Below are 72,089 nucleotides of genomic sequence, written 5' to 3' on the forward strand. Positions count from 1 at the left end.
TCTGCGGATACACTGCATTCTGAAAACACTCAGTGCCGCTGTCATACACCGTCTGTGCCGCGTCGCGGACGCTTAGCGAGATATGTGAATTGTTGTCTGCGAGTGAATCTCAGCAGTCTCAGACACACTGACCTCAACTTATCCATACGTAACGACAGTCTATATAGTTTTCACTGTGACTTTTACAGAGGTTTCGTAACGTCCTTGATACACATCTTTAACACACAACTTGGTCTTACGAGACAACAGACTTATATCGACGTTCCGACGTAGTCGAGGTTTTTACACATATCGTTCAATATTGCATTGTTTTCTACCATGAGGCGTTTATTATTCGTTACATACATATAGCCAATCACAGTTTCAAGTCGTTGATACGCTTTCAGTTTAAAGTTCTTGTTAGAAACCAGATTGCGGGTAACTTTTACGTTCTTTATCTGACTTCTGTTCGTCCTATGGACGAGATCATTTTCTTTGTCAACATAATACACATAGGGCTGTAATTCTGACTTCGGTATAAATGCTTCATTTCTATATTCAACCATGGCAAATAGCGGATCACAGGAGTGCTGCGTCCTGGCTACAGACGTTGACCTGACTTTACAATAATCTTTACCGTTTACTGATTGTAATTACTGTCAGAAGCTAAACCCATTCGGATATTACTTCTTTAGGATGGCAGTGTATGTTCCCTATTACAAACCACAAGCACATCCTAAAACTAAAGAGTCATGTCTGTTCATCCATTAAATAAAACATCCACATGAAGTTGTGCGTGGAGAAGGCACACACCTATCCTATACAGTTTTACTCTTATGCAACGCACGGACGATGTTCGGGGTTTTCCAATTCAAAATCTCTAGACATTAGTTTCACACTCCGAATGTCTCTGACTATGTGCCATTCAAACATTACAATAACACACACACACACACACACAGAGAGAGAGAGAGAGAGAGAGAGAGAGAGAGAGAGAGAGAGAGAGGAGAGGGAGAGTGAGAGTGAGTGTCCTTTCTGCTCTAACGTTCCCGCCTGGCTTGGATATACCCCCCCCCCCCCCCCCCCCCCAACGCCAGGCGGGAACGTTAGAGCAGAGAGGGCTGTGAGACGGCGTCAGCAAATTGCACGCTGACCGCCCCCTCTCCAGGACGACAACGCGATGTCAGCGCCCTCTACACGAAGATGACATAAGCGCCGCCTGGCCTCGGCCTAGTTGAAGGCTAGTCAGTTCTGCCAGTTCTAAAGCAGCAAATTCAAGAATAGCATCAAGACTAGCCATTTCGCTTCTACTATGTAGCATTTTCTACGCTGAAGAGATTTCTTATTTTGTCTGTCGGCCTGTTCTTGCGACAAATCTGTTTAACACAAAGTTAAGTATTGTAATCATTTCCTTTCGTAATAAACTTCATTAATACCATTTGCTTGAATTGTTGTCTAGCGATCTGAGAAAGCAAATTTCCTAGACATTCCATGTTGACGAGCAGGCAGGGTACAACACAAATCAAAAATATTAAATATTGCTTAGCGAATTCTACGTTACTTTTCAATTAAATATTCAATTTGACCTGTAGTGGGTCCTGTTTACCAGGTAGACTTTCCTCTAGCAAATTATTGTTCATTATACTGCTTAAGGGAGTCCTTCCCTTGTCTGTATATGTTAATTCCATGTTGATGACTAAATAACACACTCGTACGTACAAAACACAATACACTACTCTACTCTAAACTTATATCTACTATTTATAACTTACAACTATCGTACATATTTTTTAAGTCTTTGTAGGGTTACAAATCATTTGCTTTATTTTTCTTGTTGTCAGATAACAAGTAGCTACATCCTTTTGATATTCTTATTATCCTGTATGCCCCTGCATATAGCAATTGCCACTTCTGGTTGCCTTTGTGGATAATAAATGGCATCAGGTGAGTCCTTAATAACATTATATCATTTACTTCAAATGATAGTGAATTTCTCACATTGTGGTCATATTTTAATTTCCTAGCTTGGACACACTTCGATAAGTTAGTCAAGACTTCTGCGTATCTCCGTTCTTTGGACTTTATTGTTCTTGGTAAGTGAGGTAATGGAAGAATCCATTCGCCGCGCGACTGTACGGCTGGTCCCGGCGGAGGTTCGAGTCCTCCCCCGGGCATGGGTGTGTGTGTTTGTCCTTAGGATAATTTAGGTTAAGTAGCGTGTACGCTTAGGGACTGATGACCTTAGGAGTTAAGTCCCATAAGATTTCACACACACATTTGAACACTTTTTTTTTTAAGAATCTATTGGTTTCTTTCCTACCTATCTATTAACACCTCAGCTGGTAGCACAGTTAAGCAGATGCTTGGTATGCAGATGCTTATAAATCTGTTGAATCCTTTAAAAACTTTCTTCATTGGACTTGCCTTTTGAGGGTAGTCTGACAATAACATCTACTTAATTCCCTATTCCCTGATTCCATCTGTATCCGATAAAATAAATCACCATTTTGACCATTTTTCGACCGTGACTCTCTCAAGGAATGTGTAAAGGTTTTTTTTTTTTTTTTTGTTTAATTTCCGCTGCTAACTTTGTCAACTATTGTATTACTTACTTATTTAGCGACATGTTTTGAGGGAATACCTCATCTTCAGGCTAAATGGCATTACAAAAACAAATTTACAATATCATAGTGATGTTAGGGGCAACGGCCTTGCCACAGTGGATACACCGGATAGCGTCAGATCACCGAAGTTAAGCGCTGTCGGGCGTGGCCGGCACTTGGATGGGTGCCAATCCGGGCCGCCATGTGCTGTTGCCATTTTTCGGGGTGCACTCAGCCTCGTGATGCCGATTGTGGAGCTAAACGACCTAATAGTTGCGGCTCCGGTCAAAGAAAACCATCGTAACGACCGGGAGAGCGTTATGCTGACCACACGCCCCTCCTATCCGCATCCTCAGCTGACGATGACACGGCGATCAGACGGTCCCGATGTGCCGCTTGTGGCCTGAGGACGGAGTGCTGATAGTGATGTTACGTAGTCTTTTTATAAATGCTGTAGTCATCCTGTGGAAGAACAGAAAACTTAGTAAGAGGTGATGACACTTTGGAAGCTGGACTGCTGTTTGCATTAAAATGTTTTGTAACGGTCGCTCTGTTCTTTTGGTGGGGCAGTCTCGTTGTGATGCGCTGAGATGTTTCCATTTCCGAGCTCTCTTGGCTTTCTTGGTCACTCTTCACAAATTTTCACTAACATAACAGTAACTTGGAAACACGATCACAAACAAATCAGATTTCTTTCTTCTCGGTTGAGAAAATTCCTCAATCGCTTGCATTTTCTTAGGAATAGGTAGGAATGTTGCCTAAGGACGAAATGACGTGTCCTAGGAATCTGATTTGGTGCCTGCCAAACTTACTTTCTCGAGGTTTGCAGTCATCCCTGCTTCTGCAAATTTTAGCAGTACTTTCTCTAAAATCTCTACATGCTCATCCCATGTTGGGGTGGCAATAAGCAAGTCATCCACTTATAACACCACTCTTTCCAGGAGTTCAGTGCTGTTATAAATAAACCTGCACTAACGTTCAGGTGAAATGGTAGCACTCCAAATTCGTAGCTTCTATCACAAGATATGAATGCTGTGTACGTCTTAGAAGCTTCATTTAATGGAAACTACCGTTAGGGTGATTTTAAGACTGTTGACATTAGATACCTAATACCTAAGAATTTTTGTATCTCTACTTCCAGAATCTCTAATGTGGTGCAAACCAGTACAATTATCTTATTTGTGTCTCTAGCGTCTAAATCCAGACAGATTTTCCCACCACCTTTAGCTACAGCAACCGAAGGACTCCTATATGACGACAACGAAGGTTCTACTACTTCCCGTCCAACCATTTTTCTAATTTCTTTAGTGACTGACCATTTCTTGCCCACGGTATGGAGTAAGTGGCATGACAAATTTGTTGTGTGGTACAACCCCTATTTTGTATCCCTTGATGAAACCTGGTTTATCAGAAAAGACTTCAATGTATTTACATAGAAGTTGAAAAATTCGACTTGCTGGCCGCTAGTGAGGTAGTCTAGGTCTCGTGTTTCGAAATAATCCGTTTTTGCACCTGAGGTAAATTATCTTCTCCAGAGTGTGAGTAGTAGCGTTCATCTTATACATCGTCCTGCCGAATTGCAACACATGTGGTCCCCTACACATAATTTGGGGACTTTGGCAGTATTTGCAATTTATTTCATCAGTCCCAACACTACCAGTGACACTATTCTTCAAATGGTGCAAATGGCTCTGAGCGCTGTGGGACTTGACTTCTAAGGTCATCAGTCCCCTAGAACTTGGAACTACTTAAAGCTAACTAACCTAAGGACATCAAACACATCCGTGCCCGAGGCAGGATTCGAACCTGCGACCGTAGCGGTCGCGCGGTTCCAGACTGTAGCGCCTAGAACCGCTCGGCACTATTTTTCCCTCATTGATAAAGCTTAGTTCATCTCTGAAAAAGTCGATATTTGCTTTCCTCTCCCAGAGGAACTCACAACTCGGGATGCAAGTGACCGAGAGTCCTCAGACTACGAGAAAGGAGCGCCCTCTCCTACCATTATTACAACCTGAACCTGGTACTTTATCAAGTGCCACTGGACGCCAATAGCGCCCGTCACCCTACAGTCTTTGCCCATAATGTCAGAAGTTTTTGGGCCTGAGAAATTTTCTTATAGATTTCTTCACTCATTACGTTCATAGAAGCACATTTGTCTATGATTATATAGACGGGTCCCTTCGACCACGGCCTGCACAAGTTCTCTGTCCGTCTTCGGACATGAACGCTGTTCATTGAACAAATCTTGCTGTATACTGGCGGAAGTGAAGTTGTGAGGACGGCCCGATAGTCGTTCTTGGGTAGCACAGTTGGTAGAGCACTTGCTCGCGAAAAGAAAAGGTCCCGAGTTCGAGTCTCGATCCGGCACACAGGTTTAATCTGCCAGGAAGTTTCATATCAGCGCACACTCCGCTACAGAATGAAAATTTCATTCTGGAAATCTTGCTGTATGTCGAGGGCATCATTCTCCTTCACCATTGATTATATCATTACCATTGGAGTGAGTCATGTTGCTCTCACTCCGTCGCGTGGCCAACAAGCGTACTGCGACCGAATCTCCTGTAAACGCAAGTTTTGATTAGAATTCTGCCATTGTTGTGCATGCGCGTCTAGCCCTCGCGAAGTTGGTTGGCTATTACTACTTTGCATCTGCACTTACTAGGCGGTGTTCCATGATTTGTATTCCGGGTTCCGAAATATCCTGCTCGATCATTATTTTTCCATTTCGCATTGTTATTAGGACTTGAATGGTTTGTCTCCCAGTGGCCCCTCTTCCGCTTAAATGACTGATTGCCGTGATCGGTTTACTGTCTGTTGTTGGTGTGATTGTAATCACTCTTCCTATTATCTCCACTGCTGTTGCTATGCGGTGAATGGTTGCGTGTATCTCGCTTAGATGGAGATGCGTTACTGTTCGTCTGCTCACTACTACGCCTCATGTCGTCTTGTATAAGGTCAAGAGTGTCAAACAGAGACATAAATTGCCGATCATTTTCGGATAAATTGATCAACTTTTCTTTGATATTGTGAGGTACTTTGTCCTTCAACAAGCGAATGACGTCTCTATTAGAGATCGATTCATCAAAGTAACGCGTTTTATTTAGGTACCTTTCGAAATTCTCAAAACATGGCTCTACGCACTATGGGACTTAATATCTGAGGTCATCAGTCCCTTAGACTTATAACTTCGTAAACCTAGCTAACCTAAGGGTAGCACACACATCCATGCCCAAGGCCGGATTCGAACCTGCGACCGTAGTAGCAGCACGGTTCCGGGCTGAAGCGCCTAGAACCGGTCGGCCACAGCGGCCGGCTTTCGAAATGAAAGAATCCTGTTTTGAGTTATATAATTCTGGGCTGTAGATTTGTTTACGTAAGCGCTCATGAATAACGGTTGATCAGAATTTCGCTGTAAATGCTTTTCCGAATTATTTTTGTGTATCACAAGTGTCTGCCAACTACGTGGCCTATAATACTGGTTCGCCTTGAATGTGAGACAAAATAAACTGGATTTTCTGCCTCTCACTCCAAGCACTACGTAATATATTTTTTTAAAATCTCGAACGAAAATAACCACCTGAAAAGATTTCTTTGGATCAGTGTAAGGTTGACACCGTCTATGTTTAATTGCGCTTTCTTCAAGTGGTGAGTCAAAAGGAGCAGGCGCTCACCCCGCAGCTGGTGAATGTTGTCTATTGACTGGACTGTGACCACTCGGTGTGCATGCTCATTGTTGCGGGTGGCAGGAGAGCCAACACCGGTTTTGAGAGGAAGCCGAAAGGCACGCGTTTTAGCTCACGCAGGCTGGCGTGAGGTCTGGAACAGGTCAAGGGAATTAGACTTTAGCAAAAAACGTACGTAGCTTCTGGAATACTTAACTTTAATCCATAAATGGTGAACATCGCTCTTGACGGTACATGTTCTACAGCATCAATAGTAACTGGTAATGGCGCCTTGCTAGGTCGTAGCAAATGACGTAGCTGAAGGCTATGCTAACTACCGTCTCGGCAAATGAGAGCGTATTTTGTCAGTGAACCATCGCTAGCAAAGTCGGCTGTACAACTGGGGCGAGTGCTAGGAAGTCTCTCTAGACCTGCCGTGTGGCGGCGCTCGGTCTGCAATCACTGATAGTGGCGACACGCGGGTCAGACGTATACTAACGGACCGCTGCCGATATAAAGGCTACCACCTAGCAAGTGTGGTGTCTGGCGGTGACAACACACTCATTGCTGCTCGAATTTGCACGGAAAATTGCCCTCGTTACCATACATACTTCCACATATCGCACCACAGTTTAAAATACGTCTATTACTGCCTACTGCATTGCGATTCGTGTCAATACACTTTGCCGAGCTTCGCTGCCAGAGCGTGTTGCTATGTTTGTTTTTGTGCGCTGTGTCGTCTGATTCAGTTGTGGTGGAACTCGTGTAGGCGGGATTTCACTTGTTAGGCGGTGTGTTCCACACTTTAATTTCTACACGACCCGTAATCTCGTTATCTTTGCCATCTAACAATTTATTGAATTCAGATTTTCTGTTCTTTGTTTCCTCAACAAATTTTTGTTCGACATTTTTATTTGCAACTATTCCTGAACCGATCAGTTAGTGGCGCTACTTCCTCCTCTACAGCCAAGTGTCCGGCTGGTAAAGTTTCTAGTACCAATTCTGGTAAATCGTTGCAACCCCTTTTTGATTCTGTAAATAAATCCTTCATTTCGTTCATCTCAGCAACTGATTTCCTACCACACTCTATCTCACTTTCTGCTTGTAAGCGATCGTTTTCTTTTTCACGTTTGACTAATTTTTCTTCCTATACTTTATCAAGTGCCCTCTCACGTTCGTCTTGCAAGCGATCGTGTTCCTTTTCACATTCTGCTTGTAAGCGTTCGCGTTCTTTGTCAAGTTCTTCTAACTTAACGTCGAAGTACAAAGAACGGATCTGTTACAGGCTATCAGAAAGGCATGTTCTGTAACCCATCTGTTTGCTTCCTAAAACATGTCTTTTCGGTGTCTCAGCAGCTGTGAATTCTATCGCATTAATTTCTGTAATAGATGATGCACCCAGTTCACTAATTATTCCGTTTCCTTACCAAGTATCGGCTTCAGTATGTCCTGTTACGTTATCTACTTCGGTGTCTTGCACTGTTTCTGGTGAAGACGGACCTTGGCTACCTTACTGCTCCGTCTATTTCCTAGACCTAACCATGATCCGTCAGACGAAATACAGAACGCGTTTAGTACAAAAGACACTAAATTTCTATAGAAGAAGCAACAATACACACGTAAATGATTCAGTGCTGAAATACTACAAGCAATACCACAAACACCATAAACTATCTTCTATACATTCACTTTAGTAATTACACGACAACAGGAAATTACAGATTGCCGTCCTTACCTGTTGATTAATCTCGTATATTATTACACTTATTTTCGGCTAATCTTTTGCTCTCAGGAGTACAAGCATCTTCTCGTGAATAATGTCGTACGTATTTTATAAAAAAGAACGTACATACAATTAGTTAAAATGGTTCAAATGGCTCTGAGCACTATGGAACTTAACTTCTAAGGCCATCAGTCCCCTAGAACTTAGAACTACTTAAACCTAACTACACTAAGGACATCACAAACATCCATGCCCGAGGCAGGATTCGAACCTGCCACCGTAGCGGTCACGCGGGTCCAGAGTGTAACGCCTAGAACCACACGGCCACTCCGGCCGGCACATACAATTAGTATTCGTAGTAATAGTATATAATACAACAGTATATAGTATATGTTATATACACATATACAGTTCTGCCCTACAAGTGTAGGGCGCCTGGAGTTTTCTGTAATTAAATGCTTTTATGGTTTTCTTTGAATAAATCCAAGTATTGTTTAGAAATCAGTTCGTAAAATGTTGCTTTGGCTCTGAGTCTAGCACTTTCGTTTGCGTATAGTACCTGTTTTCGCACCACAGAATCAACTAGGCCACTGTAAATGACTATCGTTATAAATATTTCTCACTATACTGGTTTAACAGTGCACAGTCCCACACTTTCACATTATAACATGACTTGAAATTACATCTTTGTTGGTTCTTAGCCAGGCCAGCTGAAAAATCAATCATTTATTGTACACCTACTTGTTTCGATGTAAATAAAATTTCCTTCCGCAGGCTCCTGTAAAAAGAAAATGTTGTACTAACTAAGGAACAGTTGCTCAACTTTAAAGAAGGATATTAAAATTCAAATTAACCGCGTAATGGTGGCTATGTTATTGCTCTTGAGATGTTGCGAAGGCAGAGAAATTGCAGCCACGAAATGAGGGCATTGAAAAACACTCTTTAAAAATTAATCTGTAATTAATAACGCATTATGTAGTCAGAAAGGCCTGGAGGATGTGGAGCGATGTCGTAACATCGACATTTAGGTCCCCTGGCCTGTGCCGCGTCTGTTGAACGAATATCCAATTGTTAATTGGTTTAAAGTGAACGTATATTGCGAAGTGGCGCGTTTCGCCTGTGCGAGCGAAATATTTATTCCAAAATCGGAATGTGACGAGACTTTTGTTACGAGACATCATAACGAGAGAACGTATAGGAAGTGTGTTCGATGAAACAGTCATTTTATCCACCATATTGTAGAATTGTGCTTTTTGAGATTCACAAGCGATATGTAATATTAATGTGGAGTTAAGTAACGGCAATAACACAGTCTGTTACTTTTCAAAGGTAACTGCGCGTATTTAATTTTGATCAAAGGATTCTGTGATCTATTATGTACTACAAGCTTATATAGGACTTCGAAATTTGGTGATCGATGTTTGCTCTAGAACCTGCTTCAATAACACGGTCAAAAGCACAGAGAAAGTTTTCTGTACGAAAAGGAACTCATTTTATTCGCAGACAATAATCGAATAACCAAATGCAAATGGCAGTGTTCCAATTCGAGAAGATCCTATAGAAGTATTCTTTCTCTTACATTTCAAGAATTTTACAGGCAACCGGCTTCGCCACTACGAAAGTAATTTGTCTACGTTTATGAAATCACGTGTGCTGACGGCGTAGGCAATGCCGATCGAGGTAGTACCTCAGACATGTAAACAGATACACTACATACACTAGTTCAATAACAACGAGTTTAATATTATCAGCGGGAAAAACATTATATTCTTCTTATGAGCAGTAAAATACAGGAAACGGCAGAGTCAGAGAAAGAGTTCGTAGCACATTATATCAAGCCTCTGTTGTCACTGGTTTTCTCCAAGGTAACATTTCGTAGAATTCACAATCTCATATTCCATGTTCATTGATTTTCTTATTCACTAGTTTGATTAAAGTCACTCAGTTCATTAATTCAGAAGAACTATAAAAATGTCCGGAATAAATACATACGGGGACGTTGGGGCGTTACATGCCCTCTCTTGTAAATCTGGCATCGTCTGTGAACGTTGCAATTACGTGGAATCTGTTCATAGCTTTAACTGACAACGATCTTTTGTAAATTTTGCTGAACAAAGGCTCTGATGTACGGTTCTTGGAACTCCAGAGGGAAGCGTAGCTTGGCACAAAGACCGTACGTGCCATCTAAAAGTCAATGTTTGAAACGTTTTCTCCATCATCTGGCACGTGGAATAAGCCAAGGGACTTGCAACAGAGTACCGAGAACACAACAACACTGAAAACGCGTTTCGTGAAACAATAGTACTTAAAACGTTTGACGTTTCCACTCTTCGTTCACTTTGAGATACGTAAAGTGTTTATCACGTGGGACGAAAGTGCCATTTCCAAAATTGCGCGAACCAATATCTCCGCAAGCTGGCTACGATCACAGCACGAGGCTCCAACCAGTTGCACGGACAGCGTGACAGATGGCCATTAGCTTAGCCGAGACGTAACCCGGCGAGTTATGAGCGGCTGTGGAATTGAGTCCAGGTAAATAATTTTGCCATCCTGATGTGACTGTAGCATTTGCTCACAGAGTTCTGCGCCAGCCCATATTGAAATCTATCATAATAACGGTAGTACTTCGACTGTTCAGTTCAGATACTTTTGTTCGACTACAACTGTCTATTCGCGATGGAGACGCTGTTACTGAAATGCTTATTCTTTTTCTGATTTATTTATACAGGGTGAAGCAAAATTCGCGCATTCGGGCTTCACAGCTCGACTCCTCACATGCCAGCGTTAAAAAAATGTATCTCACAAAATTGTGTGCAACGAGTGCATCTGGCAGAAAAAGGTCGTTAAAGTGTGGCAATCTGGCAGCACTGTAATATATACAGTTTCTTATGTCACATGTATTCTAAATTTACAACATTTTGTAATGCTGAACACAACAGAGACTTGGATAGACAAATAAGAAATAAACAGTTGAAACAATTAGTGCGACCATGGTGATGACTCATATAAATAGTAACCGAGTTTGGACATTATCTGCAAAGCATATTGCTAGTCCTACTAGTAACGTAAGGCCCTAACGAAATGTATGGACCTGAACGAGGCAAGAATAATAATTGGTACTAATCTACGTGAACATTAGAGCGAGGTACAAAGAAAACAGGTTTCACATCTAGTAGATGAAGTGATGCGAATAATTTCGAGCTCACGACGTGTAAAGGGCTTCTTTCAAATCTGACCAATCTTCCATTTCTAAGATTGTAGTATGTAAGTGCAAATGTTTTCCAGAGGACACGCTGCAATCGCTGTTGACGATTAAGATGTCAGATACCGCACCTCCTGGACTACATTTACTAAATAAAAAACAAGTGCTTAAACCCAGGATCGAACCCTCGACTTCCTGCATGCTAACCCAAAACCCTTTCCACTACACCAACTGTACAGCGCAAGCGCCCTCTCTTGACAGAGGTAGTTACTGTAAATATGGTTACAGTGTTGCCAGATTGCCACTCTTTAACGTCGTTTTTCTGCCGGATGCACTCGCCAGACGAAACTTTGTAACAGATATACTTTTTATCGCTGGAATGTGAGGAGTCGCGCTGCGAACCCCTAGTGCGTGAATTTCGCTTCACCCTGTATATTCGAGTCAAAGTCACAGTTTGGATTTCTAAAATGTTATGATATTGAGAAGGCTATCTACACTTACAGTGGAAATGTGCTTAATTTATTAGACAAAAAATTGCAGGCAACTGGTATATTTTGTGATCTGTCAAAGGCATTTGACTGTGTAAATCACAATATCCTATTAAGTAAATTAGAGTATTATAGTGTAACAGGAAATGCTGCAAAATGGTTCAAATCTTATATCTCTGGCAGGAAACAAAGGGTGTTATTAGGAAAGAGACATGTATCAAGCTATCAGGCATCATCCAACTGGGAACTAATTACATGTGGGGTCCCACAAGGTTCCATTTTGGGGCCCTTACTTTTTCTTGTGAATATCAATGACCTTTCATCAGTAACATTAACAGATGCTCAGGTCGTTTTCTTTGCCAATGATACAAGCATTGCAATAAATAGCAACTCAAGCGTAGTCTTAGAAAGATCAGCTAATAAAATATTTGTGGACATTAATTATTGGTTCCTAGCCAATTCTTTGTCACTAAACTTTGAAAAAACACACTACATGCAATTCAGAACTTGTAAGAGGTGTCCCACGAGTATATGTCTAACATACGATGACAAGAAGATAGAAGAAGTTGACAGTGTTAAATTCTTGGGATTACAGCTCGATAATAAATTCAACTGGGAGGAGCACACCACAGAACTGCTGAAGCGTCTTAACAAATCTCTGTTTGCAATGCGAATTTTGTCAGACATAGGAGATATAAAAATGAAAATGCTGGCATACTATGCTTTCTTTCATTCCATAATGTCATATGGGATTATTTTTTGGGGTAATTCATCAAGCCAAGCTAAAGTTTTCTGGGCACAAAAACGTGCAGTAAGAGTTATATGTGGTGTGAACTCAAGAACATCCTGCAGAAGCCTGTTTAGGGAACTAGGGATACTAACTACTGCTTCCCAATATATTTATTCCTTAATGAAATTCGTCATTAAAAATATATCACTTTTTCAAACCAACAGCTCAATTCATGGAATCAATACTCGAAATAAGAATAATCTTCACAAGGATTTAAAGTCACTTAGTCTTGTACAAAAAGGTGTGCATTATTCAGGAACACACATTTTCAATAACTTGCCAGCAGCCATAAAAAGCTTAACAACCAATGAAATTCAGTTTAAGAGAAACCTAAAGAATTTATTGGTGGCCAACTCCTTCTACTCCATTGATGAATCTGACTGCTGGTTTCCGTGAAACCAGCAGTCAGATTTTCCGATGGTGTCATTTTATGGTTTTCAGACCTCATCTTCCACGTAGATAATCGGGAACACATAGTCGGTCAGTGTTATTTGTTTCGGTCATGAAATTTCCCTTGGACGTCAGTCTCGAAGGAACTGGATGATGATCATGTAATGGGTGTTTATCGGAGTTACACACTAATTCCTTTCTCAGAGTGTAGTTACCTCACGCACGATGTTTGGAGGGGCAATTCCAACTAAATGGTGAAGTTCATCCCACGGTGCAGGCGTCAGGTGCCCAGTAATGAGTATACACGATTTAAGAGTGGTATCTGCTTGTTTAGCACGGGCAGCATTTCATCAGACAGCTTGTAAACAGAAAAGTTAAGTTATAGTTTTAACCGTTTTTGCTGCTGCATCCCAGGATTTTCTCGTAATCTCGAGCAATATGTTCTTTCTAGCATATAGTTTGTGTTTTGTCGCTACATTCCAGGATTTTCTCCTAATTTTGCGAAAAACGTTCTTTCTAGCAGATAGTTTGTGTTTTAAATTCAGATAGTTCTATGAAACAATGGACGTTGGTATACTGAAAATCCTGTGCCTCCATCGGGGATGGGATGCAGCCACAAGTGTGGATGTACATTACTACAGCTGTAAGTCTGTAAGTTATGTAACACCGGTTCCTCGTTGGAATGCTTCACGTTAATGGTATGACCACTTGAACGGCTGTTGCGTCACGAATGGGACTCACATCACATGAATATGAGATGGGTGTTAGATTTACACAATTAGTACCACTGAAATTGTAGTAAGACCACGGAGCATATTTCTGTTCAGTATAGGTGAAAACAGAGTCTTGAGGGCCGGCCGAGGTGGCCGAGCGGTTCTAGGCGCTACAGTCTGGAACCGCGCGACCGCTACGGTCGCAGGTTCGAATCCTGCCTCGGGCATGGATGTGTGTGATGTCCTTAGTTAGGTTTAAGTAGTTCTAAGTTCTATGGGACTGATGACCTCAGCAGTTAAGTCCCAATAAATCTCACATTTCTCTATGATGGCGCAACTATTAGTTATCTAAAGAAAACAGTACTAATATCCTGTTATGAATATTTTTCATCTTTTTATAGACCAACAACTTGCAATAAAACTAGAAGCGAAATACTTTATAGAAATAGAAAGTGGTGAAGCATTAGATTAGAAGATTAATCATTCCGAACTAGCATCAACAGGATCGAAGAAATAATCAGGGATGACAACGACAGCAGCATACAGCAGGCGTGTCTGCTATATTTATATTTTGTATACGACTTAGCCTATCCGATCATTCTATTTCACATCGCCACAAAATTTTATACCAAAGTATTTACATAAATTGAGTCATTCAATCTGCAGCTCATTGATATTTCAGATATAATTTTTAAACCTAATTAGCAATCGTTAAGCCTCTGCGAAATCCTGTTAAGATCTAAGTAGATAGTTGTGCAAATTTTTTCAGACAGTAATTCATCATATACGACTGCATCATCTGCAAAATCTATGAGGTTACTCTCAATGTTGTCCACCTGGTCATTAAAACACAGCACGAACAGCATAGGCAACAAAACCTTCCCTGTAGTACGTAAGTTACTTGTACATCTTTGGAGAACTCACCATACAAGATAATTTGCTACTTCCTCCCAAGAGCAGTGGTTACACTTCATGACTGAGTTCGGGATCTTTCCAGTCACGCTGTATTTATTTAGACTTCTGGACCACATCAAAAATTTTAGTCATTTTAAAAAGTAACCACAGTTAAGTCCGCAGCTCGTGGTCGTGCGGTAGCGTTCTCGCTTCCCGCGCCCGGGTTCGATTCCCGGCGGGGTCAGGGATTTTCTCTGCCTCGTGATGACTGGGTGTTGTGTGATGTCCTTAGGTTAGTTAGGTTTAAGTAGTTCTAAGTTCTAGGGGACTGATGACCATAGATGTGAAGTCTCATAGTGCTCAGAGCCATTTGAACACCACAGTTAACAATGAACAACCTGAACTACAAAACAGAAGATCTCTCGATCATGTTACTGATAATTAAAGCCAGTAATTTCATTCAAAGGTTAATATACAGAGTGTCAAAAAAGTCTATATTTTTTTGAGGTGGTAGTATGGACCAAAACAAAAAAAAGTCCAGTAAACATGGGCTCTAAAATGGATACTTAAGAGCTATGAGCAGTGTGAAACACATTTCTTCTACTGCAAGCTCTTTGCTGTTACGAATGATCTACAGAACGTAAGAAACAAATGGGTAATTTAATGAGAACACATTATGGTGTTACCGTGAGACAGCAGACCTGCACTTTTGAGTCGTCGTTAAGGGAGGTGCTCAATATGGTGATCGCTTATATTAAGCATGCTGTTGTCCGACGTCTTAGTGTCACACACTCTGTGAAATACACTAGTCACTGATGTCGCGTTCTTTTAGTGTTTGTACAACATTAATGTGGCTTACATACACCCCATTCAAACTGACATTTTCGGTGTAGCAAAGGCAAAACTACAATGATAAACCATTTCGCAATCTTATCCACTTGCTCTTTAAGAACTAATGGCTGCCATGGACTTACCTGAGAGTACAGTTTACAGTAACAGCACTAACGGATGTTTACTGCCAGCTGTAACCATGGACAGTAATAGAGGGATGTGCCCACATTTGTTTACTAAAAACTGTAGATCATTTGTAATAGCACACAGCTTGCAGCAGAAGAGATGTTTCACAGTAGCGAAGATGAACGACTGCTCATACCTCTTACGGTACACATTTTAGAGCGCTTGTTCACTGTACGTTTTTGACTTGTTTTGGTCCATACTACTAGCTCTCAAAATATGGAATACTCTTTTTTAGCGCCCTGTTTGTGTCTTATTCCCCCCCCCTCCCCCTTCGTTTATCTCATCTAGTACGGGGTCCGGTTTTTCAGCACTTGCCAAACATGACATCGTCGACAGCACAGCGAGATCTTATTGTGAAAAATATAATTGTTTGATTGCAGAAATTTTATTTAACTCAGATCGTACGAAATGCGTATGTGGACGATTAGTTTCGGTAAACTTTAATTTCCATCTTCAAATCCTTAACATAATTTAGTGTCACCGTATGTAGTGCTCTGTTGTATTTTATTATTTAACTTTTTATCGTTAAGGTAACCTTAGGGAGAGAAGTAATTTGCACCATCTGTCTTTGAATAGTGTAAACTTTGTTCTGAGAGTCACCGTATTTTAAGAGTTTGTGTATCGTATTCGCAGAAGCGGAATTTGGGAACCAGCCCAACATTCACCTACACGAGAGTGGGAAACAGCCTGGAAACAACACTCAGGCAGGCCGACATACCAGCCCATGGACACTATCCGCCACGCAAATTCCATCCAGATACGGCTCACCTCCACATCTCGTAAGATACCACACTACGCGTTATGCTATACGAGCAGGTATTTATATATTCTATAGATTAAGCGAAATTTATAGTTTTAAGATTCCCCATTTTCCTATGCTGTATCTTTCGAATAATTTTACTTTTACTTTTTATTACTGCTACTAGCGTTTTACTGTGAATATACATCCAAATACAGGTGCATAGATTTGTGGAATTGTTTGTCCGCTTACATTTTTATTCTTTGGTCAAAGAATCTTGCTCATTTTCCGTCTCATTTGCACCAAATATCTGTTAAAACGTCAACAACAGTAACATAAGTAAACCAACAGCGAACGATAGCACATAAAGTGAGTACGCTATCATTTTCATATGTAGGGCAATTTTTTCTAGCGATCTTTCAGTGAGTACGCTCTCACCATGGGTTCCAGTTCTTGGCTATTATATAATGCGCTTTTTTTTATACAGATAAGCACTGGATAATGGCTTAAATAGCTGAAAGTAGTTGTACAACGAAGAATTAGTCTTAATAAATGCTGCGTAAGTGAAGATATATGGAAATCTGGATCGGTGTGAGGTGCGTTCACGGACGGCCGAAGTTTTTAGGGCGATCGCTCATGACATGCCATGCTAAACTTGTCTCTTTCGTTCCAATTTTAGTATATGTACAGCCGAAGCGAGTACGTGATAAGTGAGAAATCCGGGTTTGAATTCTGGTTGGGCACATATTTTCATGAGTCACTAATAGATACTTAATGCAAATGACGTCTACGAATCCACAATCAGCGAATAAATTTCTCAATAAATCTACCGTTATGGTTACTTCAATGGGATGAATGTCTGTATGCCATTCTACGCAGAATTACACACTAGTCGGACATCCGCCGGGCAGTAGTTCAAAATGGCTCTGAGCACTATGGGACTCAACATCTTAGGTCATAAGTCCCCTAGAACTTAGAACTACTTAAACCTAACTAAGGACATCACATACACCCATGCCCGAGGCAGGATTCGAACCTGCGACTGTAGCAGTCCCGCGGTTCCGGGCAGTAGTATTAAGTAATAAACTATTCAGACCAGTTTCATCTGCCACTTCTCAGATTCAGTCTGATAGAGATTCTCTCCAAGTTCCTCAGGAATCATGCACAGCTGGCTGGTTAACCCTTTGAGTCCCAACAATATGAAAATATACAATTTTAAAATATTTCACAAAATTATCCTTTATTGACATCGTTAGCTACGAATACAACAAGAAACTCACAAAAAGGAAACAACCGCTTGTTTATGTAGGTGGTTTCACTTTGGCGCCAGTGGGTATGCACTTATCAACCTTTCATCATTTCTTGTGAAACAATCTCAGGAGATTCAAGGCTTACATCAACATGTCGTTCGACCTTTTTAGTGGAGTCATACGCCACTGTTGAATTGTACGAGTTCATCATGGCAGACTCTTCTTGACCGTCGCCATGCAGCGAGGGGTGTCCGCTAGGTCTCAAGCGCCTTGACATTGTTCTCGCGGCTCTCGCTGTTGAAGGTACGAGTTCTCCCTAGGGCGTGTGTATGTGTGTGTGTGTGTGTGTGTGTGTGTGTGTGTGTGTGTGTGTGTGTGTTGCCCTCAGCGTAAGTTAGTTTAAATTAGATTAAGTAGTGCGTAAGCCTAGGGTCCGATTACCTCAGCAGATTGGTCCCTTAGGAACTTACCACAAATTTCCAAACTTCTTACCGGTGTCATCAACATCGTAATGAACTGCATTTTCACGACTAGTTCAGGATCTGACAAAACAGTTGAAGTTCCTGACGGATTTGCCTAATGGTGGACATTCACACAAGCATCCTCTGGGTCACTTTCTGTCTCAGATGTCTCTGAAACCAAATCACTCGGAATCTCTTCTTCTAAAAGACGATGTTTAGATGTTGGGTGACGTCTCGAAACTTCCATGGACTTATAATGCTTAAAACAAATTACGATCGTAAATAGGAAGCAAAAAGGCTCTAAAATTTAATAATTTTAGGTCTAATCACAAAAGTACTTATAAAAGTGTACACACCATCAATGGTTTTCAGTCGAAATCAATTTACGTTACGATAACTCAAAATGCACTTACTTTCACTGTCAATGATCTCAGTATAATCACTGTGCAATAACCACGCGTTAAGTAGATCATGTAGCAAAAATTTAAAGAAGCAAATGTCGTTTAGCAAACGTTTCACGACGACTGGTGGTTTGAACATTATAATCTACTGATGCATTGCACTACATTCGTAGAAATACCTCATTGTACCACTTGGAGCCTATGTCTAGCAATCGCATCAGTGGTTTCACGCGAAATGGTTAAGCTGTGCTGAGACTTGCCTGTATTGCCCATTTGGTAGGATTACCGCTCATGTGGGCAAGGTCCTGAGGCGATTCACCATCGGGGTCGACGTTTAACCTGCGAGGAACTTACTCGATGGTATACATTCCGCGGTAGACCGGAAAATTCGTCCTGGGGTCAAACTCGTCCCTTGGATTCCAGCTGACGTCACTAGCGCTCCGCGTTCTGGCGCAGGGATCACAGATGAGCCATCAGAAGCCTGGGATCCGAGTGGACGCTTTGGATGACGTGGCACTTCCGGCGCTGACGGACGGGACGGCATTCCTGTCCGCCACGACCTCGACAGGCCACGGGTGTGCTGCCGCAGCAGCCGGTTGGGAGTTTCTGCGGCAGCACTGCCCAATTCCACACTATCAGGTGGCGAGAAATTTTAACAACATCCTGGACAGCATTCATACATCCGCTTTAGATATGTCATCCAACTCAGTAGCAGACACCGCTAACGCATGCTTGGGTAGGGCAGTCCCGTCACCGGTATCTGGTTCATAACCTGACTATGGAAGATGTTCTCTTCACGTCTTTGGTCATTTGTGGGAGGAGAAGTGCTGACTTCAGTTGCTAGCATTTTCTCGCTCCAAGGTGTCATGGGTTATACGCTGAAGTTAAGATTTTGACGATCACCCATAGGAAAAAGAGAGGAGAAATTCTTTTTATTCTGAAAAGGTGTCATTATGACTTACTGTTTGTGATCAGCCTCCGTAAATAAGTGGTTCAATTCCCGGCATTTCCATGGATTTGTCCTTGATGGGAGAGCTGGAACTGGGTGCATTCAGCCTTATGATGTCAACTGAGGAGCTGCTTGAATGAGAAGGAGTGGCTCCAAGATCTGGAAAGCCGACAACCGTAGGGACAGCAGCGTGCTGACTCCACACCACATTCGTGCCCAATGGCAGAGGCTGGTCGACATCCATTGGTCTTCAGGGCATGGTGGCGGAGACATTTTTCTTTTATTACTGTTATTATTACTATTTGATCCTTTGACTCATCTATCGTCCACTAGCAGTTGTTTTTAATCGCATAATGACATACAGCTTTAAACTTAGTATTCTACTACGATTTCTGCATACGTTTATTGCAGTTTTGATGCTATGTTTTGGCCGGCCGCGGTGGCCCTGCGGTTCTGGCGCTGCAGTCCGGAACCGCGAGGCTGCTACGGTCGCAGGTTCGAATCCTGCCTCGGGCATGGGTGTGTGTGCTGTCCTTAGGTTAGTTAGGTTTAAGTAGTTCTAAGTTCTAGGGGACTTATGACCTAAGATGTTGAGTCCCATAGTGCTCAGAGCCCTGTGAACCATTTTTTTTTGCTATGTTTTAATGTACAATATAAGAAAATTTTGTTACTGGAGGCTAGTAAGTAGGTAGGATCACAAGGCATTCATCGAACGACGTGTCAGATGGTCACGTAGCATGAAAACGGCCGGACGAGTAAGAGCCAGAAGCGCGGGATTAGCCGAGCGGTCTAGGGCGCTGCAGTTATGGACTGTGCGGCTGGTCCCGGCGGAGGTTCGAGAGCTCCCGCGGGCATGGGTGTGTGTGTTTGTCCTTACGATAATTTAGGTTACGTAGTGTGTAAGCTTAGGGACTGATGCCCTTAGCAGTGAAGTCCCATAAGATTTCACACACATTTGAACTTTTTTTTGAGTAAGAGCCTTATCGTGCTGGAACAGAGAGAGACAGTGGGGATTAAACTATACCACTGTAGCTAATCTCTTATTATTTATATTTACTGTATAAATATTAATATGTAGCTCAAACCGTGCTGAAGACGTAATTTGCACTTGAGGCGTAGCGCCGTATAACGATCCTGCTTTGCAGGCGGTTAAGTGGGAGATGTGTCTCAGAGTTGGACAGTGACAGATGGTGACGCGAGACTGGACGCGCACGTAGATTATGTATCAGCCGATAGAGGACAATATTGGATAGGGGACTGATTTAGTTTCGATTGTGCCGACTAGAGTGCACTAAAGTAATAGAATGTTTTTCACAAACTGTTTTAGTACTTTTAATAAAGTGTTATTATGTCTTTTTGTGTGTGTGAAATGTTATAAATGTCTTTTAGCAGTATGAATGTGGTTTAAGGTTAATATGAAGATAATTGTTTAACGAGTTATGTAGTAGGATTTAGTGTGGGAACATTTCGAAGAAGTATGGATATGAACAAAGGGGATTTTTGTAGAATAGATTTGTAAAGTAAGTTTATGGGAAAAGGAAAAGTTAATTCAGGTATAAATAACAATAGTAAATAACTTTATAAATAAGCAAAACATCAGCATATTAGATAATTACGTCGGTAAAAAGTGCAGTCGTTAGGTTTACTATTTTGCGATTGGTTATTGATGAAAAGCGCGGACTGACGCGGGAGAATGTTGGTTTGCTATTGGCTGTTGAGTAAACCGACCAATGGTAGAGCAATATTCTTCGCGCGCCTTTCTCTGTCAGTAGAGAAGACTTAGAGTATTCTAGAGAAGAGTCGGAGCCCAGTCATGAAACAGTTCGGACGTGTGTAGTAGTAGTTCCGATGGAAACGATAAGTTGCCGAATCTAGCAGTGTTTCATACATCAAAAGTGTTGTAAAGTGGCGGCATAATTATTCCGATGGGTGTGTAGAAAGTTCGGAATTTTTAAGAGACATTTTTGACGAAAAAAGACATATATTGTGCGTGGCGTATTGAGCAGGTCGGCGACTAAAAACTGTGACTGCATTTGGTACCGACGGACTTAATATTTGGCGAGAATTATCAATCTAAGACAATTAGTATTTTTATAGATATTACGTTTTCGGGAAATGCAACACGATAAACTTCCTAACGTGAGTGAAAGGGATTATGAGTGACTGTGAGTGTCAGTGATACTTGTTCACCTAAGTTTCAGAATATATTAATTGAGGACAAAATTTCCAACCTTTCATTTGTGTGAAAACTTTTTCCCGAAACGTAGATTAGTGACTTAAATTGCAGCCTGGTTCACGTCGAAGTACAGTAGGTTTCACTCGGCATTCCTATTGATGAGACCTGAGTTTCTCCTGGCGTATACAACTTTCAAATAACTTCCGGGAATTCAGCCAGGTAACACTTTCAGCGACCGCCGAAATATCGGCGCTCGCTGATAGTGTTACCTGGCTAAATTCCCGGAAGTTATTTGATTCCTATTGATGATCTGCTGAGGCAATGTTCACAGGTAGGTGCAGGTTCGTCGTAAAGGGACGGAAAGAACCGCGCCGCAGCACACTGATAACTTGTTATTGACAATTTCAATGTCACTCAATTTATTAGGAAATGCTAATCACTAGTAATATTTTTTTCATAATGCGGTGCCACTGTCATAATATATTTCTTTAAAGTCAGTACCACCATGAGACTGTTGTTTATTTGCAGTGTTACGTTTACACTTACACGATCACGATTTCGGCTTCAAACTGCCATTATCAAGTGTTTTAAGTGTTATACAGTACCTAAGATGGCATACTCTCGTATTTAAAATACACTACTAAGCACGTGAGTATGCCATCTTAGGCACTGTATAACACTTAAAACACTTGATAATGGCACTTTGAAGCCGAAATCGTGATCGTGTAAGTGTAAATGTAAAACGGCAAATAAACAACAGTTTAATGGTGGTACTGACTTTAAAGGAACTAATCACGAGTTTTAGTTACTGTCAGTGCTTATTGATGGAAAGGATGGACCAATCACAACTGTACCCAGAGAGGGCAGGCGCGAAACTGCTCAGATAGCTCATTACTAGTATACGATCGCTTCCAAGGAGGTAACGTATGAGCCCGCCCGGCTAGCCGCGCGATCTAACGCGCAGCTTCACGAGCGGGAAAGCTTGCCGGTCCCCAGCACGAATCCGCTCCGAGGCTTCGTGTTGAGGTCCGGTGTGCGACAGGAGCAGCAGCGCGGTTCGGGACTGAAGCGCCTAGAATCAGTCGGCCACAGCGGCCGGCGAACAGTTTGTTGAAAAATGGCCCCGAATGACGTACTTATAGGATGTTTTCTTAATCTAAAGCAGTCTACGATCGGTTTGTGAGGTAGGTAGTCGTCGTGTGACTAGGGCCTCCTGTCGGGTAGACCGTTCGCCGGGTGCAAATCTTTCGATTTGGCGCCACTTCGGCGACTCTCGCGTCGATGGGGATGAAATGATGATGACTAGGACAACACAACATGCAGTCCCTGAACGGAAGAAATCTGAGACTCAGCTGGGAATCGAACCCGTGCCCGTAGGATTGACATTCTGTCACGCTGACCACTCAGCTGCCGGGGGCGGACGGTTTTTCAGGTGGCAACACGGGAACTGTTGTGTGAAGCGCAACTCCGCGTAAAGACGGAATTAATTGTTAAAGTTCCCTCGGAAAACATATTTCTACGATTTAATATTTATTCTAAGGCCGTTGGAAGCATTTCTGTGTCTTTTAGAGTGCTCGGTAACTAATGATTAATGACCGAGAATCTTGTTATGAATATTGACGATACACTGGCTCTAGAAATCATTTTACTAATCTTGCGATTGGACAAATAAAACAGAATTATTTTGAATCGTAACATACGATTCTCATTATGCTTAGCATTAAACCTACGCACTTTCCATATTATTAATCACTGTTTACTGCATAAGCGCTAGACCTCTTGACCGACGAAGAAGAAACCAACTGTGGGAACGCCTACGAGACGCGAGGTAAGCTGACAATTCAGTTATGAGAAATGGGGGGCAGACGCTATGCACTTCTCATATGTAAATCGCACGTAGCATCACTGCGCGTCCCGTGTACATATTCTGGCAGACGGTATTTCGAATATTCATTTCACTGTCTGCTGTGATAGTGTGACACTTCGAAATGGACATTGCCCATGCGAGATTAATCTCTGCTTAGGCTTCACTGACACTGCTTTCCAGTACGTGATGTACACGATTCTAAATTGCATAATGCTTTAATACAAAGACTTTTATCCAAATATGAACTCTTTGTATGTAAAATCTTCAAAATATGACTGGTTTTGCGAGTGGTCGAATGATGATTAATGTTATGTACCAACTGCTCGTGTACGTGCAACTGTTGTAACTTAAGGATCTGAAGACGGCTGCACAGCCTAAACGGTAATTGGTTTTAGTGAAGTGAGCAACACATAGACGTATAATCCAATCCAGTTTAAAGATCACCGGTCGCCTCACGAGATACACAGTGCCTCATTTCACGTTGTATGAAATTCCCGAATATTAGCACCCAGGACGCGCGGAACTGTGCGACGGAGAGTTCAGATTTGGATCGGGACGAACGTCCGTAGTAGTACTTTTTGCAATGTGTAGAGAGTGATAACTAAGGTCATTGATGTGTGAAGTAGTGTTGATCTGCACAGGTACCGCCAGCAGCCCCAACATTACGCACGCAAACAGTTATATGTTGGCAGAACTCTACCGCATCTGGCTAGTTTGTTTACTTGACTTCAGTAAATTAGCATTCTCGCCTGACAGCGTACCTGATGTCTAAATATCAATTCTAAAATCTATCTGTTAACTTTCGATGAAATCATAGAAATCATAAAACTAAGAGTGACGAAAATGGAATAGATTCTAGAAAACTGCATTCTGCTTTTAACACGGGTATTTTTCAGTTTCTAGCGTAAGAGCCTGTCCACTTGGATGGGCGTGCTGCAACGTAAAGATGACGTTTCACAGGTTCAGCATTCCGCTACCAACAACAAACAAACCCGTCGCGGATCGTCTTGAGTCAACAGATGAAACCGGCAAGTCACAGGAAGTTAAGGCAAGGGCAGAAAGAAAAGGTGTCCTTTAAACGGCACCCAGTGAAATCTACACCGCGCCCAGTGAAATTTGGCCTACAAAAGGTTAAGGAAGGGTAAGCTAATCTCCCCCCCCCCCTCCTCTCCCTCGTCCCAACACTACGACTTTCCTGCCAGGTAGAAGCGCAAAGAACCTATAACACTCCTGTCTGCTACTGTTATACCATAACCTGAAAACTGGAGGCAATTTGCAAAACAGAATTATTTTGTTGGATTAATAATGGTATAAAGCAACAGAACAGTGTTACCCTCTGAGAGGAATTTTGCTAGGTTGACCGTGTTGTTCCTAACGGAGGTGGCTTATCGGAAATGAAAGTCAGAATTACATAAATATTTGAATAGTAACAAACAAAATTTTGCCTAGCTATACTGTTTATAGAATAAGGGAAACAGTCGCCAGCCTAATTAGGCAAGAGAAAGATTACCGTTCTCGTTTAAGAAAGTAGGTATAAGTAACTATAACGGACAAACACAACCTAGACTTAGCCACACGCGAGTGCAATGAACTCTGACACACATATGTTTTAAGATTGAAGCTAACAACTGGAGCAGCACAAACTATTTGCAAAATTATAAGAGATACCGAAACACCCTATTACTTTCAGGCTTACATAAAGTGAATGGTCTTTATAACATTGCTATTAACATGCACTTCTAATACACAAGATACACAAACACTTAGCAAACATGAATATATAATGTTTCACAACTGCAGCTTTCTCACTTTTACCACAGCGAAACGCAATACTGACCAAATTGCAAGAAACTGACTCACCTTTTAGAATTTACTACAGACAATAATGTGATCATTTGCCTTATAAGCCTCAGTCTTAAGAACTTTTAATACTGAAGTTAGCAACATCACTTTAAATAGCAGTTTTAATAGGAAAATTATTTTGAGCAAATAACATTTACTTTAACTCACTCTATTGCCACATTAACTTTAACTTTCTTTTTACTAAGTTCAAGAGGCATTAATTAACAAAATGCTGGGCTTTAATGTTCTTTTAGTAAGGATACTCGGGTATCACTTTAGCTCAAAAGGAGAGGAACCTGAGAGGTGTTATGATGAGGAGAAAAATCAAGGTAAGTACGTAAGTTCAGATACAAATTATCTTATATTTGAGCACACTAACACATCCATTAAGCTGATCCTTCACTGTACATCATTGTAGCATTCCGATGTAATGATTGCGCAATGTGGTGGCAACAGCATGTTGTTAGGTGGAATTGCAGGTAGAATTGCTGGACTCTGTCATTTCTTGGTGGCGATGATTGATACCAATCCCAGAATATTCCCAGCTATTTATCCATTCTTCCGAGGCATTGGAAAGCGGCAGGAAAAGCCTCTCTCGGAACCATCACAATATGCATCTGTTACATGGCAGTGCACGGACTCGTAGCTCGTCCCCGACTCGTAGCTCGTCCCCGACTGACTATCAGTTCCACCTTTTCTACCTAGGCCAACCACAATTTGCGCGCGCTACACAGTTCCGTTCCCGAGGGGAACCACTACACCTTTTACATATAAACTAACTAAGAACCCTAAGTGAGGATCAGCAATTTACATAACAGCAAACAAATACATTAAATAGAACATTTGCACATACTGACATTTCTACAAAAAAATTATTCACACAGAAATTACAATTATATATGGTAAGTTTTCTTCCCTCCAAATGGGACAAAGAATTTAAATGACACATGCACTAATTTGCATAGAAACAAACCACGACGTCAAAGTTTTAACAAAGAAAAGAGTATACAATTTTGTGTTATCTATTCAATCAAAGACATTTACAGGAGCTTACCGATGTAATATTAAATGAAAAAAAAAAAAAAAAATAAAATAAATCAGTAGAGTACTAGAGTTATGGTGTTACAAGCCCATGTTGTACGATGAAGAGGTCTGGAGTGTTCGAACAAGAACTTTAATTTTTTGCAGTCGGAAGTGATTATAATTTTTAGTTCTGTCTTTGAATTACGACCAGATGTTTTGAAAATATAATGGAAAACATTAAAACCGAATTACAATTAATGCGATGGTGATAGAAAGGGCATCAGGCCACCCCTTAAATTAACCATGCCAAATCAGTTCATAACCATGTCAACCTCATGTAGATGCAGCACAAAGTCTCAAGGAAAAGAAGTGGTACTGAGCGAAAACGTTTTCAGAAATCCACCTGAATCCTTGATTCGCGGCTTTCAAAATGTCATGCAGAAAACTGCGAGTTGGATTTCACATGCTCGATGTTTGTCATAGAGGAAGTCATTCTGTTCGAGATACCTCATTATGTCAGAGCTAAGAATATTCTACAGCAAATGGATGTAAAGGATGTCGGACAATTTTGCGGTTCTCTTCCAATACCCCTGTTGTAATTGTACGTGGGTGTGAACCGCACTTTCTTCCAATATCTGGGCAGGGGTTTTTGCTCGAGAGATCTATGGTGGATTATGATAAAGAGAGAGGCTAACTCATCCCCCATCCTGGTATAGAATCTGTTAGGGATTCCATCGATTCTTGAAGCTTTGTTCAGTTATGCCGACTTCAGCTGTTTGTTGGCACCACTGAAAGTAAAACGTATATCGCTCATCTTTACAGTGGTGCCAGAATTAAATGGAAGCAATACTCCTGGATAACGCTACATATCATTGCCGTTATTACCAACTGGAGAAACTCGAACGTTATCAGTTTGCGCAGGATGATTTCGTGATGATCTTACAAACTTTCAGGGGTGGTGGAGAAGGTAAATGTATCAACGTGAGGTAAGGGATCCTCATTCGGAAACGACTGAGTCGAAACCAATAAGCGAAACGCGTTCTGATATTTCTGACAGTGGGCGTCTTATACTGCAGTATCTTTGCTTTCCATATTTAGGGAGGAAGTAATGCGGACCGAATGAAAAAAAAAAAAGTCCAGTTAACTTTGGTTCTAAAGTGAATACCTTAAGAGCTACAAGAACTTGTTTATGTTTGCTGCTGTGAAACAAAATCCCTTCTACTTCAGTAACAAGTGCTCCTAGCTCTTAAAGTTTGCACTTTAGTGCCCATGTTTACCAGATTTTTTTTATAGTTTTGGTTCATAGTACCTTCTCCCAAAATATGGAACGCAAAGAGTTTGCAGTAGAAGAAGTTCACTGTCAGAGGTAGCATAATTATTTTCGCTTACACGTAACTTTCGACTCGGTCGTTCCCCGATCAGGGACCCTTACCTCTCATCTCCATCATCCCTGAAAGTTTGTAACATCATCACGGTATCACCCCGTATATTTACTAAGACTTATTTTAATAGGACAGTGTATTCATAACAAAATAACGTAAACAACAACAAAAAATTGTAGGTGACAGTGCGTAACGATTCTTCATAGTAGAACAGAGTATGCAGTATGCATGCTAAAAGAAGGAAATGCAAGATTTAAACGTCAAAACAAACAGAACGAGAGCCATGTGCTAGCGTAAGAAGGCATATAATAGAAGCCTACGTCGTCAGTTGGTGGTACTCTAGCTTCTCTTGAGGTCGGAGGATGCTTTATTTCTTACGTTGCTAGTTATATGTTAGCAGCACCGCCGGTGCTTAGACATGGTGGCACGACGGCTCACTCTGGGCATAAGGAGCGTTCTCGGCTGACGAGAACTCGGGATGCAGGTAAGTCGTCACATAGCGAGCAGGTAATTTCCAGAAATACTGCGCGCAAATTTCACAGGATTCTGATTGGACGAAAATTTTACTAAGCTCAGTTTTCATGTAATTATCCGAAAGAGAAATACCCACCACTAAGCTCTCCTGAATGTAGGCATATAGTAACAGCTCTGAATAAGGATTTACACTCACGCGTAGTCTCAGTCTGCAAATCTGTATTCACAATCGTAGTGGTAAGCACAATACTGATAATGAATGTATACTCTGATTTTCTGTCATATAAATTATAACGTTATCAAAATCATGAAAGTCTGTTAGTACCTGATTTCGTAAATTGATTGTACGACACAAATTCGCGAATGGTATCAGAAATTATGTACTTCTCTGAACACTTTCCTTACGCTTAAAGGATACACTAATCTCCGATGTAGAAAAATCATTATTATATTAAAACGTTTTATTTATTCTATTGATGATATTATAGAAATCGTAGGTACCCGTGGCACGTTAAAAGTGGATGCGATTGTTACATTGTGGAGAGGGAGTAATGAACTGTGTTCCCCACAATAGAACCCTGGACCCTCAGCTGCTAGTTCCCCTTCCACTTGTTTAGTTGATCCTAATTACCGAGATATGTGGGGTAGTGATATTGGATAGGGTGACAGTTCAAATATCCGTCGGGGCATTCAGATTTGGATTCTCTCTGATTACACTAAATCCCCTTAGCGAAATGCCAGGATGATTCCTCGAAAAGTAAACGGCCAAATTCCTTCTTTCATGTTACACCATCTTTAATGACTTCGTCACACACGGAATGTTATACCCAAATATTTCTTCCTTCCTCTCGCCTCTTTATTCTGCGCATGGCGCCTCCCTCAATTTACTTTTCCTTTACATAGCTGTTTCGTGGCACTATTTCGGTATCTCCCTAAAGAGATGCACGGAAGTCTACGTCACTATGAAACTTTGTGACGGTTTAAAACTGTGTGCCAGACAAGGAACCGAAAGGGGAAGCCTGCCTTTCGCCGGCACTGCTCTTAACAACTAAGCTGTGCAGGCACGACTCACGAGACACTTTCGCTGCTAGCTTTCTCCAGCCTTCCAAACTTCATATGGGTAAAAGCACGATCTTGTAATGTTAGAATATGCTGCTAATGATATGCTACTTGAAACAGTCGCGTTGATTAACTATACATAACGTTGCAAAGTGATATGAAATGGAACGAGGACATACGATCGGTTGTAGGGAAGGTGAATTTTGGCTTCGGTTCAGTGTGAGAATTTACGTAAGTATACCCCAACTCTTAAGGAAATCACGTATAGAAATCTTGTGTGACCCATTCTGCTGACTGGTGTGGCCGAGCGGTTCTAGGCGCTTCAGTCTGGAACCGCGCGACCGCTACGGTCGCAGGTTCGAATCCTGCCTCGGGCATGGATGTGTGTGGTGTCCTTAGGTTAGTTAGGTTTAAGTAGTTCTAAATCTAGGAGATTGATGACGTCAGATGTTAAGTTCCATAGTGCTTAGAGTCGTTTTTAAACCCATTCTTATGTACTGCTGGAATATTGAGGATCCCTGCCAATTCGGGTTAAAGGAAGACATCGAAACAATTCAAAAGGAAGGGAGAGAGGAAGGAGGATTAGAGTTGAACATCCCATCGACAGCGACGTCATTAGAGACGGACGAATTCAGAGACGTACAGCCAGATTTATAACCGGTAGGCTAAAATACAGACTGATAATTGTAATAAAAGCGCTTCTGAAAAAGACAAATTGGTTAACATCGAATATAGGCCTACGTGTTAGGAAGCCTTTCCTGTAGTTATTCGTTTGGCGTGTAGCCATGTATGTAACTGAAAATGGACGATAAACAGTTTACACAATATGACAGTAGCAGCTGCCGGCCGGCGTGGCCGAGCGGTTCTAGGCGCTACAGTCTGGAACCGCGCGACCGCTGCGGTCGCAGGTTCGAATCCTGCCTCGGGCATGGGTGCTTGTGACGTCCTTAGGTTAGTTAGGTTTAAGTAGTTCTAAGTTCTAGGGGACTGATGGCCACAGCAGTTAAGTCCCATAGTGCTCAGAGCCATTTGAACCATTTTTTTTTTGTTGACAGTAGTAGCTTTTGAAATATGGTGCTACAGAAGAATTCTGAAGATGAGATGGGTACATCACGTAAGTAATGATGAGGTACTGAACAGAATTGGGGAGACAAGAGATTTGTGGCACAAGTTGACTAAATGGAGGGATCCCTTGATAAGAAACATTCTGAGACATCGAGGGATCACCAGTTTAGTACTGGAGGCAAGTTTGGAGGGTAAAAATGGTATAGGAAGACTAAGAGATGAATACAGCAAGTAGATTCAGAAGGATGTAGGTGGCAGTAGTTATTCAGATATGAAGAGGCTTCCATAGGATAGAGCTGCATGGAGAGCTACATCGGACCAGTCTTTGGACCCAAGCCAGCAACAACAACAGGTTCGATCAATAAGCGAGTACTACAGAAATGCTCCGTCAATTCAGATGGAAATCTCTGGACGGAAGAAGGCGTTGTTTTCGTGAAACACTATCGACATAGTTTAGGCAACCGGCCTCTGTGACTGACTGCTAAGCGTTTCGACTGCTACCAGTGATCATCTCTTGTATGGAACGTGCTAACGAAATAAGAAAAATTAGAGTTCCTACGGCGGAATGTAGTTTTCCCCTACCTCAATTTTCACTCTATGGTGTTTGTGAAAGCTTTCGTCGGTAACTTGCTGGAATAGCGCTCATAGAAGAAAAACTGCTGAGAAATCGCTGAGCCACAGCCTAAGGTGTTATTTCTAGAATGAATGTTTCACGGATTGTGTGCTATATTGGAATTTCCTGGCAGATGAAGAGTGTATCCCGGAACAGGGTTCGAACCGAGAAAATTGCCTTCACGGGCGGTGCTCTTAAGGACTGAGCTATCCAGCTAGTCTCACGACCCACCATCACAACTTTACTTCCGACAGTATCCCTATCTTAGCTTCCAAACTCTACAGCGCACACTCCTCTACAGAGAGAAAGTGTCTGACCCTCGCGTATTGATAACCACAGTTTCGCCTCTCAAATTGAAGCAAGGCTACGGGCGTAAACCGTTCCCACGTTCGCTTTCCCTCAGCGCACGCGAATTTAGGATCAGTGGGTGCTAAAACATATTTTCGGGACCGGAACCAGGTGTCCATTGACCGTCACGGTGCACTTTGTGACCCGGGCCGATCAGCGCGGTAAGCAAGCCGCTCTCAAGCCGTATCGGCGATTCGGCGTTTACCACAAAGTGTGCACTTAAATTCCAAATTAACAAGAGCGCTCGCTCGGCCGGCCGCTATTACTTTCTTTGCCAAAATAAGCAAATAGGGTGATGGGACGAAAGTCGTGCCTGTCCCACGGACACGGATTCCTGGCTGGGAAGGCACTTCGCTCGAGGAATGTTGCCGGATCTGCAGCTTCGTTAACGACGTGCGGTGAAAAACCGGCGAGCCTACACCCGCAAAAGCCGTCGTCCTGCAAGAAATGCTCTCCCACAGGCCACCTGTTGCTGCTGCTGCTGCTTCTGCTGTTGCTTCTGCCACACGTCTTGAAGAATCCGCAGCAGTACGCAAGCGCCGCAGAGCCGGTGTGAAAATCGCCCTGACAGACTGACCAGTTAATGGCGCCGATCAGAGAACTCACCGGTTCCGGAATGGCGTTATCCCATTTACTGTCGTCATAAACCACAGCAGGAAAGCAGCGTGCAGATTCCGAGCTGTGGCAACGCTAAACAGCGGGGCTCCTTTTTGCAAGCAGAAGCTCGTTGGGTGTAATGCTATAAACGTTATTACTCTCGTGTTACCTAACACGTCAGGCTCCTTAACTGAGGCCCTTAATGCACTCAACGGTGTTAGTGGAGGTAACCAGTTTGAATCTCCATCTCGGAAAAAATTTCCGGTAAAATTTCTGATAACCTGACTTGTACCTCTCTGCAGCCAGAAATTCTTTTACTGGTGAACCGTCTGTCGAATGATGACGTTATGTTCAGCAGCACCTTTAGTAAGTACTATTCTAGAGGAACAAAACTTTCTAACTTTTATTGTTATCAATAACATGCACAATGCACCATTACTTATCAGTCACCAACAGGAGACGGTTACATTCGAGAAACAAGGTACATAGGTTCCATCTGTGTTGTAGACTGACTACGGTAGATACGCACAGCGTAAACCATTGGTCTTACAAACATAAAATTTGGAGAGAATATTCTTAACGAGGTGTAGGTGCGCGTTAGGAAAGGATTTTTCGGAAGTCAGTCCCTAAACGGATTAACTGGTGTTCAAAGTTTTCTTCTCGCATGAGTCCCAGTCTAAGACATTGATCCTAGAAGCATGACACTTTGTGGGAGTATACACTACTTATTGCAGGCGCTACTGATTGACGATTTTGCGAAATTCAGTAGATCAAGAGGTGAAGTGAAATGTCGTGTGGCTATGGCTTCCCGTCAGGTAGACCGGTCACCTGGTGCAATTCTTTTTAGTTGACGCCACATCGGCGACTTGGGTGTGGATGGGGATCATATGGTGATGAGGACAACACAACACTCAGTCCGCGAGCGGAGAAAATCTCCGCCCCAGTCGGGAATCGAACCCCGGCCCCTTGTATTGCATTCTGCCGCATTAACTACTCAGTTATCGAGGCAGACAAGGGGTGAAATGGGCTGTAGTTTCGAGAGACCAACGTCTAGTCTGAGCAGTTCCTATGAGAAACATAAGCTTTGCAGGAAATGTTACTTATTTCTTTGACGAAGATGCACGCTAAGAAACGATTTTTCAGAATTCAGCACCTAATGAAGTTTAATTTGGGGTTAAGGCTTTTTTGGTATATAGACGCCCAGCCTGAGCCGAAATTTGATGGTAACGCAGACAAATAAGTTTTTAAAATGCAGTACCTGAGACGGTGAAATCAGTATGAAATCCTTAGGAATAATTTCGTTTTGCAGCTTACACAGCGGGGGACAACTCAAGTTACATGCTGGTCTTTGGAGGATAGTATTTTACACAGCAATCAACGTCAAGAAACGGTATCAACGGGACAAGAAAGCTGAGTCCTCTTATGTGACGAGTAGCAGCGTCTTAATTCGTAATGTTGTTGAGAAATGCCAGAGTTTGCACGTGCCTCGCCCCATGAAATCACGCCAGATAGCCAAGTAACAATCTTTTGTAATTGAAAATGCGAGAAAAATCAGCTGGTGTAGTATATGAAGGTTTTCGTGTTTCCAGGCGGATGAGTTTGGTTGGAACAGCAAAACCTTTCGATGAGTGTCACCCGCATCAACTTCTGGACACGTAATAGCAATGACACTCGCCGATACGTCGCACTATTTAGACTCACTCGTGCGACAAAAAGAGCGAGAACATTATATTACTTGAAGGAAGCCATTTTCCAGCGTAATATGTTTCTGTTTTCTAAACAATCGCTTAATTTAATACTTTAGCTATTAGCTAATTGAGCCCCATTGTGCATTTTCAGACTACCTCTGTTATTTGTATGTCAGTGTAAGATTCTAATCGCATAACATCTTATATTCCGCACATTTTTGTGGAGAAAGCAACATCTGATGATAGTGTCCTTGCGATCGTGGTAGGTACCGGCACAACTACCTCAGACGTGAATTCCACTTGTATTTTCACACATTAAACAAATAAATTTTTATCTGAAATGTGAAACTAAACAACGCATTATCATATTTTATTTTCATATTTCAAATAAAATAACAGACATGAATTTTCAGTCACGAGCAGTGATGAGTAAAACATGCTGAATGAATACTATGACAATGTTATTCAGCCTTCTACAAACAGGGCATTGATCAAAGAAAGCAGAATATAACATCTTGGTTTTAGTGTTTCGTAACGGTAACATACATGATGAACTTGTTAGACTAGATACAGTGTTCTGAAACAGCAAATAATTATTCTGTAAATGTGTATAATGCTGTCAATAATAAATTTATCAACCAGTGTACTGATTAAGAATTATTACCGAATATATCTGATAACAGCATTTTTCACTGAAAGAACTTTCATTGGTCTTAAGTTAAGAAAGACATTTCTAAGAATGTAAATAATGAATTGTGGGAAAACAGGAAAGGAAGAAAGTAGAGACGCTTCAGATGCGGCATTACATAATGCTAATAAGATGATAAATAACTGGCTTCTCCACAGAAATGAACACGGAAGGAATACGTGGTAAACAGTAATTAAAAGGAGATACGAAATTGACATATCCCCAAAACAAGTGCTATTCCGAACTGAAGAAAGAAATTAAAAAAGCGCTGATGAGGCATCGACAAGGATAAGGCAGTTGTTCGGTTGTTGCCAGTTTCGAATGGCGTCAGGATTGCAGTATTTCAAGCAGATCGTGGAACCGGGTAGTTTGGATGGGGGAAACGTTATCCTGAAGCGAGGATGGAAGTACATACCATAACATTCGGTTTTCAGCGACACATCAAGTATCGAGAGGAAGATGTGTGTCATTACGTCACCAGTATTCATACACCACGTCAGACTATCTAACTAGCAGGAGAGAGTGTTGTACCTTGTGTAATTTTTCAGGGTTTCGCCTCTAGCCAGCCCTGTAACATATGTTTAACATAGTTTCTTATTCCATTTTGGAATGATAGCTTTTAGTTTATGCTTGCTGCAATCTTTTTCTGAAGTTACAAAAATTATTCCGTAAAACCAAAGCTTTTCCAAATGTGAAAAACTGTGGCAACGTAAATGGTCATGTGTCTAGGGACAAATATTCCGTTTAAATTGAAAAGTGTTAGAATCGATAAATCTTGTTGTCGCATTATTCCTCTACTACACCCCAGTAATCAACAAGTCAAATCAAATGAAGAAGAAGTATTATCGTAAACCAGTTCAAAGATAAAACCATTTTGAAATGGAAGCTACTGACAGCTAACACATTTACATTTTTTAGACAGGGAAAATTATTAAGATATTAAAGAAATTCAGTTCATTTGCAAATATTACGTGTTCCATGGTAAACAGACCTTTCATTTCAGGGTATAAGATGGAGCATCACCGTCAAAGCATGGCTTAACAGTCGACATGTTGTGTAGCGAGTTTTAAAAATATACAGCATTTTACTGATCAGAGAAGCCTGTAACTAAAAAATTATTACAAATAGCTTCAATATACACTATGTGGTCAAAAGTATCCTGTCACTTGGCTGAAAATTAGTTAAAAAAAATGTGTGTTAAATCTTATGGGATTTAACTGCTAAGGTCATCAGTCCCTAAGCTTACACACTACTTAACCTAAATTATCCTAAGGACAAACACACACACACACACCCATGGCCAAGGGAGGACTCAAACCTCCGCCAGGACCAGCCGCACAGTCCATGACTGCAGCGCCTAGACCGCTCGGCAAAATTTGTTACAGGTTCGTGGCGTCCTACATCGGTAATGCTGGAATTCAGTATGGTGTTGGCCCACCCTTACCCTTGATGACAGCTTCCACTCTCGCAGGCATACGTTCAGCCAGGTGCTGGAAGGTCTTCCGGGGAATGCCAGCTCAATCTTCACGGAGTACTGCAATGAGGAGAGGTATCGATGTCCGTCGGTGAGGCCTGGCACGAAGTCGGCATTCCAAAACATCCCGAAGGTGTTGTATAGGATTGAGGTCAGGACTCTGTGCAGGCCAGTCCTTTACAGGGATGTTATTGTCGTGTAACTACTCCGCCACAGGCCATGCTTTATGAACAGGTACTCGATCGTGTTGAAAGATGCAATCTCCATACCCGAATTGCTCTTCAACAATGGGAAGCAAGAAGGTGCTTAATACATGACTGTGCTGTGATAGTGCCACCCACCACAACAAGGGTTGCAAACCCCCTCCATGAAAAACACGACCACACCATAACACCATCGCCTTCGAATTTTACTATTGGCACTACACACGCTGGCAGATGACAATCACCGTGTATTCGCCACACTCACACGCTGCTTTCGGATCGCCACATTGTGTACCGTTATTCGTCCCTCCACAAAACTTTTTTCCACTGTTCAGTTGTTCAATGTTTACGCTCCTTACACCATGCGAGGCGTCGTTTGGCATTTACCGATGTGATGTGTGGCTTATGAGCAGCCGCTCGACCATGAGATCCAAGTTTTCTCACCTCCCACCTAACTGTCATAGTACTTACAGTGGATCCTGATGCAGTTTGGATTTCCTGTGTGATGCCTGCCTATTACACATTACGACCCTCTTCCACTGTTGGCGGTCTCTGTCAGTCAACAGACGAGCTCGGTCTCTGCGCTTTTGTGCTGTACTTGTCTCTTCACATTTACACTTCAATATCGCATCGGAAACAGTGGACCTAGCGATGTTTAGGAGTGTGGATAGCTTGCCTATAGACGTATGACACAAGTGACACCCAATCACCTGACCACGTTCGAAGTCCATGAGATACGCGGAGCGCCCCATTCTTCTCTCTCACGATGTCTAATGACTACTGTGGTCGCTGATATGCAGTACCTGGCAGTAGTTGGCAGCACAATGCACGTGATATTAAAAAGTATGTTTCTGGGGGGTGTCCGGATACTTTTGATCGCATAGTGTATTATACGACTAGATCACTTAAATGTCTAGAGGTCGTAATAATTATAACCGCCGCACAAAACACAGCCTCATGTCTCACTACAACGAAAACAGTATAAAATGCTAGAAACTGCTTATGGCGGTTTCTAGTGCGCATTCTTTCTAAACTCGATCACTACACTGAGACGCCGACTAGGATGTCACCAGGCGTTCACCGGTGCTCTATTCTAATGAAGTTGTGGTGTCGTAAGCTAACATTTGCATAACTGTTAGGTAATGTAACAGTGGTCTGAAAGCGAAATTATGTTTGGTAATTTAAAATTCTATCATATCTTCAGTAATTTCATGTACTGTCATATCTCTGCTTTTCTTAGAAGTATATAAAACGTCGCACTCTGCATCATGTGGGTAGTTTCCCGTTAAAAGGTGTCCCACAAAGGTTGAATCTTTCTTCCGTAGCCTTCAGCTACGAACTACTGCAGCACTACCTGACTGATCAACATACAGCTTTTTACAGTGCTTTTAAGTAATTTTATACACACTACTCTGTATCTGAAGTTTATTTGTGTCTTTACTGTTGAATAATAATTTAGATCTTTTATTGTTGTTATAAAATTCACATCTTTAGATCCGAGACTGACTGTGTTGTGAGTCTATCTGAAATTTTGCCAATAAACGAGACAATGCAACAGTTTTTGTTTCGACCGACAAATACCTGTTCGCTAGCATACAGAAATGGTGTTGCTTTTGTTTCCTTTTCCGTAGAATGTTGGTAATCAGGCCACCTACTGTCATGTTCTATCACTCAGAGAATTTATTTATGTTTCATATCAGCTGCTTGCAGAGGCAGCGGAATAGACAAACTAAGGAAACTGTGTACGCAGATACTGAATAAACCAACAAAGCATTTGTTCTCAGTTATTTAAGGACAGAAGTGGAAAAGAAAAACACGAAACACACCACATTATGCATTTTGCTGCCTTTCTTCTGTTCTCAGAGAGACGGATTGGCAAATAATGATAATCACAGATTGAAAATCGATTTTTTTGCTGCTCACTATGTTCAACAAGCGAGACAATTACAAACAGATGAAATAAACTGCTCCATTCTATGTAACTGTTCCGACAGAAGGAGGCGTGTTATTCGGCAAGACATCCAGAAAGCGACCTTTTTTCTGTTATTTCCGGGGGTATTGCAAGTAACTGTGTAGAATTTTAATTAAGTGATTTTTAAAACTTTCCTCGAACGAAAATGATGGGGAGGGAAAAAAAGCTAATGACTTGTAGTGTTCGCCATTTATCGACTGGGGGGCAGAGGTGAGGTATAAATTATTAACGGTTTCGGCTCTCTCTGGACAAATTCGCATCGCCGCAGTACATAGATAACTGGACCTGGGCTCGGAAATCGATGCGAGCTCCGCATTCCCGGCGCGCGTGAGACCCGTTTTTCGGAGCCTCCTGCCGACAATTGACGAGGATAGCCTCCGAGGTTGAATGGCACGCAGGACACCGAAAAAATTTCCCCTTCGTCCCGTAGCTCCACCACTATTCTTCCCCCTCCCCAATCCTAACTGAGCTGCCAGATTAGCCGGCGATTTATTCTACCAATAATTGGAATCGGATTCCGACCGAAGAGCGCTTTCTCAAGGAGCATCCACGGCCAGAAGAAATATCCCGGTTCTCGCCGTCTCCCTGTGTGTGTGTATCCCCCCCCCCCCCCCCACGCCCAACGCCGCTCCTCCACCTCTCCTGAGGCGGTCGGCTCTCATTGACAGCCCTGAATGAAGAAATGAGAGACTGAGAGATTTAAACGGCGCGGGCCCGGTAGGTGGGGCGCAGGCATCGCCGCCGGCTGTGGGGCCCTCGCTGGCTCAAATTAACAACGGCTGGACGGCCGTCATCCCGGGCGGCAATTCTTCCAGGTGACTGTGCGTTTCTCAAAAACGTCTCCTCCGCGCACACGCGCGCCAGCACGCGCGCGCAGATTCTTCTGTGGAAGACACCGCCGTCCAGTCACTTACGAGTCCTATAAATCCCCCTACAAAAGTGCTTGAAATGTATAACGTAATGGGCAGGTAAAATGCTCCGGTTTGTATTTAAATTTCTTGTAACTCTTTGCAAACAGTACACAAAAAATCTAGAACGTATCGAAGCTTTTATATTGAACATTTGCGTATGTAGTTTAACATTTTTGCAAGCACCAATTGATCCAACCTCGATCTAAATATCTAACAAAGTCTCGGTAAATCTGTGACCGAGTTTGTATCGTGGAAGAACTCATTTCATTTTTTCATTTGATTGCAACTTCCTTCGATGAAACGATTCGTAACATTTGTTAAAAATGATGTGACGCTCGTGGTATTATTGAAGCGCACGTGTTAACGCGAAAGAAGGTGCATAGAAAATGTGTAGACAAGCGATACTAACGTGAAGATGGAGTCTTGCGAATGAAATAATTTGAGGTGCCCACTACTGTTCTGTCGATGCAATGAAACGAGCACTGGGGCTACAGGTTTTACTTCCGCACCCAACAGACAGCAATGGGATTGCTTCAGTAACTGCGCACGTGGAGAAAACGATAGAGAAGGGCATTCCTTCTGGCTGGAAGCTGGACCTGACTGACACTCAAATATCACGAAGTTTTTTGACTGCAGATAGCCTTGTAAATTCTATTTCAGACTGAAATTGCTGGTAGACGTACGCAACCATCGTGGCAAATACAATAAAAGTTACTCTAAAATGCTTGTTGGTTGCTGAAAAAATCTCGTAGCTGCTTTTAGATTTTTTTATTTTATTTCCATAGTCATAACATGTTCCGGGCGGAGTCCATCGTATGGTGACCCGTCAGTAATTAAAATTTGGGATTATAAACTCTTCACATACTACAAATGCAAGTATACACAATTGCAAGGTTCACAAACGTACAAAAATAATAAGAAAATAGGCAAAATGTGCATATCATATGCAATTACAGAAGCATTTACAACTGCCTCTTGAGCTTCTGTAATTGCTTATGGTTTGTGCTTTTTGCCTGTTTTGACATCATCTATTTTTTATTGTTTTTGTACATTTGAGAACCTTGCAACTGTGTATACTTTCATTTGTATTATGGGCTCTAACCCGTTTGAAATACTGACAATTCATCATACGATGGGCCCGATATATGTTGTGGGTACGGAAACTTTTTAAAAAAAATTTAAAAAAATAAAAAAACTCCTGAAAAGCTACGAGATTTTTTCAGCAACCAACAAGCATTTTTAGAGTCATTTTTATTATACTCGTAAATTCTTCCACGTCTTTAATTCAAGACAAGACTAATTTTTTTCCAAGACGTGTTCCTCTGTAGCTGACCTAGTTGGCATCATCCTGCGAAAAAGCAAACATATGCTACACCACTTCGGTATCCTGGGAAAAGGTACTTGTCAGTCTATATCGTTCCATTATTCCATTTTTTGGCAAAATTTGAGATAATCTCACAAAAAATTCAGTCTTGGAACTAAAGATATGCATTTTATAATAATAACAAAATAGGTAAATTATTATTCAATAGTAAAGGCACAAATAAACTTTTCGTACAGAACAGTGGGTGTAAAATTACCTGAAAGCACTGTGAAAAGCTGTATGCTGATCTATCAGGTAGAGCTGCAGCAATTAGGTTGTCGGGACATAAGAGAAGCTGGAGACTAGAGAACAAAGATTCAACCTTTGTGGGACATCTTTTAACGCAAAACCACCCACATGATACGGATTGTGACAGTTTTTACACTTCCAAAAAAATCAGAACTACACGGAAGAACCGAAGAAATTGGTACACCTGCGTAATATCGTGTAGGGCCCCCACGTACAAATTGAAGACCCGCAACACGACGTGGCATAGAATCGACTAACGTCTGAAGTAGTGCTGGAGAAAGCTGACACCATGAATCTGCAGGGCTGTCCAAAAATTCTTATGAGTATGAGAGTGTGGGGATCTCTTGTGAACAGCACGTAGCAAGGCATCCCAGATATCCTCAACAATGTCCATGTCTGGGAGTTTGGTAGCCAGCGGGAGTGTTTAAACTCAGACGAGTGTTCTTGGAGCCACTCTGTAGCAATTCTGGACGTGTGGGGTGTCGCATTGTCCTGCTGAAATTGCCCAAGCCCGTCGGAGTGCACAATGGACATGAATGGATGCAGGTGATCAGACAGGATGCCTGCGTATGTGTCACCTGTCAGAGGCGTGTTAGAGGTATTAGGTGTCCCATATTACTCCAATTGCACACGCCCCACACCACTATAGAGCCTCTACCAGCTTGAACAGTCCCCTGCTGACATGCAGGCTCCATGGATTCGTGAGGTTGTCTCCATACCAGCACACGTCCATCCGCTCGATACAACCAGAAACGAGACTCGTCCGACCAGGCAACATGTTGCTAGCCATCAACAGTCCAGTGTCGTTGTTGACGACCCCAGGAAACGCTTAAAGCTTTGGGTCGTGCAGTCAGCAATGGCACACGAATGGGCCTTCGGCTCCGAAAACCTATATCGATGATGTTTTGTTGAGTGGTTCGCACGCTGACACTTGTTGATGGCCCAGTATTGAAATATGCAGCAAATTGCGGAACCGTTGCACTTTTGTCACGTCTTCATTTGTTGTTGGTCTCGTTCTTGCAGGATATTTTTTCCGGCCGCAGCGATGTAGAAGATTTGATGTTTTACCGGATTCCTGATATTCACGGTACACTTGTGAAATGGTCGGACGGTAAAATCTCCACTTCATCCCTACCTCGTAGATGCTATGTCCCATCGCTCGTGCCCCGACTGTAACACCACGTTCAAACTCACTTAAATGTTCATAACCTGCCATTGTATCAGCAATAACCAATCTAACAACTGCGCCAGACACTTGTCGTATATAGGCGTTGCCGACCGCAGCGCCGTAATCTGCCTGTTTACATATCTCTGTATTTGAATACGCATGCCTATATCAGTTTCTTTGGCGCTTCAGTGTATAACAGTACTGGAAATGCATGTGACTACTGAAACTATGATAGCATTTCAAATGACCAAATATATCTTACCTTTCCCTCCAATGTTACATTACGTTTTAGTTACGCAAATGTTAGCTTACGATAATACAATTTCATTAGTTTTTATTTTGTTATGTGTTTCTTTTTTCTTTATAACCTCTCTGTACCTCTTTATGCCATGGGTTATGTGTATCAATATATCTGTGTACACCTAGATATCAGACAACCAGTTTATGGGCAAATAATTAATATCTGAGATCGAGAAAGTGTTTGCCATAATAATCTATACATCTATGTGGATAAAATATTTTTACGACCTACTTCGTATCCTGTTGATGTGTGGCACAACTCTGTACGGATAATTTAAGATTGGTTTATCATACTGATTCAAGATAGTAAAACAAAATTAACGTGTCACTTTCTTTTCTCGCTAAAAAGCCGTAGAAAAATGTCCTCTCTTATCCGCATGATGTAGACAGTATGTCGGTTCCGTCAGCTTCTCGCTTATTTGCAACTATTTAACTCTGGCAGTCATGAGTACTTGATTGTTGTCGAAAACGTCCTAGGTGCTACAGTAGGAAGCTGCACCATGAGAAACTGATCAGTGTATGTAACCAAAGAACGCAACACGTGTCGTTTTGCACATGCAGTGACCACAGTTTGACTGACGTAGCGCTTCGCGCAACGGTCCTAGACTGTCTCTACTGGGGTGTGCTTTGCATGCCAAAATCTCTCATTTCATTACTTATTATTAATTAAATCAGACGTCAAATAATAATTCACCTAATCTTAAATTCCTAATCAATGTAGGCATTAGGAATCACTAATGAAAATCATCTGACGAAGTTGTGTGTTGCCAAATTAGGTGGTTAGAATTGAGGACTTGTCGGCAACCAGTAAAGATATATTTTGTAGCGCAAGTTTGCGAGCAATGCAGATCAGTTACAAATTAGGAAAGTTCCATCTATTGTCCATTTGTGTATAAAAAATATATTAATTACATGAGTGGCTGATACGCATGAAGGAAGACATCCCCACCGAAGTGACGAGGAACGTTTCACCAGAAACTTCTGCTGCCTTACAGGAAAGAAGGTCTCCCAAATAATGCCTCATGCACTACGCATAATATATGTAAAATCACTACCTGAAATTGAATCGGATAATTTACTGGTATGGATGGCTGTTCCTAGCGACTCGGAACTATAATATCCCAAGCTCAAACTTCCTTATGTTTTTGACAATAAACACGCAGTGTATTACGAATAGAATATTTAGAAGCTTTTATTAAATAATTTCTGCATTTATTTGCATATTTTACATATTGTTTTCTGTAAGATAGTAATTTTTATATAGCACTAAGAGCTTCTCGTAAAATGTTTGTCATTTTTTTTCTCCTCAAATTCTGCATCTCAGAGCAGGTAGCATCGATGCCCAACAACGTTAGTTGTTTGTTAGATATATTACAATACTTGTTTTCTGCAGGGTACTAAAATCCCAATACATGGATCATCTTGTGCCTTCTCCTAGTCATTGTCCTCTGCGTATTACTTTTCTCGTCGATTCTGCAAAGAAATTGCTCATTTCTTATCAGTTCCCTTTATTTTCAACATTTCTCCGTAGCACGACATCTCAAATGAATGGATTCTCTTTTATTGTTTTCTCACAGTCCATATTTTCGTTCCACGAAATAAAACTATTAACATACGTCCTCATAAATTTTATTCCTGAAATTAAGACCTATATTTGATGCTAGTGAAGGACGGCAATGTAATAAGAGTATCTTATGACTTGTATCGTACTACGGGCCCGGGTTCGATTCCCTGCTGGGTCGGGGATTTTCTCCACTCAGGGACTGGGTGTTGTGTTGCCTTCATCATTATTTCATACCTATGCGGCGCACAGGTCACCCAATGTGGCGTCGTCTGTAATAAGACCTGCATCAAGGCGGCCGGACCTGCCCCGCAAGGGGCTTCCCGGCCAATGACGCCAAACGTTCATTTCCATGTCTTATATCCATCCACTTCATATTTAATCCCAATCTCGACCCTTTCTTTTATTGCCCTTATTGCATCTTCCATGTTCACAATCAACTTCAGGGGAAAAACACTGCAGCACTACAGCTGAGTATTTCTTCGTTGATCTCCTATTCTTGTTGCTTCCACCGATTTCTTGTGTATGTTGATATCACGCGCCTTTCCCTGTAGCGTGTATCTATTTTTTCCCAGGCATTCAAACATCTTGCGCCGTTTTACATTGTGAAACGCGTTTAATACTTCAAACAGTCTTCCCATAAACACGCCAAAAACTTTACTACTTTGTTTTCAGCGTGGTCGTTAACTGCACTACTAAGTGCACTACACCTGTCAGAGTAGACTAACCGTTTTGCTCCGACATGTCCACAATTCAACACCCGACCTGCTGCCCAGTGGAAAATAAGAGTTGATGGCCTGCTCTTGTCAGACATGCCTGGACGTAGTAACGAACATCAAAACAAGCAACTTATAAAAGCTGTAATTATTAGTCTGCAAATGACGTAAATACTAATGTAATGTTTTTGAGTACACCATCCTCCGTCATCAGTAGATATATCTGCATTTATACCCTTTACACCCTGTATATTAATGGTGTGGACGATAAAAAACACCCTTGTGTGATTTTTTCGCTCCTGCACTAATGATTGATGTTATGCGTGTCTTGATACTGTTATCAGCATACAAACTCTGGACTGACCTTATGTCATACTCTCTTCAAGTTTTTCACAACTTAGATTTCACTGCTCGGATGAGGACCTTTTCATAACCCAGAAAAACTATGCATACTGGGAGAATAAATTCTCTGCGCTTTTCTGTTGCCCGCTTTATAGACAAAACACAATCTGTCCCGGCCTAGAACCGTTTTGGTCTTCTGTCAGATAAGTCTCTGTTAAATCTGTTGGAAAGCATTTTGGCACACACCTTATGTCACAATTTAATAAGATTACACCTCTATAGTTATTACAGTCATTATGGTCTCCTTTAAATGTACGTAAGGTTACTGAGCTCTGCCAATCTTCTAGAAGATGGTCATTTTTCCAGCATCGACGCATAAAACATGAGAGCCTAGTTTTAAGATTTTTATGCGCATATTTAATAAGCTCCGAATTTAATTTTCTCTTCTCCTTGACACTTTCTGTTTCTCATGGACCCCATTGCATCTTCCGGTTCTTCCAACGAGTTGGGATCTACATTCATATTTGATTGGGCAGTTAAAATATTTTCTTCTTTCCATGTCCATAGATTTTGGAAGTAATCTAGCCATGTCCCATCAGAGATATTATTCCTCTGTCCCTCTAGATTTTCTTTCTCGCCTTCGTTGAGAGCCGTTGTTATTTTATGAGCTCTTGGTTGTTTTCCACGGATATCGTATACAACCATCGCCAGGAATGCCTCTCAACTGTACCTTTTCACTCTTCTCGTTTCTCTTTTAACTAGTGCTGCCTGTCTTTTATATACAATGTGATTTTGTACACTACTTGTATTGATATATCTTATTTTAAATAAGTATCTTCCTTTCTCTTAATCGTCTTTGCTACGTCTTCACTTCAGATAGGGAGCCTTCATTTACTGATATATTTCCTCCTCTTTTCTACAGCCTCAGGCGATTTCATAATTAGATCACTAATTTCTCTCCATTCCTCATTTATGATTGATGTTGAATTTTTTGACTTTTCACTCATTCTTCGTAGACATAAATGTCTCACGCTGTAATAGGTTTACTTTGAAGACTTCTGTTCCCGATCTAGAAGTTTTAAAATCAACATTGTACTGTGGGATTCTTTATTTTAGATTCATCAAGAAGTGGTCTGAATGCACATCGTATCCTCGTTGCGGTCTAGTATCTCGTACTAAAGGTGTTGTTTTGTAATTTGTGACTATATACTCAATGATCGATCTGCTTCCTCTTATACACCGGGTGAATTTATGGACATTTTTATTATGGTAAAAGCCATTTACTACCCTCAGATTATTAAATGTTTCGAAAAGTCTCTTAATTGTTCACCATTCCAGTTCTCATAATTTTCTCCATTAGTCAGAGTGTTATCCCTTTTGAAGGCGTGTTTGCTACACTTCCGTAAAGATCCACAGCGATTATGGTATGCCCATGAGTAGATAGCTTATTCACCACAGGAAACGATAAAACTCGCATGTGTCTTCGTGTCTGCCTTCTGCTGCTACTTCCAGCTGATGGTCCCCATTTTGTAAATCCAAGGTCATAAAAGTTTCTGTGATGTTAGGCATTGGGTATGCATCCATGACTGTACTCTGACTCAAATTCCAATAGTCACAACAAAATCTAGATACATTACCTCCATCAGAGCTACTCTTGTGTACAGTTACTATTGAAACTGACCCAAGGGCTGATATTCTTCTTTGTAATCGAGGAGCTGTTGATTTATAAATTCCTCCTACTCCAACTGGGAAAGAGATAGAACATAGTATGGTTTCTTGTCCAGGGTATTTAAATCTCCAGAGAATCCTACGCTGCATTATTAGAGTTGCTGACAGCTGTTCGGGGACAGGATGAGGGGGGGTAGATTAAACAATTCCCCACGTTCCTCTAACCACTTTGCCGTTCCCAGCTTATCACATTCTTGTAAACATAACACTAATTTCCATAGTGCAGCTACGATTGTCGACTGCTCCAGCTTGCAGGATAGTATATTCTGTATTGAAATCGCTATCCAACTCTTCCTCCTTCAGGATTTCTAGGCTAGCTACCAGTTAACATTATTGCAGCTCTACTATGACTGAATAAAAATTGTCCATTCTGACAGGCTTGGCTTCCATCAATGTCCAGTTGTACACTAAACACTGTTTTAGATCAGTTCCTCGTTTTTACCAAAGGTTCATTTATATGTAAAGTATTGATTGCCAGATCTGCTATTAGGTCTAACCAGACTATTTCCCCCACACCCTGCTGTATTTTATCCCATGAGCAGATCCTAAGGGACTGTGCATGCGGTCTTGGTGGGTCCTTCATACGTGTGGGACTGTCTTGTGGCAGTTAGGTTTTTTTTAAGCTGTATAAACCAAACGAAACTATGTACCACCCAACACCATCATGTACTGTTCCAGATCGACCTTTGGGTGATGTTTACACAAGAAATCCAGTCGAAGTATGACATTATAGCTGTTTACCAGGCAATGACGAATTTCGAGCAAGCCTAGAAGGTTTTCCCTCCCACTTCGAAATTCATTATTGCTTAACCGAGTGAATGTTACACCCAGCTATAGCAACGATCCACAATGAGGCGTGTTCAAATTCCTTATTCCAAGTACACCTTTAGTTGCTACAGATACCTATGATCCCATACTCAATAACAGTTTGCACACACTTCCTCCCACGCAGACAGTCATAGAATAATGAAACCAGGTTGGTAGGTACTCAGAGAGCGTACAGGATATGGTTATGATTGTGGATGGGTCCGTAAACAATTACTGTGAGTTGCACAATGAAACACACAACTTTATTTTTCTGAGAACCACTAATTTATACAGTGCTCTAAAAGATCACAAGTAAACAATACGGCTGAAAACCTAGTTAAAGAACTTGAGATGCTTTCTGGGCTGAAGGCCCAAACCACATCAAAAACTAGAATGGCTGAAATCCTGGCTTAGAAATCAAAAGCGATTAAAAATAGAAGGCAAAAATTTTTCCTTTCCTTTAAAAAAAACGTGCAGTTGAAAACAATTAGCGGCTGAAGGTCTACACTACACGTCTGAAGGACAAATCAAGAAAGGGCAGATGCGAGAGGGTATGAGAGAAGGCAGAGGAGGGAAATGTAAAAGGACGGGGGAGAGAAGGGGGCAAAGAGAGGGGAGGTGGGGAAGAAAGAGGATGGAAGGGGGGGGGAGAGGGAGCCCGGGAAAAGGACAGAGAAAAGGAGGGGGAGTGAGGATCAGAGTTGATAGGAGGGTTAAATGAAGGGAGAGAGGGCATCATCCGGGAGGGGCAGTTGATGGAAGCCACCTTGGGAAAGGAGATGTAGGGTGTAGAGGTGGAGCGTAGGTGGGACACAACAGTCAAGACGTGGCAGGGGGCGGGGATGGGAGAGGAGAGGAGCAATCGGGGGGTGAGGGGGTTCAAGGCGGCGGGAGATGTAGAGGATGCAGATATATTCGAGGAATAGGAGCAGATGGGGGAAAGGAATGAGATCATAGAGGATCTGCGTGGGGGACGGGAGGCGTATTCGGAAGGCGAGGCGGAGTGCATGACGCTCAAGGATCTGGAGGGACTTATAGAATTTGGGGGGGGGGGGGGCAGATATCCAGGCAGGACTGGCATAACAGAGGATGGGACGGATTAAGGATTTGCACGATGACCCGGAAATACTAGTGGTCACTCCACACACAGTACGATAGTGCTCTTATCGATAACCGCTGCTGCTGCCACTCATGGGCAGGCAAGCCAGCAACTTAGTGACGCCAGTAAATCGACTAAGAAACGTGTCGGCAGTACCGCAAAAACAAGACGTCAAGCAATAAACGGCACGAACGCGAGCCTCGCAAGACTCAAATAATGTCAGTGGTTCTGCAAATGGATCCCTTGTGTTCACAATTACTGGGAACGCCACATATTGGCCACAATATTCCAGTTTTCATTAAACATCAGACGGGACTGAACACATTGACAACATGAGATTCCCACACTGAAAGGAATGCTGCTGTCCCTAGCTCCAGTCACCACGTCTATTTCAGACAAGGCGTTGCAGTCGCCACAGCTACATTTAACACCTTCACAAACAGTGCTTGCACCTTAAGGAAATTTCAGCTCCTTGCAGGAGTGCATACAGTGCCCTCTGCTCTTCCTCTTGAAGAATGACTCTGGCTTATCTGTCATTTCATAAGTATTAATATTTAACTTCCTAATTAAGTCTACAAAACTTCCCACGGACTTTCCTTGCCTCTTCGTTACACTGTTGATCAGCTCTCGATAATATCTGGAAGTATTTTTCCTCCTACGGTTTCAGCAAACTTTCCTGCAAATCCTGGAAGAAATGAGCATCCTGCAGTTTCTCATGGCACGTAAACTATTTCTTTCCGTCCCTTGTTAAATTCAGTCGAGCCATACTCAAGAGCTGCTCGTCATTTCGTGCTCCTAATTTCGTGGCTCTGTGTATACATTATCCAAAAAAGTCAAAAGATTCTCCCCCTGATTTATTGGAAAAAGGTGTCACTATCGTGGCGGTTTTAGCATCTAGAATAGGTGGGCTACATGCTAGGAAGGGGCTGTTCCGTTCTTTCCTTCTGTACCGTCTCTAACTTTTCATATAACTCTACATTTTCTGCCCATGTTTAAAAGCTCTGATCAACCAAGAGCTGAAACGCCTCTTGAGCAGATACCTTCTCATCCTATGTCTTATTCCTCACCGTCTGTTACTACCAAGAAGCAAAACAGATCATCAAAAAATATTACAGAGATTATAGAAGATAAGAAAAGCATGAGCATATAAAAAAATGGAAACACCGCGACAAAGGCATGCTTGAATATAAATGCAGAAGCTAGCCAAGCATAAAAGGTACGATTTCGTGTTTGGCCACGAACGTCACCTGTGCAATGACAACAGTTCGTTGTGTCAGTCGTGATCAGACCAGTGTTGCGTATAGTTGTGAGTGCATTATGTTGCACCTATGAGAATTCCAAAGTGGTCAAATTGTGGGGCCTCCCACAACCCAGGGGTACCAAAGTCATTGGTGTTTCAAGAGGAACCACACCAAAAATTATACCCCTTACAGATGAAGCGTAGAAAACGTCATCCACTAAGTCACAACGCAGACGACAGTGTTTGCTGGACGATAGTGACAGACATCATTGAATGGCATTGTGACGAAAAACAAGTAGATGACAGCAGAAAAATCACTGCGGGGCTTAATTTCACACTCGCGAACCTTGCCGGTACTAAAACAGCACGAAAAGAGCTCCATGAGCAAGGAATAGCAGAGCGAGTTGGAATTACAAAGCCACTTGTCCAATGATCCAAATGACCGTAACAGGAAAACATGGTGCCGAAGACATAAAACCTGGACTGCGGCGCAATGGAAGAAATTCATTTGGGCTGTTGACCCTTGTTTCACACTGTTTACAACTCGTGACCGTGCTTACGTCCCAAGAGTGAAAGGTGGTGTGGTTCGGTGATGACTTGGTCAGTCATATCGTGGTGTTCCACGGGCCTGGTGCCTACTCTGCAAGGTCTAATTACTGCCAAGCATGACAGGTTTGGCTAATCAGGTCCATCTCATGGTACAGTTTTTGTTCCCCAATGGCGACGATCTTCCTTCGACGCCAGAGTCACCATTCACAGGGCTCGCATCACCCAGAACTGGTTTTGTGAGAACGAGGACGAACTGTCGCATCTGCCTTGGCCACCACAGTGATCCCATCTCAGTACTATTTAATCTGTGTGGTCTACTTTGTGTTGAAGGGTGCGTGATCGCTGCCTGTCTCCATCATAGTTAGCTGAAATTGCACGGTATTTCTGAGGAGGAATCGTATAAGAGTCCCTTGAAAACCGTATTGGACCGGTATTTATCCCTTTTGAGAGGAGTGGAAGCCGTTTCGGATGACAACGGGTTTCGTATACCGTATTAGGAATGTTAATGTGTTGTGTTTCTGGTTTTTTCAAATTTTTATCCAACTCCTGTATAATAGACATTTATGTGCAATATTTTACTGAACTCCATCGTTGAACTGCCCCTATCATTGTTGCTCCACAACGATATCAGACATCCATTACAGCCCCCAATACCCCTCGGGATGCAAAATATAGAAGCTCAGGTTATCGAGAGAATAGTCAAGGAAGTTTCAGTCATGTTCAGCTTGAAGACAGTTGATTCATTAATTCATTTACAACAGATTTCTCCAGAAAACTCGGACCCAAGTCAGTCGTACGGAAGGTTGATGTCAGACCCATCCTCCTCAGTATATGAAAAATACCTGGTGTGACGGTACGTCACATTAATATTGACATTTTTATTCGGTTGTAAGCAGTGAACAATATTGTGAAGTGTTTAGGGTGAACTAAAAATTATTTGTAAGCATTTAACGTATTTTATGAACATAATTAGTATAAAACATGCAGATAATGTTCTTGAAAAAAAAACTGATATGCAGCGATAATTTAAAAGTAGCGTGTTTATTTAAAATATGTCTACGAAAATAAAAAAGGATCGCTAAGAGACGCGATTGTACGGCCGAGGAGGAAGGACGTACTTATGGTACAAACACTGTTTTGTTTCCCGATACGGAAGGCAGCCATTGAGCGGCTACACATATTTTATGTAAGTTATTCTATATTTTGCTAAAATAAATTAATTATTGTTATCACAAAATGAATTTCTTTGTAATAGTTGTCACCTCAAATTGTCGCAGCGGCTAATTATTTTAATAAGCCTTTTTTTCAGTATTTTGTGCTGCGGGAAGCTCATCTCCCGATCTGGTCGGCCATTACGCGCCGAAGTTTTAATTTATTTTACAAAGTGTTAACAGTAACAGTAAATGCGAGTGACTTCGTTAAGAACCATTCTAAACTGCAACAGATAATTAATTTAACGTTAAAGTTTATTTTTTAAATTATCAAATTCCATGAGTTCAGTATGTTTTATCTTGGCCGCTCCACGTCAATAATCGAAACTCTCTCTACCCTTGCTTTGCAATCAATAAACAGAAATTAACAAAATTACATTCAGTTTAGCTAGCGGCAACTACACTCCTGGAAACTGAAATAAGAACACCGTGAATTCATTGTCCCAGGAAGGGGAAACTTTATTGACACATTCTTGGGGTCAGATACATCACATGATCACACTGACAGAACCACAGGCACATAGACACAGGCAACAGAGCATGCACAATGTCGGCACTAGTACAGTGTATATCCACCTTTCGCAGCAATGCAGGCTGCTATTCTCCCATGGAGACGATCGTAGAGATGCTGGATGTAGTCCTGTGGAACGGCTTGCCATGCCATTTCCACCTGGCGCCTCAGTTGGACCAGCGTTCGTGCTGGACGTGCAGACCGTGTGAGACGACGCTTCATCCAGTCCCAAACATGCTCAATGGGGAACAGATCCGGAGATCTTGCTGGCCAGGGTAGTTGACTTACACCTTCTAGAGCACGTTGGGTGGCACGGGATACATGCGGACGTGCATTGTCCTGTTGGAACAGCAAGTTCCCTTGCCGGTCTAGGAATGGTAGAACGATGGGTTCGATGACGGTTTGGATGTACCGTGCACTATTCAGTGTCCCCTCGACGATCACCAGTGGTGTACGGCCAGTGTAGGAGATCGCTCCCCAAACCATGATGCCGGGTGTTGGCCCTGTGTGCCTCGGTCGTATGCAGTCCTGATTGTGGCGCTCACCTGCACGGCGCCAAACACGCATACGACCATCATTGGCACCAAGGCAGAAGCGACTCTCATCGCTGAAGACGACAGGTCTCCATTCGTCCCTCCATTCACGCCTGTCGCGACACCACTGGAGGCGGGCTGCACGATGTTGGGGCGTGAGCGGAAGACGGCCTAACGGTGTGCAGGACCGTAGCCCAGCTTCATGGGGACGGTTGCGAATGGTCCTCGCCGATACCCCAGGAGCAACAGTGTCCCTAATTTGCTGGGAAGTGGCGGTGCGGTCCCCTACGGCACTGCGTAGGATCCTACGGTCTTGGCGTGCATCCGTGCGTCGCTGCGGTCCGGTCCCAGGTCGACGGGCACGTGCACCTTCCGCCGACCACTGGCGACAACATCGATGTACGTCCACCCGGCCTCCCGCATGCCCACTATACGCCCTCGCTCAAAGTCCGTCAACTGCACATACGGTTCACGTCCACGCTGTCGCGGCATGCTACCAGTGTTAAAGACTGCGATGGAGCTCCGTATGCCGTGGCAAACTGGCTGACACTGACGGCGGCGGTGCACAAATGCTGCACAGCTAGCGCCATTCGACGGCCAACACCGCGGTTCCTGGTGTGTCCGCTGTGCCGTGCGTGTGATCATTGCTTGTACAGCCCTCTCGCAGTGTCCGGAGGAAGTATGGTGGGTCTGACACACCGGTGTCAATGTGATCTTTTTTCCATTTCCAGGAGTGTATATTTTAGTCATCACGTTCAAAATCTATAGTTGGTAGATGAATAACAGAGGCCCTTCTTGAACTATATTCATATTTACTTATGGACGTAAGTAAAAGTGATAAGAAAAGATAATATCCCTGAGAGAAAGAATCTTGCTCTAACAAAAATATTCACAGGGTGTTACAAAAAGGTACGGCCAAACTTTCAGGAAACATTCCTCACACACAAAGAAAGAAAATATGTTATGTAGACATGTGTCCGGAAACGCTTACTTTCCATGTTAGAGCTCATTTTATTACTTCTCTTCAAATCACATTAATCATGGAATGGAAACACACAGCAGCAACAGAACGTACCAGCGTGACTTCAAACACTTTGTTACAGGAAATGTTCAAAGTGTCTTGCGTTAGCGAGGATACATGCATCCACCCTCCGTCGCATGGAATCCCTGATGCACTGATGCAGCCCTGGAGAATGGCGTATTGTATCACAGCCGTCCACAATACGAGCACGAAGAGTCTCTACATTTGGTACCGGGGTTGCGTAGACAAGAGCTTTCAAATGTCCTCATAAATGAAAGTCAAGAGTGTTGATGTCAGGAGAGCGTGGAGGCCATGGAATTGGTCCGCCTCTACCGATCCACCGGTCACCGAATCTGTTGTTGAGAAGCGTACGAACACTTCGACTGAAATGTGCAGGAGCTCCATCGCGCACGAACCACATGTTGTGTCGTACTTGTAAAGGCACACGTTCTAGCAGCACAGGTAGAGTATCCCGTATGAAATCATGATAACGTGCTCCATTGAGCGTAGGTGGAAGAACATGGGGCCCAATCAAGACATCACCAACAATGCCTGCCCAAACGTTCAAAGAAAATCTTGATGCTAGTACTGTAGAGCAATGAGTCGCTGCCAACACAAGCACTGAAGTCAACATTACCTTCCTTCAATTGGGCCAACTGGCGGTGAATCGAGGAAGTACAGTACATACTGACGAAACTAAAATGAGCTCTAACATGGAAATTAAGCGTTTCTGGACATATGTCCACATAACATCTTTTCTTTATTTGTGAGTGAGGAATGTTTCCTGAAAGTTTGGCCGTACTTTTTTGTAACACTCTGTATATACACTCCTGGAAATGGAAAAAAGAACACATTGACACCGGTGTGTCTGACCCACCATACTTGCTCCGGACACTGCGAGAGGGCTGTACAAGCAATGATCACACGCACGGCACAGCGGACACACCAGGAACCGCGGTGTTGGCCGTCGAATGGCGCTAGCTGCGCAGCATTTGTGCACCGCCGCCGTCAGTGTCAGCCAGTTTGCCGTGGCATACGGAGCTCCATCGCAGTCTTTAACACTGGTAGCATGCCGCGACAGCGTGGACGTGAACCGTATGTGCAGTTGACGGACTTTGAGCGAGGGCGTATAGTGGGCATGCGGGAGGCCGGGTGGACGTACCGCCGAATTGCTCAACACGTGGGGCGTGAGGTCTCCACAGTACATCGATGTTGTCGCCAGTGGTCGGCGGAAGGTGCACGTGCCCGTCGACCTGGGACCGGACCGCAGCGACGCACGGATGCACGCCAAGACCGTAGGATCCTACGCAGTGCCGTAGGGGACCGCACCGCCACTTCCCAGCAAATTAGGGACACTGTTGCTCCTGGGGTATCGCCGAGGACCATTCGCAACCGTCCCCATGAAGCTGGGCTACGGTCCCGCACACCGTTAGGCCGTCTTCCGCTCATGTCCCAACATCGTGCAGCCCGCCTCCAGTGGTGTCGCGACAGGCGTGAATGGAGGGACGAATGGAGACGTGTCGTCTTCAGCGATGAGAGTCGCTTCTGCCTTGGTGCCAATGATGGTCGTATGCGTGTTTGGCGCCGTGCAGGTGAGCGCCACAATCAGGACTGCATACGACCGAGGCACACAGGGCCAACACCCGGCATCATGGTGTGGGGAGCGATCTCCTACACTGGCCGTACACCACTGGTGATCGTCGAGGGGACACTGAATAGTGCACGGTACATCCAAACCGTCATCGAACCCATCGTTCTACCATTCCTAGACCGGCAAGGGAACTTGCTGTTCCAACAGGACAATGCACGTCCGCATGTATCCCGTGCCACCCAACGTGCTCTAGAAGGTGTAAGTCAACTACCCTGGCCAGCAAGATCTCCGGATCTGTCCCCCATTGAGCATGTTTGGGACTGGATGAAGCGTCGTCTCACGCGGTCTGCACGTCCAGCACGAACGCTGGTCCAACTGAGGCGCCAGGTGGAAATGGCATGGCAAGCCGTTCCACAGGACTACATCCAGCATCTCTACGATCGTCTCCATGGGAGAATAGCAGCCTGCATTGCTGCGAAAGGTGGATATACACTGTACTAGTGCCGACATTGTGCATGCTCTGTTGCCTGTGTCTATGTGCCTGTGGTTCTGTCAGTGTGATCATGTGATGTATCTGACCCCAGGAATGTGTCAATAAAGTTTCCCCTTCCTGGGACAATGAATTCACGGTGTTCTTATTTCAATTTCCAGGAGTGTATATATATATATATATATATATATATATATATATATATATATATATATATATTCACTGGCCCAGTATTGTAACCACCTTGACCATAATTGCTGGCCGGCGGTGAAGACTGCGTTAGATGCTGGCGTTTCTGCGTGGCGGACATATATCGTTAGGTATGAGAACTGTCAGTCTGGCTTTATGTGCATCGGCAGTGGAGACTTCTGGTAATGAATCCGAACCCCCGATACTGCTGGCAGCGTCTAGTGTCAGTGGATGCCTCAGTTCGACCCCAGGCTCATCAATGCGTGGCTGAACCCTTCACGCAGGAAGTCCCATGACGATGGAGACAGCTCCAGTAGATGGCAGGTGAAGGACGATGGCCCCCGGCGGTATGCTGCTCTACAGCAGACGCCGATGTGACGCGACTTGTGAGCTGGATGACCAACACTTATACGTGCCAAGATGGACTTGTTGGTAAGAGGCCCCGTGTCTCACATACTCCACCTACACCTGCTACAATGTTTCTGAAAGTGCGCCAGGTGTAAGCTGCGATTCATTGCAAACAAATGTAAGTTAATGGAGCAAGTATAAAATCACAAAAACAGATGTGTGTTTGCTGGCAGGAAATTAATAAGTCAGAAAAGTTGTAGGAGGCTTTCAATGAATTCGAAAGTAAAGTTCTATGTACTGACTTGGCAGAAAATCCTAAGAAATTTTGGTCTTGTGTCAAAGCGGTAGGTGGATCAAAACAAAATGTCCAGACACTCTGTGACCAAAACGGTACTGAAACATAGGATGACAGACAAAAGGCCAAAATACTAAATGTCTTTTTCCAAAGCTGTTTCACAGAGGAAGACTGCATTGTAGTTCCTTCTCTAGATTGTCGCACAGATGACAAAATTGTAGATATCGAAATAGACGACAGAGGGATAGAGAAACAATTATAATCGCTCAAAAGAGGAAAGGCCGCTAGACCTGATGGGATACCAGTTCGATTTTACACAGAGTACGTGAAGGAACTTGCCCCCCTTCTTGCAGCGGTGTACCGTAGGTCTCTAGAAGAGCGTAGCGTTCCAAAGGATTGTAAAAGGGCACAGGTCATCTCCGTTTTCAAGATATAGACCTATATCTCTAACGTCGATCAGTTGTAGAATTTTGAAACACATATTATGTTCGAGTATAATGACTTATCTGGAGACTAGAAATCTACTCTGTAGGAATCAGCATGGGTTTCGAAAAAGACGATCGTGTGAAACCCAGCTCGCGCTATTCGTCCACGAGACTCAGATGGCCATAGACACGGGTTCCCAGGTAGATGCAGTGTTTCTTGACTTCCGCAAGGCGTTCGATAAAGTTCCCCATAGTCGTTTAATGAACAAAGTAAGAGCATATGGACTATCAGGCCAATTGTGTGATTGGGTTGAAGAGTTCCTAGATAACAGAACGCAGCATGTCATTCTCAGTGGAGAGAAGTCTTCCGAAGTAAGAGTGATTTCAGGTGTGCCGCAGGGGAGTGTCGTAGAACCGTTGTTGCTATTCACAATATTCGTAAATGACCTTGTGGATGACATCGGAAGTTCACTGGGGCTTTTTGCGGATGATGATGTGGTATATCGAGAGGTTGTAGTAATGGAAAATTGTACTTAAATGCAGGAGGGTCTGCAGCGAATTGACGTATGGTGCAGGGAATGGCAATTGAATCTCAATGTAGACAAGTGTAATGTGCTGCGAATACATAGAAAGAAAGATCCCTTATCATTTAGCTACAATATAGCAGGTCAGCAACTGGAAGCAGTTAATTCCATAAATTATCTGGGAGTACGCATTATGAGTGATTTAAAATGGAATGATCATATAAAGTTGATCGTCGGTAAAGCAGATGCCTGACTGAGATTCATTGGAAGAATCCTAAGAAAATACAATCCGAAAACAAAGGAAGTAGGTTACAGTACGCTTGTTCGCCCACTGCTTGAATACTCCTCAGCAGTGTGGGATCCATACCAGATAGGATTGATAGAAGAGATAGAGATGATCCAACGGAGAGCAGCGCGCTTCGTTACAGGATCGTTTAGTAATCGCGAAAACGTTACGGAGATGATAGATAAACTCCAGTGGAAGAGTCTGCAGGAGAGATGCTCAGTAGCTCGGTATGGGCTTTTGATGAAGTTTCGAGAACATACCTTCACTGAGGAGTCAAGCAGTATATTGCTCCTTCCTACGCATATCTCGCGAAGAGACCATGAGGATAAAATCAGAGAGATTAGAGCCCACACATAGGCATACCGACAATCCTTCTTTCCACGAACAGTACGAGACTGGAATATAAGGGAGAACCGATAGAGGTACTCAAGGTACCCTCCGCCACACACCGTCAGGTGGTTTGCGAAGTATGGATGTAGATGTAGATGTTGATGTAGAAAGACCAGGGTAGTGAAGCACGTCCACCTCAGAAGGCAAAGTGTACCGCGTCGAGGTGGTAACTGAAGCCTATCGCAGCAGATTGACTGAACAGGGTGCATACTGATTCAACATATCCACTGGCAATGTAGTCGACATCGTGCACAGGACATTGGTATACCGGAGGACGTGTGCTCGCTTGGTACCGCTGCAGTTCAGACGAGATAAAGCCAAACGAATAGCGATATCACTCCAGTAATTAAGGTGGTATCGGGTGGAGGGGTGTTCCATTGCGTATCGTCGGAGGTAACGAAACCTGAGTTCACCATGCAAGACATGAGACGAAGATAGCAGCAACGTCGTAACAACGGTATCTGCAGTGAAATTTATGGCTACAGTTATTTGGAACACGCAGGCTGTACTACTGGTAGATTTCCTCTACCATGTAGAGGTCAGGAACGCTGACAGTTATTGTGTGACAGTGAAAGGACTGGAGAAGACAAATAGGAAGAAACGAAAGCGATTGCTTTCCAAAGTTATCGTCTTGCCGAACGACAACACCCGACCCCACACAACCTCGGTTATGCGTCATTTGATTTGAGTTTCCAGTGGGCTGCTTCGAAACATCTTTCATACAGCCTGGATCTCGCACAAGCTATTTTAATCTCTTTGGACAGTGAAAGAAGAACCTAACTGATCAGAGCTTTACAACCGATGTTGACGATCACTAGCTTGTTATTAGTGCCTCCAAGACTTATTTCTTTTGTGCTCATTTCCACAGTTTGGAACAAATGCATAGACTATCATGGTGACTTCTGGAAAAGTGATAAACCACCTTAGTGACGTTATGTGCCTCTTTGGTGTCCTGAATAAACTCTTCTCACAGAGCACTCGTTACCTTACTTTTATAACTACTTCTCTGCATTGTACTGTCTTCTGGGAGCAACTCAAGTTCGTGCTACTTGCTTACGAATAACAGACAGCTAAAAAAAAAGTGTATCAATCCACAAAGTTTTGGCTACAGAGGCTGTGTGGGTATAAACGACATGGGTGTAACAGCATGAGACTGGGCGAGCAATCACACTGCCAGTGACCTGTAGTATTACTCAAACCAGGCACAGTTTCAGAAACATTGTGGCAGGTATAGGTGGAGTATGTGACACACGAGGCCTCTTACCAACAAGTCCGTCTTGGCACGTATAAGTGTTGGTCATCCACCTGACAAGTCGCGTCAAATCGGAGACTGCTGTAGAGCAGCCATCGTCCTTCACCTGCCATATACTGGAGCTGCCTCCATCGTCATGGGACTTCCTGCTTGAAGGGTTCAGCCACGCACTGAGGAGCCGGGGGTCGAACTGAGACATCCGCTGACACCAGACGTTGCCAGCAATATCTGGGGTTCGGATTCATTACCAGATGTCTCCACTGCCGATGCACACAATGCCAGACTAACAAAAAAATGGTTCAAATGGCTCTGAGCACTATGGGACTTAACATCTGAGGTCATCAGTCCCATAGAACTTAAGAAGTACTTATACCTAACTAACCTAAGGACATAACACACATCCATGCCCGAGGCAGGATTCGAACCTCCGACCGTAGCGGTGGTGCGCTTCCAGACTGTAGCGCCTAGAAACGCTCGATCACCTTGGCCGGCCCAGACTGACAGTTCTCATACCTAACGATATATATTTCCGCCAGGCAGGCACGCCAGCATCTAACGCAGTCCTCATCGCCGGCCAGCAATATTGGGCCACGTGCTTTTCACACACTGAGGAGTATGGGTTTGACATCCACCTTCCATCCGACGGACGTGAGTCCGAGTTTTCTGGAGAAAACTTTTGGCAAATGAATAAATGAATCAATTGTCTCCAAGTTGAAGATGACTGGAACTTCCTTGACTATTCTCTCGATAACCCGAGCTCCTTTATTTGGCGCTCCGACGGGTACTGGGGGCTGTAATGGATGTCTGACATCGTCGTAGAGCAACAACGATAGGAGCAGTTCAACGATGAAGTTCAGTAAAATATTGCACATAAATGTCTATTATACAGGAGTTGGACAAAAATTTGAAATTACCAGAAACACAACACATTAACATTCCTAATACGGTATACGAAACCCGTTGTCATCCGAAGCGGCTTCCACTCCTCTCAAAAGGGATAAATACCGGTCCAATACGGTTTTGAAGGGACTCTTATACGATTCCTCCTCAGAAATACCGTGCAATTTCAGCTAACTATGATGGAGACGGGCAGCGATCACGCACCCTTCAACACAAAGTAGACAACATAGATTAAGTAGTACTGAGATGGGGTGATTGTGGTGGCCAAGGCAGACGCGACAGCTAGTTCTCATTCTCACAAACCCAGTCCTGGGTGATGCGTACCCTGTGAATGGGGACTCTGACGTCGAAGGAAGAGCGTCGCCATTGGGGAACAAAAACTGTACCATGAGATGGACCTGATTAGCCAAACCTGTCATGCTTGGCAGTAATTAGACCTTGCAGAGTAGGCACCAGGCCCGTGGAACACCACGATATGACTGACCAAATCATCACCGAATCACACCACCTTTCACTCTTAGGACGTAAGCACGGTCACGAGTTGTAAACAGTGTGAAACAAGGGTCAACAGCCCAAATGAATTTCTTCCATTGCGCCGCAGTCCAGGTTTTATGTCTTCGGCATGTTTTCCTGTTACGGTCATTTGGATCATTGGACAAGTGGCTTTGTAATTCCAACTCGCTCTGCTATTCCTTGCTCATGGAGCTCTTTTCGTGCTGTTTTAGTGCCGGCAAGGTTCGCGAGTGTGAAATTAAGTCCCGCAGTGATTTTGCTGCTGTCGTCCACTTGATTTTCGTCACAATGCCATTCAATGATCGTCTGTCACTATCGTTCTACAAACACTGCCGTCTGCGTCGTGACATAGCGGGTGACGTTTTTCCGCTACACCTGTAAGCGGTGTAATTTTTGATGTGGTGTCTCTTGAAACACCAAAGACTTTCGTCTTTCTTGGTTGTGGGAGGCCCTACAATTTGACCACTTCGGAATTCTCATAGGTGCAACATACTACACTCACAACTATACACGGCACTGTTCTAACCACGACTGACGCTTGCAACGAACTGTTGTCATCGCACAGGTGACGTTCGTGGTCAAACACGAGATCGTACCCTTTATGCTTGGCTAACTTCCGCTTGTATTCAAGCATGCATTTCTGGCGGTATTTACATTTTTTATTTAGTCATGCTTTTATCTTCTCTAATCTCTGTAATATTTTATGCTTATCTGTTTTGGTCTCGATTGTATTTGGGAGACCATTAATGTGTTCAATTTCCGATCTGACAACTTTTTTACAAAATTTCACTGTTTTGCATTCATTTCCAATTTTTTTTAATTATTCAAATAGGTCCCTTAGGTAATTTCATTGAAGAGTCTGATTGCGTGAAAGCAATCCGAGTTAAGAGGTCATTTGAGAAGCTATTTTCGCGCAATCAATCTGAACGTCTCCTGAACACAATCGAGAACCGACGCATCGGCGATCATTCATTAATTTTTCTCTCTTTCCAAGTCGTACCAAAAAACGGCCAAGGAGAACTGCCGTGAGTACGCAATCTAGTGTTGAAGGTTGCATTCTTTATCTTGTCGGCAAACATTGCCATAAATTATCATCAATGTTATATTTGGTTAAATGTGAAAAGCAAAACCTTTTAACGCTAGAGGCGGTATGTGCTCAAGGCGGCCGGCCTGTGTCGCCGAGTGGTTCTAAGCGCTTCAGTATGGAACCGCGCGACCGCTACGGTCGCAGGTTCGAGTCCTGCCTCGGGCATGGATGTGTGTGATGTCCTTAGGTGAGTTAGGTTTAAGTAGTTTTAAGTTCTAGTGGACTGATGACCTCAGATGTTAAGTCCCAAGGTCCTCAGAGCCATTTGAACCATTTTTGCTCAAGAGGCGATACAGCTCTTGGTTGATTAGATGTTTCAAACATGTCCAGAATATGTAGAATTAAATGAAAAGTAAGAGCCGGCTCTTGTTGCTTAATGGTTGGTGGTGGATTAGGGGAAGGGGACCAAACAGCGATTTCATCGGTCCCATCGGATTAAGTAAGGATGGGGAACAAAGTAGGCCGTGCCCTTTCAAATGAACCTTCTCGTCATTTGCGTGAAGCGATTTAGGGAAATCACGGAAAATCCAAATCAGGATGGCCGGACGCGAGTTTGAACCGTAGTCCTCCCGAATGGGAGTCCAGTGCGCGAACCACTGTTGCGCATTGGTCTTGGGTGGGGGGACATGTGTAAATTTCTTTATGATGTTCTACGTATTAGTGAGAGGAACTCTGAACATCTGACTATCAACTACCATAATAAAATATCAAAAACAACTCAAAAATAACTTTGACAACAACAGAATTTACAATTACAATATTCACATAAATTTCGGGAATGCAGCAGGGTGATGCCGTCGACAACCGCTGATATTTCAACTGTAGCACACGCTTCCTTTTTCAAGTCGAAACAGCAGCATGAAAGCACTGTCCAAGGGTATTTTATACTTCGGTTTGTAGAGAAATTCTGAAGAGATATCATACACATACATATACTCGTCTGAAGAGATATCATACACATACATACACTCATGCACACACACACACACACACACACACACACAGCCGGCCTGTGTGGCCGAGCGGTTCTAGGCACTTCAGTCTGGAACCGCGTGACCACTACGGCCGCAGGTTCGAATCCTGCCTCGGGCATGGATGTGTGTGATGTCTTTAGGTTAGTTAGGTTTAAGTAGTTCTAAGTTCTAGGGGACTGATGACCACAGAAGTTAAGTCCCATAGTGATCAGAGCCATTTGAACACACACGCACATACACATTGTCAATACCAACGCCATCACACAAACAAAGATTATCGAAGTCAGAAGTTACCGATTGTGAAAATTAATAAAGAACACACGAGGTAGCACTAATTCTTTCCCTCTTTTTTTTACAATGGGAGGAGCAGGATACCATGCAGAATTTAAACAAAAACTTCCATCTCTTTTTATAAGTCGGAGGCTTTGAAAACCTGCGTGTTTTTCTTTTTTCTTTTTTCAGATATATAGACGACACTGTTGTTGTTTGACCTCATGGTAGTGACAATTTGAACGACGTTTTAGAACAGCTGAATTCAATTCGCTCTGGTATTTTATTCACGATGGTGACGGCAAAGGATGGCTACTTTTCCTTCCTTGACGTGTAAGTCAGGAGGAAGCTTGATGGTATTTTGGCATATGCTATTTGCAAGAAGGCTACTCACACTGACCTGTATATACAGACTGATAGCATCCGGCTCAGCGTGAAGAGGTGTTTCGTACCTTGCTTCACAACGGCCACGTCTTCTCGAATGATGGTAATGCTGAGTTATCCCACCTTGACGTCGTCTTTCGTCAGAATGGTTACAGCAAAAGACAGACCAGACGTGCGTTGTGCTGTCGACTAACCGTGCATCGGGTGACTGACGATAATACTGATGTGAGACCAAAGTCTACGTACTAATTACCTTACACAGCGAACATTTTCGACACGATTGGTAGTATACTTCGGAAATATTACGTGTTTTTTGACCACCATGTATATGATGAGTGTCCTTTTAGTTTCAGTAAAGGATTATCTTGGTTTTCATATGGCGGATGTTTACCGTGCTCCTTGCAGTTGGGGTATGTCACACATTGGACTGTGGAGGACTGGTGTACTGAGCATAAACGTCTCTCACGCTCACTGTAGAACATTTCCTTGGAACTGATGATCCTACAGAATATAACAACGTGAATATTCTGGCACGCACTTCCAAATATTGAGATAGTTATTAAGCAAGCGACTGAGGCTAAATTAGTACGTAACCTTATAAATAGAGATGGCGGTTTTTGTTTAAATTCTACGTGGAATTCCGCTCTATCCCTGTGCAAGAAAAAAGAAACCAGAGGAACAGGGTTAATGCTACCTCACCTCTTAACCTATTGGCTATTAACTTCCACTATCGGTAACTTCTGACGTCGGTCATCTTTAGTGTTGTGATGGCACTAGCGTCCACGGTTTGTGTGTGTGTGTTATTTTTCCGAAATTGCTCTGCAAACCGGGGTATTAAATTCCCGTGCACATCGCTTTCTTGCTGCAGTTTTACCTTGAAAATGACAGGGTGTGCTCCTGTCGAAATATCGGCTGTTGCTGACGAAGTTAGCCAGTTAAATTCATGTAAGTGATCTGAACAGCAGTACATACTTTAATTTTGAATAAACCAGTTTGTGAAACACAATTACAAAATTTGACTGCACATATATTAATCCTTTGAGTCCCATCAGCACGAAAAAAACATAGAGTATTAAACTGTTTCATGTAATTAAGCTTTATCATCATAGTTGGCAACGAAAACAAGATGACAATGACAAAATGTAAACAATCAATTGATTTAAGGAGTTGCTCTACTTTCGATATAAATGTAAGAGTTTTCACCAAATTAATCTTCATGATGATAGTACCCAACGAATAAGATGAAGTTGACAAAACGTAAACAATCAGTTGTTTTAAGGAAGTGGTTTCGCTTTGGTACCAGTGGGACGTACAGCTTTCAACCACCCATCGGTTCATGTGATATATTTAAAAACAAACTGCATTTTTCCTAGACAAAATCCCAATCTCTAAAATACATAACGCCTAAAACAAATTGTAGTAGTACATAACAAGCAAAAAAGGGCCTAAAATTTCATTTCGATCATACTCATAATTTACGTTACTATAACGTAGATATACTTACTTACTTTTACTGTCAGTGATGGCCGCTATAAAAAAAGAAATTGCATGTCAGACACCTATACAACCATGTAGCACAATCTCTGCAGAGAATGCCGCTTTGAACGCTATGAGTGACTGCTAAAATGCACTACATTCGTAGAAGTACCTCAGTGTACCACTACAAGTCTTTGTCTTGCAACAGCATCGATGGTTTGTTGCGAAAGGCATTGGTACTTAAATAATAATAATACAATGATGCATTCAGATAGAACCCATTGGATGTCAAAGGGTTAACAACCAGAAATCTATTTGAATAAAAATCTCCGAAAGTTCTTGACCGATTACTTTGAAATTTTGACACAACGTTGCGTTCTATTCCAGACGTGTTTGTAGGTGCCTATTAGTTATATATTATTGTTACCAAAAATTTCAAAATGTACCTTTCTGATTTACTTGAAATTTTTACACGTTGCTGTAATAAACGCTTAGACACTTACAAACTATAGCTGTGTTTATAGTTTATCTGTTTATGATTAGACTACTATTACCATTACTACTACTACTACCCTTACTACAAAACATGAATTTATAATAACAATAAACATGGCTCAAGGCAAGAGAGGGGGGAAGAGGAGTTGGACAGAAGGCTGGCACAGAATAAACATAGAAGACTGGAAGGAGCAAATGCACAGAGAGGAGAGCAGGAGGGGATAGAGAGAGAGGGGATGGTGGAGAAGGACGGAGAAAGGAGGAGTATACGATGGTTTGAGCAGGGAGACAGAGGGCGCAGGAAGAGATGTGGAGAGATGGGGAAGGTCAAGGTGGACAGAGAGTGGAGGAGGAGACGATGGACAGAGAGGGAGGAGGAGATGGACAACGGAAGGTGAAGGGGAAGGTGGATAAAGATAGCAGAGTGGGACATATCTCCATATCCCATACATATGAGAAACGTGTGCTTTCTCTTTTCTTCATTTTTCATTCAAGCAGACTAAGAAACAGCATAGTGTGGCTAGATATTGCTACTACTGAGTAAAAACATTCTCTCTACAGAATGTGAGATGTGCAGAAATTGTAGCCGAGTGGAACAGCAGGTTGTTGTTGTTGTGGTCTTCAGTCCTGAGACTGGTTTGATGCAGCTTTCCATGCTACCCTATCCTGTGCAAGCTTCTTCATCTCCCAGTACTTACTGCAACCTACATCCCTCTGAATCAGCTTAGTGTTTTCATCTCTTGGTCTCCCCCTACGATTTTCACCCTCCACGCTGCCCTCCAATACTAAATTTGTGATCCCTTGATGCCTCAGAACATGTCCTACCAACCGGTCTCTTCTTCTTGTCAAGTTGTGCCACAAACGCCTCTTCTCCCCAATTCTATTCAATACCTCCTCATTAGTTATGTGATCTACCCATCTAATCTTCAGCATTCTTCTGTAGCACCACATTTCGAAAGCTTCTTTTCTCTTCTTGTCCAAACTATTTATCGTCTATCCAAACTATTTATCGTCTATGTTTCACTTCCATACATGACTACACTCCATACAAACACTTTCAGAAACGACTTCCTGACACTTAAATCTATACTCGATGTTAACAAATTTCTCTTCTTCAGAAACGCTTACCTTGCCATTGCCAGTCTACATTTTATATCCTCTCTACTTCGGCCATCACCAGTTATTTTGCTGCCCAAATAGCAAAACTCCTTTACTACTTTAAGTGTCTCATTTCCTAATCTAATTCCCTCAGCATCACCCGACTTAATTCGACTACATTCCATTATCCTCGTTTTGCTTTTGTTGATGTTCATCTTATATCCTCCCTTCAAGACACCATCCATTCCGTTCAACTGCTCTTCCAAGTCCTTTGCTGTCTCTGACAGAATTACAATGTCATCGGCGAACCTCAACGTTTTTATTTCTTCTCCATGGACTTTAATACCTATTCCGAATTTTTCTTTTGTTTCCTTTACTGCTTGCTTAATATACAGATTGAGTAGCATCCTGGAGAGGCTACAACCAGGTAGAGACCCCGAATTTGCACCTAGTCGGCTGGCGGGAAAGGACTGGCTGGAACGAGGCCAGCGGCGCGGCGGGAGCTGGGGCGTGAGCGCCGGCCCGTAATTATTCCGCACGCCTCATACGGGGAGGTGTGCGGCGGCTGCGCGCAGCCCGCAGAGCGACTCAATTAGCCGGCGGGTGGGCGGCGTGTGGCAGGCGGCGGCGTGTCGCCCGCTAGCTGCTTGCCAGCCTCCACAGCCGTGATTTATGCCGCTCTCGAGAGTAGGTCGGCGAAAGCAGCGGCGTCTTCCTGCTCCCTTCCCGTCCCGTGACTCTTCCCTGTGTCACGTGCGCGCTTCGAATTCGCGTACGAAAAGCTCTCGAAGCAAACAACTGCTGTAAGGAGGAGACACATCTCAGTATAACGATAATAATAGAAAACGTTAACACAATACTGAAAGTGACTTCATCCAATAGAAAAAGAGTCACTAAAATAACTGATTATGAAAAGTTGATCAACTGTTAAAAGAGGGAATTGCAGATTGTTTCTGTCTTATTACGAAAGCAAGACAAATAATAATTTTTAATTAGTATGTATCTCAACCTTCGATCATACTCGAGGAATCATTGCCAGCATCAACTTACCACCAAGTCATTGGCGGATGATATGAATATATTCCACAGAAGAAGGTCAGAGACGTGCTCAGTTTTTATAAGACGTTCACTGTGTCTCCCTAAACCAGTGGTGCCATACTTGCTAAACACTCGGTGATTGAGCCACCCCTAGCTTGGATTTTACGTAACATTCCCCACCATCAAAAAACCATGCATGAGATTTTCATATTCTCTCACTCGCTACACATAAATTTTTAGTCCTACAGAAAAAATTTGTAGCTTTGTACAGCGATACAACCTCGAAGAGGTCACAGTTTTCCAGTTGTTCAAGAACAACAGGTTGGAAATTCACTGTTGTATGTTTTTCTTGAATAATTCGAGCACTACCTCTTGCAAAAAAGGATTCCAGGGCAAAAGTTAACTACATTAAAGTTCCTCCAAAAAGGTTATGATCATTTTTTCTTTCTTTCTTTCTTTTCTTCTTTCTAATAGTTTGTGCGTAGTTAGTGAGAGTGTGAAAATCTACACATGCTATTTGAAAGCGTTGCGGCTTGCATAGCACTTGTACTCAGGAGCAGCTGAATCATCATATAATTTCCCTCTCACCACCTATCTGCCCACCTCCTCCATCCATCTCTCTCTATCCATCTCTCTGGCCATCCGCTACTCACTCCCCCTCCCTCTCCTCTTATCCTTCTCTTTACCCATCTCTTCCTACCCCTTCTCTTTGCCCATCTCTTTTCTCTTCGTCCCCCTGTCCATCTCTTCCTCTCTCTCCCCATTTCCTTCCTCCCCTCATTTTCTTTTTGCCTCCCTCCTCACTCTGACCATCTGCCTTGTTTATTGTTATTCCAAACGAAAACTTCATTAGTTTTATAGTCGCTTCATTGGTACACAGGGTAAGAGAGACACTTCTCGAGGTGATCGATCTGTGTGGATAGTACCTTCAATGACAATATTTTGCTAAGTTTTAATCTGCGAACGGGTAGGATTACAAAGTTTCGGACTACTCATACGCCGCAGCAGTAATGTAATCGTAACCCGAAAAGGCATATAGGCAACTTTCCCGTATTCTGTTAGAACCGATTGCGAGGAAGATAACAAAATACAAGAGGCAGTCAAATGAAAACCGAATACACAACACAGTGGGGTCATTGAATGGTTCCATTTAAAAGTAATCACCACAAGCGTTAAGACATTTATCCAACTGGTAGACGAGAAGATCTTATTCCTTTTTTATAGAACTTGGTCGGCCACTGGTGGATCAGTAACCGTCACGCACTCTTGCAGCTGCTCGTCTGACTGAAGACGACGTCCACGAATGTCTGCCTGTCTTCAGATCACCAAAGATGTGAAAATCACATCGTGAAAGATCCGGTCTGTATGGAGGATGCTGCAGTTTTTCCAACCAAATCGTCCGATTGCAACTGTGGGGCCGGGCGTTATCATGCAAAATGATGATTCCATCTGTCATCTTTCCGAGAGCACGGGGACAAACGGCAAAGCTGACAGTGGAAACATAGCACATCTTCCCAACAAAGATATCCACACAAATACAGTAAGGTAAGGTCATGATGACATTCTTCTTCGGAGCAGGAGCCCTCCACTCGTCAAGTTCCTAAAGGGTGGAACAACAATCGACACTGTGCAAAAACTGTGAAGCTGCCGTAAAGATAAAACACACAGCAATGCTGGAGAACTGAATAATCTTGTTGCATTATAACGCCCGCTCCCACACTGCTATCTGCTGAAGGCTACGCTTCATACATTGGGGGGGGGGGGGGGGCGGGAGGGGCGCGGGGTGCTCGCCCCCGTTACTGTTCCGCCCTCATTGTCACATGCGCCGCCCCCGCCAGTCAGCCCGCACGCTGTTCGTTTCTTTCGTCAGTCGACTCGACTGAATCGAGTTATCGAGTAGTTGCACTTCTCTATGTAGCACGCGCGTCCGCGTCATCGTATTTTATGCGTTTCTGTATGGGACATTGAGTAGCCATTCAAGTGATCTCGATACGCTATTCTGTCAGGCATTTGTTTGAGGATACGCTATTCTGTCAGGCATTTGTTTGAGGAAAGTCGCGAATATTCTACTGTTTTCTTGTAGAGAGAACCTTCGATACGTAGCGTTATAAACGCGGACAATTCGCCGAATAAGAAGCTAGTTTACATTCAGAAGCAGAAATATTAAGACTGAAAAAGAAATAAGTAAAAAGTCCCACTGTAGCAAGTGCAAGTGTGAAGATTAGTCAAGAGTGAGTGTTATCAGTTGATTGTGAAGTATTAATAATAGTAGTTCATAGTACGAGACTCTCAACAATATTTTTACTAATAATATAACATAGCTTTCCATACTAACTCGTAATACGAGTTACGTGTGAGAAACTATTGGTGCGTATATCTCCGGTAATAGTGACTTTCGAGAAGATTGCTGAAAACACATAGATACTATATAGGCCCTCTGTCGAATGCACTGCAAAGGAAAGGAATCGACAATAAAAGTTCCACATACATAAATTGCCAGATGACGTCATTGGAAACTAGCCCTTATATTATACGTCGTAAGGTAATATTGTCTTGTCGCTTTCACAGTAGGTATTTGTTCTGTTTGTCCTAGATCTGACTATCCTACTTTGCACACGTTGTACAAAATATTTACTTGTCTATCTGCATCTACTGCTACAGTAGAAAGAAGGTTTTCAGCATTGCGGCGTGCCAAGACATGGCTGAGGTCGACAATGAAGGAGGATCGACTTAATGGCTTAGCTCTGTTGACTATTCACCCTGACATTGATTGTCCTATTGACGATGTAATTAACCGATTTTCCAGAAAGAATAGGTCCAATGAATTCATCATTAAGGAAGAGAACCACATTTGTAACTTTTTTTACATCATAAGATGGAATTATCTTGTATATGTGTATAATCAGTTTAAATAAAACTTTATTAAACTTTTATTGTGACTTGATTACTTTTTGTTACGTTAAAAGTATCGGTATCTCAAGATATCTTTGACGCCACCTCCTTGAGGTTTTTCTGTATCCGTACTGCACTTCAGCAATCGCCACGTTGCAGCCCGGATCTTCCACCGAGTGATTTCCACATACAGTAGAGCGTCGATTATCCGAACTTCGGTCAACCGAACGACCGCTTAACCGAACTGTGTACTCGCTCGCACCTGTTACTCTCCCACCCTACCGTCCATCATCCCCCTCACTCCCAAACCAAGCAATAGATTGCCACGAATGTGATGAAGAAGACGTTCATGAATGGATGAATATCGATGATGCAGATCCAGGACACCAAATCATGCAGGACAGCGAGATTGTAAACGTCATCACTGATAAAGATGACGCCGCCAGCATCTCATCAATCAGTGCTCCAGAAAGTGAAGATGAAAGTATACCAACAACTTCTGAGGCGTTCACTTGTTTAGATACTGCCTTGCAATGGTGTGAAGCCAAAGATGAAAGTGACCAGTTTCAGATATCTGTAATGAAAAAAGTACGTGACTTAGCTGCTCGTAAGCGTGTAGGCTTGCTTAGACAGACCAAAATAAAGGATTTCTTTAAACGTTAATTTTGTATACTGTGTGTATTGTTCATGCAAAATGCGTATGTAATATGTATATATTTTTGTTTAATAAACTGTGCCACATACTACACTCCTGGAAATTGAAATAAGAACACCGTGAATTCATTGTCCCAGGAAGGGGAAACTCTATTGACACATTCCTGGGGTCAGATACATCACATGATCACACTGACAGAACCACAGGCACATAGACACAGGCAACAGAGCATGCACAATGTCGGCACTAGTACAGTGTATATCTACCTTTCGCAGCAATGCAGGCTGCTATTCTCCCATGGAGACGATCGTAGAGATGCTGGATGTAGTCCTGTGGAACGGCTTGCCATGCCATTTCCACCTGGCGCCTCAGTTGGACCAGCGTTCGTGCTGGACGTGCAGACCGCGTGAGACGACGCTTCATCCAGTCCCAAACATGCTCAATGGGGGACAGATCCGGAGATCTTGCTGGCCAGGGTAGTTGACTTACACCTTCTAGAGCACGTTGGGTGGTACGGTATACATGCGGACGTGCATTGTCCTGTTGGAACAGCAAGTTCCCTTGCCGATCTAGGAATGGTAGAACGATGGGTTCGATGACGGTTTGGATGTCCCGTGCACTATTCAGTGTCCCCTCGACGATCACCAGTGGTGTACGGCCAGTGTAGGAGATCGCTCCCCACACCATGATGCCGGGTGTTGGTCCTGTGTGCCTCGGTCGTATGCAGTCCTGATTGTGGCGCTCACCTGCACGGCGCCAAACACGCATACGGCCATCATTGGCACCAAGGCAGAAGCGACTCTCATCGCTGAAGACGACACGTCTCCATTCGTCCCTCCATTCACGCCTGTCGCGACTCCACTGGAGGCGGGCTGCACGATGTTGGGGCGTGAGCGGAAGACGGCCTAACGGTGTGCGGGACCGTAGCCCAGCTTCATGGAGACTGTTGCGAATGGTCCTCGCCGATACCGCAGGAGCAACAGTGTCCCTAATTTGCTGGGAAGTGGCGGTGCGGTCCCCTACGGCACTGCGTAGGATCCTACGGTCTTGGCGTGCATCCGTGCGTCGCTGCGGTCCGGTCCCAGGTCGACGGGCACGTGCACCTTCCGCCGACCACTGGCGACAACATCGATGTACTGTGGAGACCTCACGCCCCACGTGTTGAGGAATTCGGCGGTACGTCCACCCGGCCTCCCGCATGCCCACTATACGCCCTCGCTCAAAGTCCGTCAACTGCACATACGGTTCACGTCCACGCTGTCGCGGCATGCTACCAGTGTTAAAGACTGCGTTGGAGCTCCGTATGCCACGGCAAACTGGCTGACACTGACGGCGGCGGTGCACAAATGCTGCGCAGCTAGCGGCATTCGACGGCCAACACCGCGGTTCCTGGTGTGTCCGCTGTGCCGTGCGTGTGATCATTGCTTGTACAGCCCTCTCGCAGTGTCCGGAGCAAGTATGGTGGGTCTGACACAC

Source organism: Schistocerca cancellata, chromosome 5, assembly GCF_023864275.1.
Source record: "Schistocerca cancellata isolate TAMUIC-IGC-003103 chromosome 5, iqSchCanc2.1, whole genome shotgun sequence".
Lineage (NCBI taxonomy): Eukaryota > Metazoa > Arthropoda > Insecta > Orthoptera > Acrididae > Schistocerca > Schistocerca cancellata.